General features: G+C 38.0%; 1 protein-coding gene and 1 pseudogene across 1 annotated transcript; both read right to left on the bottom strand.

Annotated features, from left to right (window-relative positions):
- Nucleotides 1-5057: 5057 nt before the first annotated feature.
- Nucleotides 5058-9525, bottom strand: LOC118346114 (annotated as a pseudogene).
- A 26452-nt stretch (nt 9526-35977) lies between these two features.
- LOC109012262 (aluminum-activated malate transporter 8-like) lies at nt 35978-46010 on the bottom strand. Its single transcript, XM_035687129.1, has 6 exons — nt 45839-46010; nt 37598-37738; nt 37209-37481; nt 36935-37050; nt 36639-36788; nt 35978-36506 (listed from the first exon to the last, which is right to left on the bottom strand). Exons 1-6 carry the CDS (start codon nt 46008-46010, stop codon nt 36150-36152), a joined length of 1209 nt encoding a protein of 402 aa, XP_035543022.1. The 3' UTR covers nt 35978-36149.
- Between the last annotated feature and the right edge of the window lie 26079 nt (nt 46011-72089).

The raw sequence follows: 72089 nt of genomic DNA, 5'->3' as shown, positions 1-72089 counted from the left end.
TATAGAATCCAGAAAAGTCCATGAAATATTAATTCATTTACTCAACCCAAATATCTATGTTCCTTCATAGGGACAACAAAAAAATTCTCAATAATGTAAATTAAAAACTCTCAAAAGACTTGAGAATATCCTTAACTCACCAAATCAAAATAACCAAAAATAAATCAATTTGCTAGCTACAACTCTCAAATAAGCACTTGCACCCTCAAGCACTTATTCTACTACGATCATCACACCATACTAAAACTTCCTACTCTTGTTCTCTAGCTGAACCATCAAAATTATCTGAAAAATATTTTGAGATAAGGGGTGAGTTATCAACAACTCAGTAAGCAAAGAACATATACTAGTGTGCAAACATGAGCATTTACAAAGTTCAGAATACAGAACAAAATACTTTTACTTTTAGAATGCAGAATAAGAACATGTTATCAAAATATCAGAGCGAAAGTTTCAGAAAATATTCTTATTCAAAGTCTTCTGGCATAGCATAATTGACCACCATCATACCAAAACATCATATCACATTAGAGGTCCTTTTTAACCCCCGTGGTAGGGTTGCGCAAAACCCAGTAGCTAACCCAGCAAAAATAAAATGTGAATCTTCCCCTTATTTATTCTCGGAGCCTCAAGTATGCATACAGGAAAGACCACTTTGTTTCCAAAGTAGGTGCACTAGAAACAGAACAATTGGTACCAACCCAAACAGAAGCCACTATTAGCACCCATGGTAGGTCAAATAGATCACCATCCACCAACCAAATCTAGATTCAGAATGTCATGCCAAAAGTTTTCACAAATCACATCATATCAGAGTACAGAACAAAATAGAATCATGTCACAAAAATATAATTTATGCACAAAATTTTATATTCGCTCTCTTTTGCACAATTCAGAAATAAAATGCCAGAAAATAAGCTAATGTCTGCACCAGTCATACCAAAAAATACTTTATTCTTATACAGAATTTCATGAGTAATGCAGAACAAATAACTGAGATTGTTCCAAATTTATTTTCAAAACAAAACATGCATATTTTTCAAAAATTGACCTCAGTCCATTTTATTTTTATGCAGAGTTTAGCATAGGAACTCTGATTACCTTAACTTTTTAGCTTATCAAAATTTCTCTGTAGCGGCACTGAACAAAAATCAATCGTCACCTATAAACTAATCACGTAATTCCCGCAAATTTTCAATCAATCACGTATTTTCGATATTTAAGCCTAAGCTTTTAAAATAACCTATTTTAACTCCTCAAAATCTAAAATTTCTCTTAACTCTAAAATACCATCGCTCTCTAAATTCATCAGTGTCCACTTAATAACTCTGACTAAAACATTAAATCCTAGCTTATTTACTAGTGTAATCAAACTACAAAATTTAATACTAGATCATATAATTATACCAAAATATTTTAAATTAAACAACAACTTTTATTTAATAAACATATCTAAAATGTTTAAAAAAATAAAATCACATCATTATCGTTTCGTTTTAAAAGAAATCTTTACTTAATAACAATTTAAATTGCTTAAAAGATTCTATAAACATAAATAAAATAGAGTCCACTAATACATATTAAAGTTTAAAACACACTAATACAGCTTGTACTCAAGGGGTAATAATGTAACTTCATCTCAATTAATATATGCTTGACTAGCTACCTGGTAAGCTTCAATAGAATATTTGTTATTTGAAAACATGCTCATACGTGAAGGTTGGTTTACGCGGTAGAGGCTCACTGTGAGGGATGTGTTAGGGACCCTGGTCTTATCCCTAAACACTAAGTCCACGAGCTCGCCTTAGTGAGGATGATGACCGAGTAACCTTGCCCTCTTGCTTGGTCTTTGAACAATAATGGCAATGAAGGGTTCATAGGTTGATGAAGGTTTAGTGTTTGAGTGATGGAATGATGATGATGATTATGGAATGGGTGTTCTAAATGATGATTTTGAGTGTTTGATGCAATGTGGACGGCTTGAGGGTTGCCTTTGATGTTGGGGCCTCTTGGATGATGATTAGGGTTTGAATGGAGTAGTGTAGCTAAGGTTTTGTGTGGTGGCTAAGGAGGATTTCGAGATTGGACAAGATGGACTAGGGTTGGAGTCTAAGATGAGTTGCTAGGGTTTGAGGATGATGTGGATGAATGGGACTAGGGTTTGGTGGCTAGGGTTGGCCGACTTTGGGTTTGGTTCACCCTTAATATTAGGGTGGTTCAGTTTTGGAATATGATTTTGGTTGACTAGATGGATTGTAAGAAGTTGAGAGATTTAAGGGATTGGATTATAGAGATGAGATGGAGTTTGAATAAGTCTAGGGTTACTCCTTAAGTTTAGGAATTTGAATTTGAATTTGAATGTGAGGAAGTCAAGACTCCTAAAAGGAATGAGTTTCCTTATAGGCCTTGAGGTGGGCAGCTAGGGTTTGATGGAGGGAAGGCTTATGATGGTTGAATATGGTAAGTAAGGGAATGGCAAGATAAGGGCAATTAGGGTTCCTAAATTATAGGAACACTAATATGGGAAGTGAAGTGGGCGGCTACGGCAATTCTAATAAGGCAAGTGATTGCCGAATTTGAATGTGACCAATAAGGAAAGTGGGTTACGGCTAGGGCAAAGTGTATGGAGCATGTGGCGCCCCCGACCCCCATGTAAGGAAAACACGGGAATCGAGACGCCGGAATGATGACAACACGGTCACACATCCCAACGAAAGTGCCAAGTGTGTGTACATGCAACGGTGTACAATAACAACACAGCGGATTAGTCAACTAAGTACCAGAATTTAAATACAAGTAAACATCAGTAAAGTTTTAAAAGTAGTTATACAGTCATCCAAAATAAAGTTAACACATGTCCCAAAAATACAAAGGGTAAAATAAATAACAAGCTAGTGATCCCAGATCACTCCTCGGGCGGAGCCGTCTCCTCAGGCTCGCCCTCCTCCTCCTCATCTGCATCAAAATCTGCGTTACCACAGAATGGTACCGCAGGTAAGTATAACCCAAATAATTCTCAGGAATAAAATGCATTTAATACAACTAACATGCATGCATATGATGAAATATGCATTTTCCTCAAAACATCATTTTCCCCGAAAATGATAATTTTCCAACACACGCCAAAATCTCATTTGGCCAAAAATAATCCGTAAAACATTTTCCCAGAAAATGATTTACACAAAATCCAACTCACACTATTTTCCCAGAAAATAGTCCATTTAATCCGTCAATACCCTATGCACCATGGCCTCCCCTAGGGACCATCCGCACGTCCTGGCTTCGTAGCGATGCCCAGTTTCGCGCCCAGCGCGTTCATGGCCGAGCACCCACTACGCAACGAGCGATGCCCAGTTCCGCGCCCAGCGCGTACATGGCCAGACATCCTCTAGTCCCCGCCAGCAGAAGGACCACGGAGTCGGCACGAATCTCTCGTCCGATCCCATTGTCGCCCAGCGACAATCCAGGGGACGTTACTCAGTTTATTCCGCTCCCGAGTAACCAGAGGAGCTCCACCGAGATAATGCCCCATCTCGGCTTGGGGTTCGTGATACACACGCACCCAACAAATCATTCATATGAAAACCCAGTTTTCATAAACACATGAACATGAATGCAATACACGAAAACGCAGTTTTCCTTTACAAACATGAACATGCATGAAATAATGAAATGCACATGAACCAACCAATCCAAAAAAAATAACCAATAACCAATAACCAATATCCAATAACCAATCCAATCCAATCAAACCAACAACTCCAATCACAAATCCATCCGACCCCCGTACTCCTCGGACTCAGTCCGGCATGCCAAAAAATACAGTGAAAAGGGTTAGTGCAAAAATACATAAAATTCATGAGAATTCTTTGGAGAAATACTTACAGCGCTATATGATAATTTCCGGAGGATCACGAAGCTGAAAAAGGCGACGTCTGAGCAACACCACAGTGTAAAATACACTGTGGCCGTGGGTCACAAATACCCACTTTTCAACGGAGACAAACGAAGACCCCAAAATGATAGGGTAGGGCCTAGAGAGGTCGGTGAAGCCAATGGTGGTGGTGGTTTGCCGTGGATGACGGCGCAAATGGTGGTTTAAGGCCAAAAATGTACAAATCGGAAATGGACTTGGTGGGGCTTCACCGGTGACGGATCGGAGCTGGGGTTGGGTCCAAAGGGTTGCCAAGAGGTCGGGGATGAAGTGGTAGGAAGATGGTGGCCAATGGCGGTGCGACGGCGGCGCAACGGCGGAAAGAGTGCCGCGGCTTCGTGGGTCTCGTGGGGGCTAACGGCGGCTTGGATGGAAGTGAGGTTGGTGGGGTAAGGTCGCCGGCGGCAGGGGAACCGAAGGAGGGGGCGGTGTCGACCACGGCGGCTCGACGGCGGCGGGCTGGGTGGAAGCCGAAGTCGCACGGGAGAGAGGAGAGAGTTGGGTCGCGCGGGAAAGAAAGAAGACCGAAGGAAATAAGGAGAAAAAGAAAAAAGAAGGAAAAGAAAAGGAGAGGAAAGAAAAAGAGGGGAAAAGAAATGAGGTCCAATCCTCATAACTTGGGTCACGAAAATGATCCAACGGAAATGATTTTAAAACCACAAATTAAATAAAATAATTTAAACGTAATGGTAAAGTCAAATTGAAATAATTAAATCTCACAGTATTAATTTAAATATTAAAAGCAATTTAAATACATAACAATAAATAAATATTAAGAAAGCACATAAAAATAATTTTCACCAAGTTAAAAATCCTAAAAAATAACCCAATTAAAATCCAGTAATTTTAAAACAAAAGAATAATTTTTTGAATAACATAAAAATAATCATTCAATAAAAATACACTAAAATACGGGGTGTTACATCCTCCCCCCTTAAAAAAAAATTTCGTCCTCGAAATTAGCAAGGTCAAACATTAAACTAAGACAGGAACAAGATTCAACCGAGAGCATACTTAGAACATACCGTCAAAATCAAACAAACAAGTAAGGATAATGCTCCCTCATGTCGGCTTCTCTTTCCCAAGAGAAATCTTGAGCCAACGGGTCACCCCATGACACTTTCACCATAGGTATTGTCTTGGACCTTAATCTTTGCTCTTTCCGATCCACGATCTGCGTCGGGGCAACTTCATAAGTAAGGTTAGGCTGAAGTTGAATGCGTTCAGGGTCAACAAAACGTGGCTCTTGCTGTCCAAAACTCTTCTTCAACGAAGACACATGAAACACATCATGAACATCCCCAAAATAATCCGGCAAGGCAACTCTATAAGCAACAAGCCCAACTTTCTCTACGATCTGAAAAGGGCCAACATATCTTGGACTAAGCTTTCCTTTCTTACCAAAGCGCTTAACACCTTTCATAGGAGAGACTTTAAGATAAACCCAATCACCTTCTTCAAAGGATAAGTCTCTTCTTCTTGTATCTGCGTAACTCTTCTGGCGACTTTGCGCTTCTGCCATTTTAGTCCTTATAAACTGAACTTGGTCCTTCATTTCTTGAATTATCTCAGGCCCAATTACTTTACTCTCGCCGACTTCATCCCAACACAAGGGTGATCTGCACTTCCTTCCATACAAAGCTTCATACGGGGCCATCTGGATGGAAGAATGGAAACTGTTATTATAAGAGAATTCAATAAGCGGTAGATGATTCTCCCAACTTCCTTGAAATTCTGTGACACAAGACCGCAACATATCCTCCAGAGTCTGAATAGTACGCTCTGATTGACCGTCTGTTTGAGGGTGATATGCACTAGTAAACTTCAACTTAGTGCCTAAAGCCGCCTGCAAGCTCTTCCAAAAATGGGACGTAAACCGCGGGTCCCGATCTGACACGATACTCTTGGGTACTCCATGCAAACGCACTATCTCCTTGACATATAATCGAGTCAACTTACCCAAAGAGTCAGTATTATTAACAGGCAAGAAATGGGCACTCTTGGTCAACCGATCAACAATCACCCAAATTGAGTTCTTTCCACTAGGAGTCCTCGGTAAACCCACAACAAAATCCATAGAAATATCATCCCACTTCCACTCAGGAATAGGGAGAGGTTGAAGTCTACCAGCAGGTCTTTGATGCTCAGCCTTTACTCGACGGCACGTGTCACATTTCTCAATAAACAAAGCGATGTCCAACTTCATTCCTTCCCACCAGAAATTCCTCTTTAAATCTCGATACATCTTCGTGCTTCCTGGATGAACTGAATAAGGAGCCGCATGGGCTTCTGCCAAAATCCGCTCTTTAAATTCAGAATCTCGGGGAATCACTCTACGATCCCGAAACCGAAGAATACCATCCTTATCCAAGCTGTAATGCAAGGGTCCTCTAGACTTCCTGACTCTTTTCCTGATAGCTAACAATGTAGGATCCCTTCTTTGAAGAGTCTTCAATTCTTCAAAATCCACTACTCGGACATCCAAGACTGACGATAACAATTCCTCTTGCTGTGAACTCTCGATAAGAAGTCTCCTCATTCCACAAAGGAGAGAGTCCAAATCCGATGACTCTGCTTCATCCACTTGTTGAGATTTCCTACTCAAAGCATCAGCGACTAAATTCGCCTTTCCTGGATGATACTTGATCTCACATTAATAGTCGCTAATCAGCTCTAACCACCGCCTCTGTCTCATATTGAGATTCTTCTGAGTAAACAGATGCTTCAAGCTCTTGTGATCAGTATAACTTCACAGGCTTCACCATACAGATAATGCCGCCAAATCTTAAGAGCAAAAACTATTGCCGCCAACTCCAAATCATGTGTGGGATAATTCCTTTCATGAATTTTCAGCTGACGAGATGCATAAGCAACAACCCGTCCCTCTTGCATAAGAACGCATCCCAACCCGAATTTGGATGCATCACTAAAAATCACAAATGGCTTGTGTGGCTCTGGAAGTGCCAAAACAGGTGCCATTGTCAATCTTCTCTTCAACTCTTGAAAACTTCTCTCACATTTGTCAGACCATACAAACTCCGTATTCTTCCTAGTCAAGGCAGTGAGAGGTCCTGATAGTCGAGAAAAACCTTCCACAAATCTTCGATAGTAACCGGCAAGTCCCAAGAAACTTCGTATCTCACGAACTGTTGAAGGGCGAGGCCATGACAAAACAGCTTCTACTTTACTAGGATCTACAGCCACCCCTTCTTGAGAAATCACATGTCCAAGAAACTTAACTTCTTCTAACCAGAATTCACAGTTGCTCAACTTAGCGTACAATTGATGCTCTCTTAATTTCCCAAGCGCCAGACGAAGGTGACAAGCATGCTCTTCCAAGTCTCGGGAATAAATCAGAATGTCGTCAAGAAACACCACCACAAAAGAGTCCAAAAAGGGTCGAAACACCCGATTCATTAAATCCATAAAAGCGGCTGGAGCGTTCGCTAACCCAAAAGACATCACCTTAAATTCATAATGGCCATACCTCGTCCTGAAAGCAGTCTTGGGCACGTCCTTATCCCTTATCCTCAGCTGATAGTACCCTGATCTCAAGTCAATCTTGAAAAGACAGCTGCTCCCTGAAGCTGATCAAACAGATCATCAATTCTTGGAAGAGGGTACTTGTTCTTGATAGTCACCTTGTTAAGCTCCCGATAGTCTATGCACATTCTGAGAGTACCATCTTTCTTCTTGACAAACAAAACAGGCGCTCCCCAGGGCGAAGTACTAGGCTGAATAAATCCTTTGTCAACCAATTCTTGCAATTGAGTCTTCAACTCTTTTAACTCGGCCGGTGCCATGCGGTAAGGAGCCTTATGCACAGGAGCCGCCCCGGGTTCCAGATCAATAACAAATTCCATGTCACGAACGGGAGGCAATCCAGGTAACTCATCCACGAACACATCGGGAAATTCTTCCACCACTGGAATATCCGCTAAAGATTTCTTCTCAGATGGTGTAGATACGACTTGGACCAAAAAAGCATCTGCCCCACAAGCTATATCTTTCTTAGCTTGAACTGCTGATATAACTGATGGTCTTGCCTTTAACTTACTTCCCACGAATTCTAAATAATCCTCATCCGAAAGTTGAAAACCAATTACTCGTCTTCTACAATCAATATTCGCAGAATAACGATACAGCCAATCCATACCCAAAATTATATCAAAACCAAGCAACTTGAATACAATCAAATCCGCATCCAATATCCTTCCACCAAGATCCAAAGGACAACCCAAAGCAACCTTAGAGCAACACACGATCTCGCCATTGGGAAGAGCCACAACTAAGGATTGTGGTAGAGGTTCTGTAACCAAATTGCACATCCGTGCAAACGTGGCAGACACAAAAGATTGGGACGCCCCAGAATCAAACAAAGTACAAGCATAAAAATCATATAGACGAACTCTTCCTGATGCAAACACAACCACCAAACAAATTCAAAAAACCCAACCACACCAAACAATAAACCCAAATAAAATAACTACATACATACCAGTAATCACTCCAGCATCATGGGTCTCTGGAGCCTCATAATCCACGTCGCCAGGAGTCACCGCATAAACTCGGGCTTGTACCAACTGTCTCTGGTTGCCCCTTCCACCTCGACGACCTCCTCGTCCTCCTTGACCTCCTTGACCTCCTTGAACTAGACTGGGACACTCCCGAGCAAAGTGACCCGGCTGGCCACATCTAAAACACTGAATGCCCCTTTGACCACAATCACCCTCATGGGCTCTACTACATCTCGGGCATACTGGAGTCCGGCCTCCTGCACGAACACCGGAGGTTGTCTGTGGACGGGTCCCGGTCCTCTGAACAAATTTCTGTGGCGATCCAGAACTGCTTCCTTCACCAAGATAACTCCGTCTTTTCTGACCTGGAGGGGAGCCCACTACAAAGCTATTCTCGCGCTCTGCGATACTGGCCAAGTCTACCAGCTTCTGAAATTCCACAATCTGGAGACAAGCCACTTGTCTGCGTACTTCAGGGCGCAGACCCTCCATAAAACGCTCCACCTGCAGCTCTTCGGTGGCAATGAGGTGAGGAGCGAACCGTCCAAGCTCCATAAATTTCGTTGCATATTGCTCGACCGTCATACCTCCTTGAACCAAATTATTAAACTCCCGAGCCTTCTGCCTTCTCACTGAAACAGGAAAGTATCGATCATCAAATTCCTTTTTAAACCGCTGCCAGGACACAGCAGCCAAGGATCCGAACTCCATTTCTAGGAGTGACCGCTTGGTCTCCCACCAGTATGCTGCTTCACCTTGTAGCATATAACTTGCATACAAAACCATCTGGACCTCAGTACACCCACAGACTTCAAAGGTCCTTTCCAAATCTAGAATCCACCTCCTAGCTCGCATTGGATCCTCTTCCCCAGTAAAGGCAGGAGTCCTATGCGCCAGGAAGCGCTCATAGGTGCACCCCACTTGGACCGCTCTATTTAGATCTCCTTGCGGCGGTCGGAAATTCTGCTCGTACAAGTCTGACATCCTATTCAACGCCCTTGCAATGGCATCGTCTCTTTCACACCTGGATAGCTCATCTTCGGGCACATTAGCTTGCCTTCTTGGTCTCACCATAGTCCTGTCATAGAGCAACCTCCAACCCCGCTTAAATCCAGATAAAACCAAACTCAACCAAAGCAACACAAAAATACAATAACATAAAATTAAATTAAATAACATCAATTAACATAAAACAAAACAACAATAAACTCATAATATCACATATTTATTTTTAAAATAATCATTTAACTTACAACACTTTAAAAAATTATTTTAAAACAATAAAATAATTTCTGGTACTATCCTAAGGGACATGTGGTTTTACCCAGAGCCGAACTGCTCTGATACCACCTGTGGCGCCCCCGACTCCCATGTAAGGAAAACACGGGAATCGAGACGCCGGGATGATGACAACACGGTCACACATCCCAACGAAAGTGCCAAGTGTGTGTACATGCAACGGTGTACAATAACAACGCAGCGGATTAGTCAACTAAGTACCAGAATTTAAATACAAGTAAACATCAGTAAAGTTTTAAAAGTAGTTATACAGTCATCCAAAATAAAGTTAACACATGTCCCAAAAATACAAAGGGTAAAATAAATAACAAGCTAGTGATCCCAGATCACTCCTCGGGCGGAGCCGTCTCCTCAGGCTCACCCTCCTCCTCCTCATCTGCATCAAAATCTGCGTTACCACAGAATGGTACCGCAGGTAAGTATAACCCAAAAATAATCTCAGGAATAAAATGCATTTAATACAACTAACATGCATGCATATGATGAAATATGCATTTTTCCTCAAAACATCATTTTCCCCGAAAATGATAATTTTCCAACACACGCCAAAAATCCCATTTGGCCCAAAAATAATCCGTAAAACATTTTCCCAGAAAATGATTTACACAAAATCCAACTCACACTATTTTCCCAGAAAATAGTCCATTTAATCCGTCAATACCCTATGCACCATGGCCTCCCCTAGGGACCATCCGCACGTCCTGGCTTCGTAGCGATGCCCAGTTCCGCGCCCAGCGCGTACATGGCCGAGCACTCACTACGCAACGAGCGATGCCCAGTTCCGCGCCCAGCGCGTACATGGCCAGACATCCTCTAGTCCCCGCCAGCAGAAGGACCACGGAGTCGGCACGAATCTCTCGTCCGATCCCATTGTCGCCCAGCGACAATCCAGGGGACGTTACTCAGTTTATTCCGCTCCCGAGTAACCAGAGAAGCTCCACCGAGAAAATGCCCCATCTCGGCTTGGGGTTCGTGATACACACGCACCCAACAGATCATTCACATGAAAACCCAGTTTTCATAAACACATGAACATGAATGCAATACACGAAAACCCAGTTTTCCTTTACAAACATGAACATGCATGAAATAATGAAATGCACATGAACCAACCAATCCAAAAATCCATCAATAACCAATAACCAATAACCAATAACCAATCCAATCCAATCAAACCAACAACTCCAATCACAAATCCATCCGACCCCCGTACTCCTCGGACTCAGTCCGGCATGCCAAAAAATACAGTGAAAAGGGTTAGTGCAAAAATACATAAAATTCATGAGAATTCTTTGGAGAAATACTTACAGCGCTATATGATAATTTCCGGAGGATCACGAAGCTGAAAAAGGCGACGTCTGAGCAACACCACAGTGTAAAATACACTGTGGCCGTGGGTCACAAATACCCACTTTTCAACGGAGACAAACGAAGACCCCAAAATGATAGGGTAGGGCCTAGAGAGGTCGGTGAAGCCAATGGTGGTGGTGGTTTGCCGTGGATGACGGCGCAAATGGTGGTTTAAGGCCAAAAATGTACAAATCGGAAATGGACTTGGTGGGGCTTCACCGGTGACGGATCGGAGCCGGGGTTGGGTCCAAAGGGTTGCCAAGAGGTCGGGGATGAAGTGGTAGGAAGATGGTGGCCAATGGCGGTGCGACGGCGGCGCAACGGCGGAAAGAGTGCCGCGGCTTCGTGGGTCTCGTGGGGGCTAACGGCGGCTTGGATGGAAGTGAGGTTGGTGGGGTAAGGTCGCCGGCGGCAGGGGAACCGAATGGAGGGGGCGGTGTCGACCACGGCGGCTCGACGGCGGCGGGCTGGGTGGAAGCCGAAGTCGCACGGGAGAGAGGAGAGAGTTGGGTCGCGCGGGAAAGAAAGAAGACCGAAGGAAATAAGGAGAAAAAGAAAAAAGAAGGAAAAGAAAAGGAGAGGAAAGAAAAAGAGGGGAAAAGAAATGAAGTCCAATCCTCATAACTTGGGTCACGAAAATGATCCAACGGAAATGATTTTAAAACCACAAATTAAAGAAAATAATTTAAACGTAATGGTAAAGTCAAATTGAAATAATTAAATCTCACAGTATTAATTTAAATATTAAAAGCAATTTAAATACATAACAATAAATAAATATTAAGAAAGCACATAAAAATAATTTTCACCAAGTTAAAAATCCTAAAAAATAACCCAATTAAAATCCAGTAATTTTAAAACAAAAGAATAATTTTTTGAATAACATAAAAATAATCATTCAATAAAAATACACTAAAATACGGGGTGTTACAGAGCAAATGATTTATAGAAAATGGACAAACACTTGGGTTAGTCGAAAATTAGGTTTGGATGGATTGGAAGAGCAACAATGAAAAAAACACCAAGAATTCAATGAAGAACACTCAAGAACAAAGGTAATAATACTTAAGAACTTGAATGAACCAAATGATAATAATTCAACAATTAATCCACGGATTTCACAAGAGTTTGAATAAACCTCATATATTGAATAAAAATAGAATCACACCTATCCACGGATTTCAAGGTGATGGTGAAACAATAATCAAAAGATAGATAGATGGAACAACACCTATTCAAAGAATTGCAAGGTGATGATCCTCTCCTTGGGGTTCATGAATATCACACAAGTAGCCCAAGTGCAAAAGCACCAAAGTGTTCACAAGAACAAGCCTAAACCACCCATAATGGGAAAAATGTCAAATGATCAAAAGTTCTCAACTCAATGCCTAAGGGTCATATTTATAGAGATTACAATGTGGAAACCCCCAATAGGTCCTTTGGAATATTATTATATAAAATAAATAAATAATAAATAAAAATAATAAAATGATAAGGCCTTGCATGGCCAATGTGGCCTGTGACATGTTTTGGCCCTTGGTGGCCTAGGCTGGCCCATGGCATGGGCTATGGGCATGGTTGGCACGGCTAGCAAGCGTGTGGCTGACAGGGCCAGTGGCTTGTCCATGGGCCACAAAACATGGTGTCCTACCAGGAAGGGAACATGCGACGGCACAGGGAGCTTGATGAGGTCGGCGGTGGTGAGTGTGGCCGCAGGGCACTGGGTGAGAGAGAAAATGTGTGAGAGAGAGGGAGATAATGTGAGAGAAGAAGAGACAACGACATATGGCTTACAGCTTAAGGTGAGCAGTCGGGACGATGGTTGGCGACTTTCGTCGCTAGCAGCATTTGAAAATATTCTGAGGAGCACAAACAAGGGCCCGTGCCATGGAGGTGTGGAGGAAACTGGGCTATCAGCATGGTAGTGGCTTGCTATGTTTTTGGGAGTAAAAAGTAGGGGCTAGTTTGCAGTAGAAGTGGTATGGTTTTACAATTGTTGTGTGCTGCAACCTTGGTGGCTGAAGGGGGGATGTACCGCAGTGACAAGGTGGTGCGAGTGGGTGGCCTGTGGCCAAGCTGGGGGGTGTTGCGCTACTGGACTTCACGTGGGAAGGATGTTCTCGATGGAAAATGACTACTACTGCTATTCTTCCACGGTGGTTGAACGTGGAGGCTTGCGGGTTGAGTGGTTTCTCAGGTGTGGTGGTGAAAGGCAGCGTTGTGGAGGATCTCGGCACTTTGGGGTGGTTTGTGGAGGTGCAGTAGGCTAGCAACAGCAACGTGGAGGAGGTGTTGCTTCACTGCAACTCAAGCAGCGGCACTCTAGCTTAGGTTGGAGATGATCACTACGTGCTTGAGGGGTTGTGCCGTGTGCGTGAAGTGTGTAACGCATATATATGGAAAGAAACTGATAAAAAAACCCTAGAGAAACAAATGGTAGAAAAACTGTCGTGAATATCATAGGGATAAGAACGTGCATGCCGTGGAGAATACTGACTCAAGTGTAACCCTAGTTGAGGGAGGTTCTCCATGCATGAGATCGATGATGCCTAAATAGGTTGTTGAAACACTAGAAAAAAAAAAAGATAAGAAGAAGCGTGCATGGCGTGACCTCACCGGTTTGGCTTTAGGGCTCGCTAAAAAGTATTTGGGCCTTGACTTACGTCCAAATTAGTCTAATCCATTCCATAACTATGCCGGCTCGATACCAAAAATAAAAAAATCCCACTTGTTCAATAAAATAAAAATTGAATTAAACCTAAATATCAAACCTAATAAAAGTTCATATTCCAACATTATAAAAAAAATCTAGGCTCGAGGTCCATAAAAAAAAATACTTGTTAACTCGAAGTGGGCTTTTCTTACTTATAAACTCAAAAATTTTGTAATGCGGGCTTGGCTGGGCCTAGGTGTTACACAAATAATTATAGAAATTGAAGTGAGGCTCTTAGAACTAATGTGATCATAAGCGAAGGTAACAACCTATTCTTATGCCTTGAGAAGCAACCAACGAGATGTGATGAAACGGCCTTTTCAGTGCCGAAATGTACTGACTACCACCTATTGCAGAGACAAGATAAACCTATTCTACCAGATAAAATAAAAGTAAACACATAATGAACATCTGTGGATGAACTATTTTATGACTTCCAAACAATATCAGATCCCAGAATATGTTGTGAAGAAACAGCAGAAAGAAGTGTTTACTAATCTACTAATAGCATTTACGAGGCATGACACAGAAAGTGTAAGAGACGTTTATGAAAGGTTTACACAAGATCATGGGTATTATTACTAGAGGTAGCACTCTAGATATGCTACCTACTCCCACATTTGAAACATTAAAAGACTCACCTTGACAATTTTGGTGCCGGTATCATATGCAGACAGTATCTGTAAATCACATATTGATGGTTTTAAGTTCTCATTCAGGGGGAAAGAATCTCAAATGTTTCAAATATAAACACAGATATAAAAAAACCCATAAACAAACTAGCGACCACACAGATATAAACATAAAACACAATCTCCAAAAGGAACTAATACAAGAAATCAAGCAAATATAATAGGAATGAAAAGAACCCATAAATGTGAAAACAAAAGGCAATAACAGGGGTGGTCGTGGTGGTCTCTTGGTGTGGAGTGGTGGCTCGAGAGGAGCACAGTGGCTCTAGGGCAACCTGGTGGTCGTGGGCTACGAACAGAGTAAAGGAGAAAGGGAGGGCCTCGGACTGAGAACTGAGCTAGGTGTGGAGGAGAAGTGTAATGACCCAATCCTATATTTTTAGGAATAAATTACGGATATTTTTTTAAGCTCAATATATGAGTTAAAGCCCATAAGAGATTTATCAAATAAATTTTTATTTTTATTTAAACCTAGATTTAAGGCTCATTTTTTAAAAAAAACTCCAAATGCCTTAGTGTTAGACTCCAAATACTATTGACATTCTAGATTCCTCTTCGTAATAAAACCCCTAACAGCTATCCTCTAAAACCCCAACCTTGCACGTCTGAGACTCCCACTAAAATTTACCCAATATTACTCTCCTAATAGGACTACAACTCAGTATATTATGAGCCTTAAACCAAACAGTATATTATTCCCTTTCTACTCACTATGAAACCAGAACTAGCAAACACAACTCGCTACACGCCCTGGCCCCAAGTCCTCCACCGTGAGTCTTCCATTCACACATCAAACCACTACATGCATGGCTTCATCGCATTCGTTTCCTCCGCATGCACGTCTAGTCATCTCACTCGTTGCACGTCTCTTTCCCTAGGATTTATTTTGAACATTCTCTATCACCTATATATATTATATATGTGTATATATATATGTATATACAGCTTGATCTCCTCAACGCCGCACCACCTTAAGGTAGTTCCATTCCAAGCCGCATACCGAGAACCTTTTCGAGCCGCTACCCAGCCCATACCTCATAAGCCATGAGCACACAACCTTCCTCCAAGCTGTTCCTCCCGTTGCCTTTCACCTCAACACCAGAGAAACCACACAACCCGCGAGTCCGTCACCGAGAGAGTCTCAATTTTGTCCACCTCCAAACACACAACCAATGCTCACCGTACAACCACACACACGACAGTGCACCAAGAACCACCAGCTTTCCCACATGCAGCAATCATCACAGAGCAAATAGAGTATTTCTGTAGCCCAAGTAAACGGCGCCAACCACTGAAAGGTATAGGGAGAGTACTCTGTTTTCACCACAGAAAAACAAGGGATTTTTCTCTCCACGTGAGCCACAACCCAGCCACCCCTTGGCACCAACCCCCTCCATGTCATCATCGCACTGCACAGAGAGTTCCTCCCAGCACCACACGCAACAACAAGCTGCCACCCGTACTCAGTAAGTTCATGCCGACCCTCTCCATGCATAGCCTCTCGGCATTTTCTGTTCCCCCGTAAAAACTCTCTCACTCTTCGTCTCTCTTTCTCTCTCTCAGAGCTCTGTCGCTGCACTCGCCACCCTCTCCTTAGCCCCCGCTTTGTCGCGTGCTTCCTCTTTCGGTAAGGATCTATTACATGGCTTGTGTTTTTCTCATGAAAATACCTCTGGTGTTGATATGAATTCCTAAGCCTTATGCCAGTTTCAATTACAGAAGGGTAGACTTTTAATTTAATTACATAATCGTCCCTTAGTTATACGCCAAACAACATACGTGTTGAACTTATATTTTATATTGAGCTTTGATTTTTACGTAGGCTCTTATCTACGGGCTTAAGTCCTTTTGTTACAAAGATTAACAGTTTAGAATATTTTAGTGTTAGGAAAAATCTAGGTTTAGGAAATATAGACTATTTTAGTAGTTTAGGTTTTAAATAAAGTCACAAGTTTAATTAGAAATTTATGAAAATAGTGTGTTTATTTTTATAGGCGACTGACTACGCGCTGAAAATAGTAGATTAACATTGCAAGGTAAGTAGCACGATCATACCCTTACACGTACACTACAACAAATATGGGTTTTTTCCACGAATTCTTTTTCCAAGATATACGATCGTGGCAAATAGTAGGCTTTTGACAAGAAAATTATTCGTGGGAAAAAATACAAGTCTTTTGCTACGAGATCGTGTTGGTGAGTACAACTTTGTGGGAAAACAATTTTTGCCACCAAATAAATGTTTTTTGCGGCAATTATAAGTTTTCATAAATAAATTTACAAAAAATATGTTCCTTTCGTGGGTTATTAGTCTTACCAAAATTTGTTTTTTGGTCATGGGTTATTAGTTTTTGTCACGAGATTTTCATCTTTTTGCGGCAACTCTTGTCTACCGCAAATATACTAACATTTTAATTCACATTATTAGTATTTGCGGTGGTGTTATGAGCTTTTGCGACAATAATACCCCGCCACAAATACTAATAAAATTAAATGATAAATCCCCCACTCCTTTCTCCCCCCCCCTAAAAAACACTCGCGCGACACTCTGCTCTCTCTCTATCAATCTTTCTCACTCCCTACAACTGTCGAGCCTCTCCTCCCTACTGCGCCACCGCGAACGGCTCCCCTTGCCTTTGAGCCATCCTGGGTCTTTGTCCTCAGCCACTCACCCTCTCGCCGATTCTCTCCCTCTCCCTCTCGGATCCCAGCAGATCCATGCACCTCCACCCTCAACTGCCCTACGGTTCCGCTAGTCTCGAACCATCGCTCCACCCCAGCTCCCACATCTCTCTCCCTTGCACGGTCTCTTTCGCTGGTCTCCACCACACACCCCCACGATTTTTTGATTATAGTGGCCTTCCCCATCATCCTGAGCCACCATCGCCACCTCTAACCAAGACGCAGCACCACCACGAGCAACCCATGGACGCAACAGCACCTCCCGCATGCCTCGTTCACTGTCCAGCCCTTAAGCATGGTAAAAATCCTACCTTTGTGTCTCAGGTGCATTATTCTAGTGTATATAGATGTGTATGGTGTGGTGTTGACGGCCTAGGCAGATTTGTATTTGTGTAGATTACTATTTCAAATGTTTTCAACTACTCTAATTGCACCTCACAGGGTTTTGAGTTTGCTCTAAAAATGGTTTTGGGCTAGTCGTGGATGAAAAGAGAGCTGAGGAGATGAAAGCACTTCATGCCCTTAGCACTTGGAATTAAGAGAGTAGAGTTTAGGTGTGTTTCTTCTCTTTTTTTCAAGTTTACAAAAATGCATAGGCAATCCCTAGATGTTTTTGAAGAAGACTTGTAAACAAACTCTCTCTGTTTATACACACTTTCTATGATGCTCATTGGAGCGGGAATAAATATGACAGATGCGCTGCTAAATTATATGTAATTTGATTCTTTTATTTTTATCCCTGTAGATTTTCTGTGAATTTGATTGGGAGTTAGATGAGCTTTTCTACCCTGTTAGGTAGCAGATTTTGGCTCACTGGAGCTCTCGCCAGTTGATGGCAGGACTCTTACTGATTTCATGCATACTAGAGGTCTTCGAATACGATCTTTGGGACATGTAGTAAGTGTTTTTTCTAACTCAGGCCTTTGATTCGTTACTCTTTTATTATCTTCACCTAAATGAGATTTATCTCGTTCACTTTGAAAATAGCTCTTATAGATCTAGAGGATGGCTTTTCCATAAATTTGCAATTCTACGTGGACGACTATGTCATAAGGTATTTAATACAAGTCCATAAATTCTATGCTTTTGAGAATAGCTGGCATTCTATTATATTTTGTCTAAGAATTTGCATTCTTTAGTTTCTTAAAGATTCATACTATTCTGGACTTTTGGATTACATTGTATTAAATTTTATGATACATCATTGTCTTCTACTCTCTACTTTGCTGCATATCCTTTTTGAATGCTTTGGATGCATATAGGCTTGTCGGACGTGTCCTCTAAATGGATGATATTCATGATCCTGGCTTAATCTCATAGCTTTTTGCAATATTTTTTCCTGTACCTTGTAATATCTTGTAATGAGGGTTTCAGTTGATATTTTCCGTCCATTTCAGCTGGTCTTTAACATATATTAGCTGCTTTCCTTTTGTGGTTTTGCAAGCTCTTCCGAAGCTGGTAGCAGTTTGTGATCCCTACCATCGGATGACAGCTAGAGCCTACAACCTCCTTGTTGTTGTTTTATATCACACTGCATATTTTAATCATGTCGATTTGTGCTTCCTTTTGTTTTGATATTACTGGGTTATCTGTGTGACAGTATAATGTTGTTGTTATCATTCAAAAATAATGTTACAATATTCTTAGGAAATGAGTGTAATAAATCTGCACAATAGGCTGGTATACTACATACAACTGAAATATAAAAACAGTGTGTTTTCATTTCTTGGTAATAAGGGTTTTAAGTTAAAGTTAATTAACTAATTTATCCCAATCACAGGCCACAGCTTATCAACAGAAAGCTTTGGACATCAATGAGAGAGAGCTAGGTCTTGATCATCCAGATACAATGAAGACTTATGGGGATCTTGTTGTATTCTATTACAGACTTCAACACACGGTGCTGGCTCTCAAGTATGCTTCATTATTGTCTGACATGATAGTTAATGTATAGCGCTGTGGAAAATTTCATAGGATTTCATGGTTAGATTTTACTTAAGTACAATGGTTTATAAATTGGAATTTATATGAGGACCATGAGGTCCAAGAATTTGACCGATTTTAATATGTTGAGCGTATTATGCATGAACAATGGATTGTGTGATGGATTTAGGTTGGGCTCGAGTGATAAATGATTTAAAACCTTTTTTTTGTTGAATTAGACAAGTACCTTGGACTTTGTATCTAATAAAATAAGCAGCATATGTTTTCATAGGCCTTTTTATGTTAAATCTTGAATATTTAATTTTTCTATTTCTTTTCTCTCTCAATCTGTGTTGATATTTCTTTTTAAACCATGCCCCACTATTTTATGTATTGCACTTCTCTTTCATATTTTTGTTTTTATGAATGTTTAATTTGGCTGCACTTATTAGAAGCAATCATATATGTGCATTATTTTAGGATTCTAAAGTGGGTTTTTTTTTTTTTTGTTGGTTGGACGATAGCCTATTTGGATTGCAATGAGTGGATGGAATGAAGTGGCTTCACTTGTGTTGATGTTTGAACATGGAATGGAGTTGGGATGAAGATTAATTGTTTTGAAGTGTTGGGATTAAGTGATGGAGTTGTAGTGAGTTAGTATGATAATGATGTTGGTTTAATAGAGAAATTTGTGTATATTAAATGTATTAGGTATGGATGAAGCTTGTAGAAACAAATGAGTGCTTTGAATGAATTGCATGTTGATCTTATAATGCTTGAATGGATTATATGGATTGTATGATTGTGGTTTTGTGGAGCCATAAATTGTAACTCATAAAGTTTTGTGGTTGTGTGGTGTATGTGTATAAATTGTTTGGACAGTTTCCTCTCTTGGTCTCATTAGAAGTTTTTCTTGTGAATGTTAGAACAATTTTACATGTTTTTTTAAATTATTGTAAGCGTGAATTTGGATCTCGAAAGTTCAGATATATTTATTTTAGCCTATATTAGACTATTTGTTATAATTATTTTTGGCTTAGTCTCACTTTTTTATTTTACAATTTTTTTTTTCTGAAATCTCTTAGCATTTGCCGCAAATGCAACTCATGGCAAATACTTTTTTATTTGCGGGAAGTGATTATTTCCCACGACAATATTTCTTTGTAAATAAGTATTTTGTGAAAAATATAATTTCCTGAAAAATATGTCATGGGCAAACACTTTTTGCCACAACCTCTTCCCATGGGGAATGTGAAGAGTTTTTTTCCTACCACATTATATTAGATGATTGTGGTGAGAATTGCTTATTTTCAGCAAAACTGATCATCCGTAATAATTTTTGCCACGATCGAATTGGTGGGTAAAACTTAACAGACACATCTTTTGCCATGAAGGAAATTTATGGATATACTTGATTTTCCACGAACTTCTTCCATGGATAAAGACATTATTACTGACCACAACTTGATGTTAGTGAACTTAGTTGCCACGAAATTACAATACTTTATCCACCATTCATGTGGTGGCAAAAATGATGGCTTTTTCCATGAAATCAGAATTTGGTGAAAAAATAATTTTTCCCCACCAGTTTTCTTCCACGAGTCTCCCACGATTCAAATTGGTGGGAAATATACAATTTTCCACAAAGTCTACACTTTTTTCGACCACAGACCCTCATGGGAAAAACAAGATTTGTTGTAGTGGTATGTACAATAAACTGCATGTCTTTTATAAAAATATTTTGCATGTATGCCCTTCTTTGGAAGCTCCCTTTTACATACCCAATCATGATATATTTATGAAAATCTATGATTTTATGTGAAGATTTATGCATTAAATTATTTATGAAAATTCATGATTTTATGTGAGAGCTATGCATAAAATTATTTATGAAAAGTCATGAATTTATGTGAGGAAACATGTATCACGACATTTATGAAAGAATGCCATTTCATTTGAAATCTATGAGATGATATGAAATGACAAGTATGCAAGTATGATTATGATAAGATATGTAACGGCCTATGTTATGATATTGTCATCGCAAAAAGTGTAAAAATCACCGCAAAAGATCGGTTTCAAAATTTTATGTAAAAAAATCGCCGCAATTAAAGGTTTTTTGCGGCGATTTTATTTCCAATAGACATAAATTGTAGCAAAAAGCCTTATTTCTTATAGTGTGTTCAGTTTTTAGTTGTTAGAATGTTACTATCGTCGCATCTAGACAAAAATTACATTTTTAAATATTGTTCACTCCGGAGTGCTCATAAAAAAGGCGGGAATACCTTTACTAATGGTTTACTATGTTGTACTATTTTGACCTCTAGAGGCTAGGTCTAAGAAGACCAGCTCAATGGTAAGTCCATTGCCTATGGCCTCCACCTATATATGTAAGGCTCCTAAAAATAAAAGTCAGGTGTTTTTTGAAAAAAATTTATTGAAAAAAGAAAAACTATTTCATTAAATAAAATCTTAAAGAATTATAAATTTTTTAAGATCTTGTTAATTGTGGCACAAAATTTGCATTGAGATTTCATTTTAAGTTGTTAAATTAAACATAAATTAAAAAGAATATTTAAAGATTTTAAATAAGATCTCATTTTATTGAAAATTTTGGAAATATTCTATATAATAATTTATATTTTATTGTATTATAATTATGAGTGACTCATTTAAATTGAGTACTGCTACATAGTACAGTCAATTTTGCATATTTTTTACACATTCTACTTATGTGATTAGTCAAAACAGTTATTTTATATTAAAAAAAATAACGCAGTCAATCATATTAATAGAGTGTGTAAAAAATATGCAAAAGTAATTGCACATGAGATTTTTGAAATTCTTTAGACTGGTTATGAATTTATAATATTGTTCTTTTGTTGTGCTCTATATGTAACGCTCCGATCCCGAAATTCCAGAGAGTTAGCTCTTAATACTTAATATCAACTTCAATAACACAACTATGAAGTCCAGAAAACTCCATAAAATGTTAATTCATTTAATCAACCCAAATATCTTTGTTCATTCATGGGGACAACAAAGAAATTCTCAATAAAATAAATTAAAATCTCTCCAAAAAGTCAAAAATATCCTTAACTCATCAAATCAAAATACCCAAAAATAAATCAATTTACTAACTACGATCATCAAATAGCACTTGTACCCTTAGACACTTATTCCGCTATGATCATCACACATTGTTAAAACTTCATACTCTTGTTCTCCAGCTGAACCATCAAAATTATCTGAAAAATATTTGGAGATAAGGGGTGAGTTATCAAGAACTCAATAAGTAGAGAACATATACTAGTGTATAAATATGAGCATTTATCAGAATTCAGAATGCTGAACAAAATATTTTCTTTCAGAATGCAGAATCAGAATACTTGTTTTCAGAATGCAAAATCATAGCATATTACAAAAAATATAAGAGCGAAACTTTCAGAAAACATTCTTATGCAAAATTTCCTATGGCAGAGCATAACTGAGCATATTCATCTTATTTTATCATATCAGAACAGAGACCATGTTTAACCCCCGTGGTAGAGTTGTGCAAACCTGTAACGTCCATCCTTGTGATGGGACTTTTTACAAAATGATTTTAAAAAAGACGACGGGAATTACTGTTCGATTTAAAACTTTTTGCTTCCATACCCAAGGTACAAGACTCTACGTTATAAAATAAAATGTGCTTTGAGAATAAAAGAGGTTTATACTAGAAAACATCAATTTTAATAATAAAAATGCCTCTCATACATTTAAACTTTCATGCCTAGACTTTCGTGCTCTTCCCCATGGGCCGTGTCCGTCCTGACACGTACTTCTAATTCATTCTCTATGGGGGGAGGGGCATACATAAAATTTAAAATAAGTCGATGATGCAAAGCATTATTTCATATAGTTAAAATATAATAACATAGGTTTTCATTCATGCATTCATCATTCATACATACTATATGTATATGCATACGTGCATACATGCGTTCTTTTGAAAACATCACTAGACAGGATTTTTCTTGTAAAAGTGGCTTTCTTTTCATAAAACGTGTCTCCCATCAGTGCCTTCATTTCTTAAAGAGTTCGTGCATTCATCCATTCTTTCTTATCACTTTCATTGGCCGATACATACTGTTACGCCCTGTGTGTTGGGGTTAGCGGTCTTCTTTTGGACCTGGACTCTGCCCGTGGCCACGGGTTGGGAATCCCTTTTCAATCAGGGGTAGTACTGGGTGCACTACCAATACTACTTACCCGGCGTTGCAATCTGCTCATTCATTGGTACCCTTTCCATTCATTCATAAGGCCGTTACGTATTTTCATACATTAAATGTTCAGTCCATTCTTTCAGTTCAGTCCTTTCATTCAATCCAGTCCTTTCATTTTAGTCATTTTGATTTAGCAGTTCATTCATGGAAAACGTCATTTAAAAGTATGGGCTTAAACATCATCTTTCATGGCATAATTTAAAACGTCAGTTAAAGCATCAGTTTAAAGCTCAAGGCACAGGCCTCAACATTTCTTTTCTTTTCTTTGAAAATAGATACAATAGATACAGCTTATAGTCATCCATTCACATGCGTACAATTAATACTTTTGGGTGCGTAGAAAGGGGTTGCCAAGGAGGTGCCGTACATACTTATACCTTTGAACACTTAGCATGCTTTCGTAAAACATCTTTCGTGTCGTTTTGTAAAGCATTGTAAAGAAAAGCATTTCATTTCATTTCTTGTATTTTAGAAAAACTCTAGAAGAATATGAACGCAATACTTACTTGGACTCCATGCTACTTTCATATAATGCAGTCCATTCATGTGCATGTCATATGGCAACCTACATGCATACACATAACCTTGACGTTATTCTCTATCAAATGCATAAGCAACTTAAACTAGAAGTAGAGTTATACTTCACTTGGAACACTCTCATTCTATCTCGTGCTCTTATGTACCCTTTACTATGTTAAAACCTTCGGGGTTCATTTACGGTCACTACCTCTTCCAAACTCTACGTTCTACTTCGAGTGCTCATTCACTAAGAGCACTCTCATTGAATTAGCTAAAAGCTAAATCCAATGAGAATTTAGCCATTGAACCATAAAATGTATCACATTGGAATATCTATATTCCAAATATTAGGAATATAGCTACAGTAACTTCTAAAGTTATTTCCAAATTTGAAAGACACTGTTTATTCATCAAATCTATTTTATATTACTTGTTTCTCTCTCCTAAGGTCTCTATCGATGTCTTTCTAGTTTCTAATTTTAATCTATAATTTAATTAGAATATGATTACTAATTAATACACAATATTATGAATAGTAAAATATGATAAAATAAAATAATTTCATAATTAAAAAAATTAAAATATTTTTGAAATTGACATTAATTTGAGTTAGTGATATGTTAATTTAATAAGAATATGATTATTAATTAATATATAATAGGTAGAATAGTAAAATATGATAAAATTAAATAAATTAATAATTAAAAAAATTAAATATTTTTGAAATTATTAGTTATTCATTACTATATAATAAATAATCTAACGTAGAGATTTGATGTGAATAATTAAAATTAAATTCATCTTATATTATTTTATTATTATATAATGAAAAAATAGCTATTTCAATGTGGAGATTTATTTGAATGGAATAGATAAAAGTCAAATTTCTCTTACATTCATAAAAAATGTCCTTTAACTTTAGCTAATCCAATGAGAGTACTCTAAGGTGAACCAATGATTTGCCTTAAGGTTAAGACACTAGACTTCCATCTTACTCTTCCTACTGATCACATTCTGATGCATGATTTCGACTAACGGAAATTACGCATCTCGATCCCAGACAATACACCCGTTACTACCTCCATGTACCTTAGCTCACACTAAATCCTCATTCCCATCCATACCCGCCACACAGCTCTAAGCCAACTTTGAGGCTTAAGCACCGTGTAATCATGCTTAGGACATATTACCCATTATATATGGTGAATCCATCCGGTACATGTGTCACACCAGATTACACACGTACCTTACCCCTTCATCACCTAAGATCAACATATAACACGTTGATCACATACTCATAGGCACAAATTCTATACTCCGATACCAATCTTCTCTTAACTCGGCTAACATAACTCTTCATGCTACCTGTCCCTTTTGACAGTTCATCACAACACTTAACACGACAAGACTCCGTTCACAACTACACCTTAAGTCACGTCATATAGCTCGAGACTACACCGTGACTGTGTCACGTCACGTGACATCCTGCTACCCCATTTCTACACCAACTCCTAACTCATTACGAGTACGGTTCCTCATGTACTCCTATAGTAACGACCGTCCTTGTGGTGGAACTTTTTACAAAATATTTTTAGAAAGGATGACGAGAATTACCGTCCTATTTAAAACTTTTCACTTGCATACCCAGGGTGCGAGACTCCACGGTTATAAAATGAAATGTGCTTTGGAATAAAAGAGGTTTAAAGCTGAAAAACATAAATCTTGACTTCCGTGCCTAGACTTCCGTGCTCTTTCCCATGGGCCGTATCCATCCTGATCATGAAGTTCCTGTGGGGGAGGGACATGCATAAAAACTAAATTGAGTCGAAGACTCGTAAGCATTACTTCATATAGTTAAAATATAACAATATAGGTTTTCATTCATGCATTCGTCATTCGTACGTACTATTATGTGCATGCATACGTGCTTACGTGCATTCATTTGAAAACGTCACTGGATGAGGGTTTTTCTCTTTTAAACATGGGCATCCTTTTCGTAAAACGTTTCTCCCGTCAGTGCCTTCATTTCTTCAAGAGTTCGTGCATACGTGCTTACGTGCATTCTTTTGAAAACTTCACTGGATGGGATTTTCCCTTTTAAAAGGCTTTCCTTTCTTTAAAACGTGTCCCCCGTCAGTGCCTTCATTTCTTAAAAGTTCGTGCATTCGTGCGTTCATACATACATGCATATATCCATTCATTCTTATCACTTTCATAGGCCAGTACACACTGTTACGCCCCGTGTGTTGGGGTTAGCGGTCTTCCTTTGGACCCAGATTCCGCTCGTGGCCATGGGTTGGGAATCCCTTTCATAGTGGGTAGCACTGGGTGCACTTCTAGTACTACTTACCCGGCATTGCAATCTGCCCATTCATTGGTACCCTTTTCATTTATTCACGTGGCCGTTACGTATCGTCATATATTTCATGCTTTCATTTCTTTCTTTCTTTTCATTCATTCATTCATGTCAGCTCGAAAGAGCTAGAGCTTTCATTCAGTTCATTCTTTCCTTTAACAGTCCTTTCATGAGAAAACATTTCTTTTCATGGAAAAACATAGTTTGGGGCGTAAGCTCGAAAATCATCTTTTCCTTTTTCAGTCCGTTTCAATTCTATCCTTTCTTTAACAGTCCGTTCGTGAAAAAGTCATTCAAGAACATACATGGGCTTAAACGTCAGCTTTCATGGCATCCCATAAGCATCACCTTGAACGTCGTCAATCATGGCATCCACAAGCATCACCTCGTGGCGCCCATGAGAGCGTCGGTTCGGAGGATCCCTAAAAACATCCGTTGTCATGCCTTTCATGCATTTTCATTAGTTTATGGATTTTTTTTAGAAAATACACACAATAGATACAGCGCATAGTCATCCATTCACATGCGTACAATTAATACTTTGATTGCATAAAAAGGGGCTGCCAAAGAGGGGCCATACATACTTATACCTTTGAAAACTTAGCATTTTCTTTCATAAATCGTCTTTCATTTCTTTTCGTAAGCATCTTAAAGGAAAAGAATTTTTTGTATCTTGGAAAACTCTAGAAGAGTATGAACGTAACACTTACCTGGACTCCATGCTATTTGCATGTCATGCAGTCCATTCATGTGCTTGTCAGATGGCAACCTACATGCATACACATACCTTAGCATCATTCTCTATCTAATGCATAAGCAACTTAAACTAGAAATAGAGCTACATATCACTTAGAACACTCTCCTTCTATTCCGTGCACTTACGTGCCCTTTACTATGTTAAACCCTTCGGGGACCACTTACGGTCACCACATCTTCCAACTCAAAGTCTTGCCTCGAGTGCTCATCCACTAAAGTGAACCCATGATTCACTTTAGAATTAAGACACTAAGACATTCGTCTTACTCTTCTTACAACCACATTCCGACACATGATTCCAACCATTGGAATCACGCATCCCAATCCTAGATAATACGCCCGTCACTACCTTCATGCATCTTAGCCCACACTAAATCCTCATTCCCATCCATACAAGTTACACTGCTCTAAGCCAACTCTGAGGCTTTAGCACCGTGTAACTGTGCTAAGGACAGATTACCCATTACATATGGTGAATCCATTCGGCATATCTGTCTAACCAGATTACACATGTACCTTACCCCTTTATCACCTAAGATCAACATATGACATGTTGATCACCTGCTTGTATAAACAAGCACCATACTCCGATATCAACCTTCTCTTAACCTGGCTAGCATGACTCTTCATGCTACTCGTCCCTTTTGACAGTTCATCCCAACACTTAACACGACAAGACTCCATTCACAACTATGCCTTATGTCACGTCATATTGCTCGAGATTGCCCCCAAGCTACACCATGACCTTGTCGCGTTATCAAACATTCTACCACGTCAACTCCTAACTCATCATGAGTACGGTTCCTCACGTACTCCTGTCACATCGTGACATCTCATCACGTTCCCGTTATGCCATTCCTACACTCTAACACTTCACCCATCATAAGCATGACTGCCAATAACCACGTCACTTCGTGATGTTGCCCAGTCATGCTTCCGCTGCGTACTCTTACACTTGTTCTGCTACTTCGCCCATCACAAGCACGACTGTCAATAGTTATGTCACTTAGTGACATTCCTCAGTCATGCTTCCGCTGCGTACTCTTATACTTGTACTGCTATTTCACGCATACTCCTAGCCATAAGTCCATCATAGTGACGCTTGCCACCTCAGACTACAGGCTACGTCATAACTACTTCAGGACACTGTTCCACAGTTCCCGACACTACCCATCACGTTCCACGCCCATCAATCACACAACCATCCTTATCTCTACGACACGCCACACGGAGTGTCGCTACCTCGCGGAGTACACTCCATGTATACTCCCTTCACATATGCCACATCACCACTATGGCATACCCGCCATATTGTGCATCACTCCACCACATGGAGTATACTCATCGTGTACTCCATTCATACACACTACGCCACATCACCACTATGACATACCCGCTATATGGTGCATCACTATACCACATGGAGTACACTGCATGTGTACTCCCTTCACAAGCACTACGCCACATCGCTACTATGGCGTACCTGCCATATGGTGCATCAATCCACCACATGGAGTGCCTTTCGCATGTACTCCCTTCATACACAACACGCCACATCACCATTATGGCTTACTCGTCATATGGTACATCACTCCACCACATAGAGTACACTCCACGTGTACTCTCTTCATATACTCCACGCTACATCACCATTATGACATATTCACCATATTGCACATCATTTCACCACATGGAGTACACTTCTCGTGTACTCCCTTCACATACACCACGCTATATCACCATCATGGCGTACCTACCATATGGTGCATCACTCCACCACATGGAGTACACTCCCCATGTACTCCATTCACATGCATTATGCCACATTACCATTATGGCATATCTGCTACATGGTGCATCACCCAGTCATACGGAGTACATTCCACATATACTCCCTTCACATACCATACCCTACACAGAGTACACTCAGCGTGTACTCTTCTCATTCCACACTACGTCAGGAGGGTATATTTTACATATATTCTCACTGTCTCACATTACGCCACACACAAAGTACACCCAGCGTGTACTATTCCCATTCCATCTGCCACGACACCAACACAACACATACTCCATAACCACACTACACGGCACAGTCCACAACACTTCACAGCACACTTCCCAATCACGCCCAATACTTCACAGTACACTACACGGCACAACACATCTCCATCCAACACAGATATGCCCAACACTTCACTACACAGAATGCCCAACACTTCATCACACGACACCACATCACAATACCACAACTCCACAAATACTAACAGCACAGTCCACAACCTAGTCAACTAATCAATATCTAACATAATTACGAGGGATAGAGGGTTATACCTTCAACGGGATAACCCGTGCGTTGCTCGTTGATCGTCACAACCGATGATGTCGGAAGAGTCGTATGTGGTGGCTAACCCACATACATTAACTGTTTAGGCGTTTGGATAGCTAGGTGTGGTCTTGGAAGGGCTCGTGGTGGCCTTGTGATGGTGGCAATGAGCATAACACGACGAATCTATCCGTGTACAGTGGCGATCAGCCACACGCAGTGGCTGTCCATCACATGCGGTGACTAACCACCACTCAAAGTGGTGGTTTGGACCTAGGGTTGGGCTGAGGGGTTGCTAGTGGAGCTCATGGTGGCACTGGGGTGGCACCAAGGTGGCTCTTGGAGGAGGAAGGGGGAATGGCCGTGTAAGAGGGGGAGAAACCCGTGAGAGAGTGAGGGAGAGTGTGCATGTATGGGTGGTAGATCGGAGCTAATCGCGGTTTGGATAGTTTGCTGGTGGCCTAAGGAGGCTAGAGGTGGTGGTCATCTGCCATCGATGGCGGTGCAAGGCGATGGAGGGTGTGCAACCCGTACGTGTGAAGAGAGGAAGCCCGTGCGGTGGAGAAGGGCTTCTGGCCATGGGTCACGTGGAGGAGATTGGGGGAGGGAAAGGGACGTCCATGGCAGTGCTTGGTGGCCGTGGGTGCCGCGTACGGCGGTGCTAGAGGCAGCGCACGGTGAAGCCGTGCGTGGGTCTCCTCTTGCATGCTACGGGGAAGGTGGCTGCATGGGAGGAGTTGAGTTCACTGGGGAGTGGTGGCCAGTGGTAGAGGATGTTGTCATGGAGGTGGTGGCACCGGAGGAAGGCGCACGGCGGCGCTACATGCACTAAGCCCATTCGGGCTTTGCACTTCCAGCAGGGAGAAAGGGAGAGCGTGAGAGAGAGAGAGGCTGGGCTAGCTGAGCTCGCCGAAGGAAGGCGGAGATTATGGTGCCGGTGCACGGAGGCGCCAGGCTATGCATTGGATGCTTCGGCATGGGAGTGGGATGCGTACTATGTACGCCGAAGGGGAGAAAAGGAGAGAGAGAGGGCTGGGGAAAGTGAGGGGGAAAGAGAGAGGGTCTGGGTTTATAATTCAGTCCCTTCATCTGGGGATCTACGTAACGATCTAACGATGGATCTCAAACACTGATTCAAAATGCATTAACTATTAACTTAATTAAAAGCGCTTAGAGGAATTAAGGTAGAATATTATTTTAAACTAACTTTACTTTATAAAATAATATTCTTCATCATTAATAAAATGATGAAGTCTCACTTAACATATTAAAGAAAATAAAACCATTTGATCAATAAAAGCTTTTAACATAATTTAAATCTCATAATATCTTAAATAATTGAAATCATTTTAATAATAATATTAAAATGATTTATGACAATTATAATATTTTTGGAGCTCTTCAAGAATGTTATGATTGTCGTATTTAAGATAAATCATAATTCAATAACACTGGAAATACTCCTTATAAATATTTCCAACATATTTAAAACACTGGGCGTGCCCTATAAGTCACACGATATCTTTCGAAACACGTCATTAGGGTTCAACACGCATGACGTGTCTCGCAGTCGCTAGATAGAAGGTGCCGACAATTTACAAAATCTCTGCCCTTGGGATTTGCTTACGTCATAAAGAAGGAACGTACGTCAGAAAGAAGAAGCGTACGTAAGAAGGAAGGAGCAGAGTATCACACCTATCACATCGTGACATCTCGTCACGATCCCTGCTACGCCATTCCTATGCTAACTCCTCACCTATCATAAGCATGACTGCTGGTAACCATGTCACTTCATGACATTCCTCAGTCATACTTCCGCAGCGCACTCTTACACTTGTTCATCTACTTCACCCATACTCCCAGCCATAAGTCAATTACGGTGACACCTGTCACCTCAGGCTATAGGCCACATCACAGCTACTTCGGGACACTGTTCCACAGTTCCCGACACTACTCACCATGCTCTACGCCCATCAACCACACAATCATCCTTATCTCTGCGACACACCACACAATGTGTCGTTGCACCTCTTGGAGTACACTCCACGTATACTCCCTTCTCACACGCTACGCTACATCACCACTATGGCGTACATGCTATATAGTGCATCACTCCATCACATTGAGTATACTTCATGTGTACTCCCTTCATACACACTACGCCACACACAGAGTACACTCAGCATGTACTTTTTCCATTCCACATGCCACGTCACCAATACAGCACATACTCCACAACCACACTACACAGCATAGTCCACAACACTTCACAGCACACTTCCCAACTATGCCCAACACTTCACAGCGCACTACATAGATATGCCCAACACTTCACTACACAGCACATCACAATACAACAAACTCCACAAATACTAACAACATAGTCCGCAACCTAATCAACTAATCAACATCTAACATAAATAACGAGGGATAGAGAGTTATACCATCGACGGGATAACCCGTGCGTTGTTCGTTGGTCGTCACAGTTGATGATGTCAGAAGGGTCGTACGTGATGGCTAACCCACGTACGATGGTTGTTTGGGAGTTTGGATAGCTAAGTGTGGTCTTGGAAGGGCTTGTGGTGGCCTTATGATGGTGGCAAGGAGCGTAGCATGGCAGATCTGGCCAGGTGCAGTGGCAGTCAGTCACGCGTAGTGACTGTCCACAATGCATAGTGGTTGCCCACCACATAAAGTGGTGGTTCGGGCTTAGGGTTAGACCAAGGGAGGTCAAGGAAGGTTGCTAGTGGAGCCGTGGAGGCTCAGTGGTGGTGGAGGGGAAACTGGCAGTGTGTGACAGGGAGAGATTCCGTGAGAGAGTGAGGGAGAGTGAGCATGCATGAGGAGTAGATCGGGGCCATGGGTGGTTGGGGTAGGTCGATGGTAGCCAGAGGAAGCTCAAGACAGTGGTTGGACACCATGGGTGGCGGTAGACAGCGGTGCACGGGGAGAACCCGTGCAAGAGAGAGGTGGACTTCGTGGGGGCAAACGGCAAGGAGATGGAGGCCGAGCTCGCTGGAGGAGGATGGCCGATGGGAGGGGAGGCTACCATGGAGGTGGTGGCACCGGAGGATGAAGCACGACGGCGCAGCAACATCAAGCCCATTCGGGTTGTGCACTGCCAAGAGAGAGGAAGAGAGAGCATGAGAGAGGGAGACCGGTGTGGGGGGACTCGCTGGAGTGAGGTGGTGCTGGTGGAAGGGGCGGTGAGGCTCACCGGCGCTAAACTGGGCAGTGGAGGAATTGGGCATGGGGAGAGCTACGTACGCTGAAGGAGAGGGAGGAGAGAGACAGAGCTGGGGAAAAGTGAGGGAGAAAGAGACAGGGGCTGGGGCTGGGGCTGGGGGTTTTATTCTAAAACCCAACGTCTAGGAATCTACGCAACGATCTAAAGACGGACCTCAAACATTGATTTAAAATGCATGAACATTAATTTAATTAAAAGCACTAAGAGGAATTAAGATAGAATATTATTTAAACTAAACTTTAGTTTATAAAATAATATTCATTCATCATTAATAAAATGATGAAATCTTATTTAACATCTTTAAAAGAATAAAACTATTTAATTTAATTAGAGTTTTAAACATAATTTAAATCCCATAATATTTTAAATAACTGGAATCATTTATATAAAATGATTCCCCACAATTATAATATTTTTGGAGCTCTTCAAAAATATTATAATTGAGTTATTTAAAATATTTCTTAGTTAAATAACGATGGGAATATTCCATTTAAAATACACATAACTTCAAAACACAAAGCTAGCTTTAGAAATCACATGGTATCTTTAAAAACACACCATCGAGGTTCGACATGCAAAACGAGGCTCGCAGTCATTAGAGAGAAGGGGCCGACTGTTGCATAATCCCATCCTTGGAATTTTCTTACGTCAGAAAGAATGAGCGTACGTAAAAAGGAATGAGCAAGGTGTTACAAAACCCCGATAGCTAATCGAGTAAAAACATAATGTAAATCTTTCCCTTATTCATTCTCGGAGCTCCGAGTGTGCACATAGGAAAGACCACCCAGAAAACCACTTTGTTTCCAAAATGGGTGCACTAGAAATAGAAAAGTTTGTACCAACCCAAACAAAGGCCATAGTTTTATACCCGTGGTAAGGTCAGAACGAAATAGAAAAAAAAATAGAAATTTTTGCCAGAGGTTTTCAGAAATCACATCATATCATATCAGAGTATAGAACATCTTCAGAAAAAAACAAAATAAGATCACAAAAACATAATTTATGCACAAAATTTCAAATTCACTCTCTTTTGCAAAGTTCAGAAACAATATGTTAAAAAGAAACTCATGTCTACACCAGTCATGGCAGAAAATATTTTTTTCTTAAACAGAATCTTATGAGTAATGCAGAACAAATAACTGAGGTAGTTCAAATTTATTTTCACAACCAAGCATGTATATTTTCCAAAAAAATCAATCTTAGCTCATTTTATTTTATGCAAAGTCTAGTATAGGAACCCCGCTTACCTGGACTTCTTAGCATTTTCAGAATTTTCCTTAAAAATGCCGAACAAGTAACAATCGTCACCTATAAGATAATCAAGTAATTCTCGTAAATTTTCAATCAACCACGTATTTCGATATTTAAACCTAGAATACTAAAAGAACCTATTTTAAATCCACAAAAACTAAAATTCTCATAATTCCTAAAATATCATCATTTTCTAAAACCATCAATATCCACTTAATTCCTCTCACTATTATACTCTAAGTCATTTCTAAATTGCATAATAATATTATACTAAATACAACTATGCCACAAAAATACATCTCTAGTTTAAAAAATTCTCTTAACATAATTATAACAAAACTGATTAAAAGTTAGGAAGTAAAAATTTCATTTAATAAAAATAGACTAATTAGTTTCTCTTTAAGGATTTCAAAATAAAATTTTGCACTTACTATGTACTTCTAAAATTTATATATTAAGAATGCATTATTACTAATAATATACTTCAACAAATTTACAAACACTCAGCCCACATGAATAAAACATAATCCAATCTGTTATGACTTTCAGATAAAAGGGTAGGGATGTAATTTAAAATTAAGTGAAAAGCTTGAATTTTTGGCTAGAGGCTACGTGTGGTCTTACAAAGGCTACAAAAAAGAAGAAACAAGTTTCAGAGGTTACAGTGAGGGAGGGAAAGTGCGAGATACTCACCGAGAGGCACAACCACCGTGCGACAACAGACCTGGTCGCTGGACAAAAATGCTTCCGCAGCGACCTCCTTTGTATGTGACAGTGCAGTTCTAAGAGGGAGAGAGAGATGTGAGAGAGAGATGAGAGCACCAAGAGGGAGACAGAGAGTGAGGGAAAAAGAGAACACAGGAGAAGGAAACGGAAGCTTACGGTAGTGAATGGAGATCGACCTAGTAGTGCCTCGCGATTGGGCTATGGTGCACAACGGCAAAGGGCTGGGAAGCTTCAGTCGTTGGCAGTGGAGGTGCGACATTCGACTATGTTTTGGGTGTTAAAAACAGGGGACCTGCAGTGGCTTGAACGATGGCTTAGGGCGGGGCGCGACGATGGTGGCGAGTCTGATCCGCTGGGTTGCTGCTACGGGAAGGACACTGGTTGTAGTGGCTGGGTTGTGGTTGCTTGAAGGTGTGATGTGGCTGCAGTGATAAACCGAGTGAAAATGGAGAAAAACTGAAGCAGTTGAGTGCACACTGGTGTTGGTTTCTGCAAAGAGTCTGATCCACGGTTGGAAATTACGTCGGTTTGGGCCTAGGTTGTGGAGGGCTTCAGCGCACGAGAGGGATGGGGAAGGTGATGGCACTGCTATTCCTAGGTTTCCTTCATGCACAAAGGATTAAATACAGGTAAAAAGAACAAAAAAAAACCCTAGAAGGATCAGAGAGTGACATGCATGCGGATGGAAATAGAGTCGTGCGGGTGAGGAAAACTGATCATAAACTGATAGGTTTTCATGGTTTAAACAAACGAGTGTGGTCTTGTTCCGCAAACTGCTGGGCCAAAAGCTCAAAATAAAATCACTACTTGATCCATAACATAAAAACAAAAAACAAAAAATAATCTAAATATCAAGCTCAATAAAAAAAAGTCTATAGTCCAACCATACAAATTCTGGGTCTGTAACATTTTCTCAAAAATTACTCGCTAAAATCCCAGTGGGTTTTTCATCCATATAAAAAAAAATTTGAACACAAGTCTCGTGCTAGGCCCAGGTGTTACACTATATATAGGTCTTGTACAGTCTATGAAAAAAGTATGAGTCTCCTAGGAATTTAAATGAAGTGTCTATAAAATTTAGGTCTCGTTTATTTTCGTAGATAAGATGAGTTGAATTGAGATTAAAGTTAAAAATTGAAAAAAATATTGTTAGAAGATATTTTTTTAATATTATTTTTTTTTTAGATTTAAAAAAATTGAATTGTTTATTTTATTTTGTGTAAGAATTTAAAAAATATGTAATAATTAGATGAGATAAGATTAAATGAGTTGGTAATAGTTAGGAAAACAAAAAATGCCTAATATTAATTCATGATTGGGTCGGAAAGGCCGGCTGTCAGATCTGAGACTGCTGGGATATTGCTGTTAAGTGATCTCATATTTTCATTAAAAAAAAAAAAGCGTCGCCGTTAAGTAGTACATATAACTACTGTCCCCTCTCTTGATACATCTCAGACTGCTGGCTTACTCTCGATCATGCGTCGACGTTAAGCCTTCTTATTTATTATCGATCGTACTCGACCGGGGTTTAACAAGCTGAAACGGATGCACTCACTCCAACATGGGAAATTTCGCTATATATGAAGCAAATTATACGTCGTTGCTCGGTGAAACACTGTCGTCCATCCTCTCGAAGCGAGCACGAGAGGCTAATTCCTGAAAAGCCTCCACGATTTTCTCATTGCATGTCACAATGTCGATTAGAATTAATCCGACTGCAGCAGTTGGTATAATCTCTCGGAAATCCGCATTTTCCCAAAGGGAAGTCATGTTGAGCATGGACTTGAGTTTCTCGGCTTCAATTTTTGAGTTTGCAATATGGAAATTAACTGATGTTGACCGTCTCATTTTTTTGATCGCTGATGCTAATTCCTTCAGTGCTTTGCCAGATTCTGAGCAAATCTTTATGCATGGCTGGTGAATTTCTCTTCGGAACTCGGTGGGTGTCTGTAATAATGGCAAAAGATAGGTCACTCAAGAAATCAGACTCGAAATAGAAGAGGAAAAAAGGTCTGATATAAATGCAAGAGTCTCGATCAATTGCAGAAAAGTCTTAGGAAATGAATATATCTGACTCACAGCTTGGATCTCAAAGTACTTGGTATAGCTGTTGAGGTCTTCAATTTTGTAGGCACACTGCCGAGTCAAGGTTCCAACTTGAAGGTAACGATTCCAAGGATGACGGAACCCAAAACGATAGTGCCAAAATTCCCATCTCGCTAAATTGGCCTGAAAATCCAAAAATAGCAATGATACAAACTCGGAAAGATTGAATCAATTAGTGGAAATTAATTCAAGTAACACCTCCTTTCTTTTTTTGTTTTTCTTTGCTGGAGACATCATGAGGTTGACAACGTTTTTATACCCGTACGTACCATAGTTTCTTCCTTGCCTTTAGAAGTCAGAACGCTTTTATACCCGTGAAGAAATGATTTATCATCATCCGTGGAATGCCCTTCCTCTGACAATCTGAAGTATTCCCTACCAAATCCTGTAACTTTGAATCGGTCAAAAATTGATGCTAACAATAAAACAAGGCACAAGCTGGCATATTCATAACACGACGAGAAAACAAAAAAGAAGTAAATATATATATATATATATATATATGACATGTAAAGTTTGTTTGGTTGTAGTATGGAAGAATACCTTCTAAGAAATTCCCAAGCTTTTCCAAATTGTTAGCTATTTGGTTCTGCAGATTCTCTCCAATCCAGACAGGGCATACACAGATGCATACCATGATAGCAATAAAGCTACCAATGATGATTTTGTATAGCCTCTGGCAGGCCATATCTAGAACCTCATCATCTTGGTAACTCGATACAGATACCAAGCAGAAAGTCAATATGAATATCATCAGTCCATAATCGTATCTTGCCTTCAGTGCAGGGAAGAATCTCATAAATGTTACCGTTGCAGCTGTATGCATATCACATGTCTCAACAATGAAATTAACGTGTTTGGGTGATTGTGAAGTAAATATTAAGTAGTAGAGTAATATTATATTAATACAACATGATGGACTATGTATTTACCTATTATAAAGACTAAGATTCCAAGTACTACGGGTTGTCCCGTCCCATCGAAGAGAGTTGCCACCTGATCAACTCCGACAGCTAGCGCACCACCGGACAACGTAGCCAGCATCCTGTTTAGGCCTTTTCCCAATGTTGCTCCTATAAATGATGGGAAAGAAATGTTCAGCATCAGAATTTCATGTCTCCAATTCATGATTTTGTGTGCAATAATTAGTTTCTCTTAGTTTTTAAATTCATATAAATGCGACAAGAATTCTGGTAGATATATATATAACTCTCATGCTTACCAACTGAAAACTCGAAGACTCCAACCAATGACATGATCACACATACCAACTTTTATTTTCTTCAAATGTGAAGGTTAATTATTTGTGTATTCCAGAATATGCTATCAAATCTAAATTTGTGAACTGTATTTTTAAGAAAAAGTTGACTTGTTTATTATATTTGTATTAAAATTTAAAAAAATTATAATGATGAATTAAAATGAATTAATGATTCAAATGTACCGTTTGCTCAGCACCATCAGCTGGTATATTTGTGAGAGCCAACAATTGGTTTCTAAAGGTCAAGACGTTTAAATCGTGTTGGGTGTGAAAGCCTGCAATAAAAACATACAGCCAAGTCATGACCTCCATGCGTGCAACCTGGCCAGCCTGTCACATGATGATCTGTGTCGTCTCTTTCTCCCGTGGTACTCGATGACTTTGTTCTATATATCCTTCAACATTTGATAGTTATTTTGACTTTAATTTGCAACTACACACATAATTTCTGTCTTGTTTTAGTGGTCGAATGTAGAACTTTGCGGCCAGTACCATCCCCTCCAATAAAATCTAATTATTCTTTCTTTCTTTTTTATTTTTTTTTGTAGTTTTTTTTTTTAATTTTTCCGATGATTTTCTCTTCAGTACTAAAATATTAATTTATAACCTTCTAGTACTGTAAGACTATCAACCATATATGATATATGCATGAAGATTCATTTTAAGTCTCGTTTGGATTAAAAAAATATAATAAATAATTTAATTTTTTTATATTTCAATTTAATTTTTTTAAATTTTAAAATAATAATAATATTAAAAAATAATATTCTAATAATATTCTTTTTAACTTTTATTTTTTATCTAGAATTAATCTCATTTCTAAATCCATGAATTGCCCAACTCTAACTAATGCATGAGGTGGTATTAAAAATACTACTGAATGGTACGTACTTCATACTTTAAATTAAGGCCAAACCGACTTCCTAAATATTATAATATTTTGAGTATGTGATTTTTTTTTAAAAATATAAAAATAGTTTAAAAAATGATAAAAAATAAAAATAAAAAAAATAAAAGAAAAATATTTTGAGTGTTCGGAAATTCTAATTCTATGTGGAAGTAGCAACGTCCTATTTTAAATTAAGGACTAACCGACTTCCTAAATATTATAATATTTTGATCTATTTGTGGGTCAAGTACTCCAAATGATAAGCACTTATGGACGCGCGTACGGGTCTTATGGAGCCAATCTCGCATGATGGGATGGTAAATGTGTACGAAGATTAAAAAGGTCCCGAGTTTTCTTCTTTTTCAGGGAGACATAAGTAGCAGCAGGTCAATTGACCATTTTTTACTTTGGGCATTCATTTTTGTTGCATTTGATTGTCTGATTCTTAAATTTAACTAAGTTGAATTTAATTTTAAATTAAATTTAATATTTAAATATTTAATTTTAAATTAAATTGTTAAACTTATTTTAATTTAAAAATTTTTTACACGTGAGATTCACAATTTTTTTTAATTTAAAACATCATTATACATAAAATTTACAATATTTTTCAATTTCTTATATATACATAACTCTCTCTACTATTCAATTCACTACTATTCATAAAAAATTCAATTCAATTAAATTCATCTTAATATCTAAACACAATTTAATTATTTGAATTTTATTGACAAGCATTGGCAGTACTAGCTAGACGTTGCTATAGGACGAAAATGGAAACGAGGTCCAATTTGGATATTTTTTGGAAGTGTTTGAAATCTTCATGAGGCCGGTACTTAATTGGCAAGGCATGAAATATTTAAGATGGAAGTTAAGAATTCGATGTATGCGTATGTATACAAAATATTAAAAAATTATATTATAATATTAATATTTTATTCCACTTTTAACATAACTGAAGGTAATTAAGCAATCTTTTCACTTTTTCGTTAGACATTCATCATGTTCTAATTTCTTAGATATTGCATCTGATGGTCTTTAATTATAAACATAATGTGGATGCTCAGCATTTAGTACTGGGGACTAGATTATGTTAGACCTGTTGCATTATTGCAGCTGAAATATTAGACAGTCACATAGGTTTTGAGCAACGACATTTTTCTTTTTATGAGAATTAATATGAGATCAAGTGATAATTTTCCGCCTGCATGCATACGTTGACCATCATTTTCTCCGTTTCTTGTGTCGAGTTTATAGTACGGTATTGAAAAGTGATTAACGTACTCCATGCCCTTGCATTCGAAAGGAGAAACTGTCTCTATATATGTATCTGGCGTGCCAACCTCCTTCAGTCTAAACTTTAATAGTCGGGTTTCAAATACGTTGATTTCAGATCAAATGAATTTCTAGAATTTGTAGTCACCGCTCTTGAAGGCCGCCTATATATATAGGCAGAAGAAGAAAGAAAGCTTTGATTTTTCCTAAAATGAAGTAAAACCAAATTAATTGACAAAACAATGACTATTCTGAAAACATTGAAACATGCATATATTGCACGGACGTCAGCTATACATGACGAAACATGTGATTCTTCCCCACACCAGTTGGCGGAGACCAGAAAATTGTGTTTTGATGTTTGCTAGCTTCTCGTTATTAGTCAATATGTGGGTGCTAGACATATTTTTGATAGTATCCATGGTTTTTCCCTTATTCAGAACAATATGAGAAAAAGCAATTTCCTCATAGAATGAGAAAGACTAGTGTTAGAATTTATTTAATCAAAACAATATACAATGCCCACAACAATAATAAATACGATTTTTAATTAATGACCATGTCATTAAGAAAAATAATAATGATTGGTTTTGTATAATTATAAGATTATAATATTAATGCAGAAAGATGTCCCGGTTGGAACTTTTTTTTTTCTAAGCACGCATACCATAAATATATAAAATAATTACAGGATACAAGAAATAATAGGGTGGGGGGCCCCGACATTCATCTCAAACCTGCTAGTACAACACAGAAAAAGGAAACAAAAAGGGATCTGAGACCAATGACTTGACCCCCACCCATTTCCAACAAGGGAAAGCCTCTGGAAGCAGTTTTGATATAGTCTGATAAACGAACTATTATACGACGGCTGGAAGCCGTAGTGAATGGATCTATACTCATGTCACTGATTTGGACTGACTGAATGAGACTTTCATTACTTTTTTTTTGAAGATCTTTGGTTAGGATGAGCGATAACATAGGAAGATAGCAAACGGAAGAAGCGTAGAATCGTTAGTGAGCGACTGCCAGGAACTGTGGAAGCGAGTGGAGACCATGAGCCACAGTAGACGAGTGGAGGTTGGTTGGATCTAAGAGATCTGAAGCCGCTGACCCCAAAAATGGCACGCATGGCGGCAATAGACTCTCCTTAGTGCGGCGGTGCTTGAGATCCACACGCAGTTTGGGTTGTGCGTGAGACACACGCGCTACATTTTTCAATGGTTGCTTCTACAGTCCAAAGGATCGACAGTAATTGGGATTCTTGCGATGCGGCGCGTTGCGGTCATGGGTGGCCAGAAAATAGTAGATCAGCATTTTTCTGTGCTACAGTCAAAAGACGAAGGAAAACCCAGAAAAAATGCAGTAGAATAGTGTCGGGACTATACAAACAGGAGGAGAATGTAAGCCATAAAATTTATGGGCAGAGAGCGTTTTCGCTAAAGAGAGAAACGAAGAAACAGTAACCCATAAAATTATCCTGGTTGAACTTGATTAATAAAAGAGTCACTCTTTCAAGATGTGTGAATGTTACGTTTTTACCATATGATCTCTATTTTTGACATAGTGATTCTATACGTTAACAAAAAAAGAAAAAACTAATCCACACCATGTAAGTTTTACATTCTAAAATCACAAACTTTATCCTAAATTTTATTGCTAGACCATTTTTTACCGGCTTCAACCACCATCGATCAACCGTCTCTCAAGGTGGTGGCTGAAAAATTACTTTCACATAGGATGGCAGCCAATCATGCACCCCACGTACTCTTGTTGTGAAAACTGTTGGCATTGCCGGAAAACCAGTGACGGTTGTCCGAATCCAGCTCATTCTAGAACAAATCCTTCCGATTCTGGCATAGTTGTGACGGGTTTAGGCATGGATCGATTGGTTCCATTAACACGAATTCAAACGGTTCCAACATAAATTCGACTTCTTTCGACCACTATAATATGCCTCGCCAGTACTCCACTGGGTGCTTTTGCAATTATAAGGGTGATGTGCGCTAATTGCCACTTATGGGTGAGTGAGTACATCGAATTTAAATGCATTTCATAAATTTTGTTATATTCTTATAATATGATCAAATGAGTACATTTTATTCACCTACAAAATATTGAGGTGCCAAGTTCTAATTCAGGATCGAAGGGTGTAAACGGCATCACACCGCATTCTATTTTAAAATTTTCCGGCCCCTTGATATAATGGTAGCAGGTTGCATGATCGTTACTGTAGTTCCCCAGCCTTGAAATACGACGACTTTAGTTAAAAAGAATTGTCAAACGACTACTTAACCATTACGCTTTATTTATTTGCACCAGAGTAAAAGCCAAACCAACCAGAGTGGCACTAGAGCCACCGGCTGGGAGTTAGTTAATGGTTTTGTGATTTTTATTTTTATTTTTGTATTTTATTTTATGTATTTTTTTAATACATTTAAATATTTTTAAAAAATAAAAAAATTTATAATATTATTAAAAAATACTTATTTAATCATAAATAAAAAAAAATAATAATAAAAAAATAAAAAAAAATACAACGATAAAAATCATTGATAAAACTCATGGCAAGAGTGGTATTATTCAACCAACAAACATGATTTCTTGGTAGGTTCAATTACGTCTATTAAATCATTTCTTTGTCCGTACGAGTGACATGACAGTGATCAGAATTAAATCATAATATAAAAAATAAAAATAATTTATACATAATATTTTTTACAACACTTTACATAATTATATTTTAATTAAGAATTATTTTTATAAAATATCTTATAAAAATAATATCATTTTACAAAATACTCTCATTTTATATGTATATCATTACTCAGAGAATAAGTAATGGTGAATATTTAAGATATGAATATTTAAGAATTATGAATTTTGTAGCATTAAAATTCTGAGTGGACGTTATAATATAAAAAAAAAGTTAAAATAAAAATCCTGAGTGAACGTAAATTAATAGAATATTAAGACTAGTACGGCATATCAAGCAAATATAGATTATAATTGCTTTCCAGATCAATGGGCATTCATTGGTAAAATATTGATCTTTAATTGTTGAAATATTTGGACAATAACTACTTCGTGAGGGCCGTAAGAAATTATTAATGGTCATGATCTCAAACATGATGTTAAGTCGGACGCTGTGCACATAATCCCTGTTTCACGAGATTTCAAAAAGCTATGTTTGAAATAAAGTATGAAATCGATTTGTTTATTCGTTTCAAACCAAAACGCATGGTCTAAAAAATGGCGTTGTCATTATGATATAGACAAAATAATTTGTACAATTAATTTCAAAGTACTGCATTGGGATCTACGTGCAAAATCGATTTTTTAATATTGGTCGGGTCCACTATTTTTCAATTTAGAGTACTGTATAAAACTTACACACTTTAAGACTGTATCTAGCATTAGTCGTATAGAACATATATATATATATATATACACACGAAGCGCACATAGAATATTTGAACAATCAAATGCATTCTTATTTCAATCCGTTTGATGAACTTAGTAAAAATATTCTCTATTTGTCTAAATTCCTAGGTTACCATATCACGTGTTAGGCATATAATTCCATATTGAAAAAGACAAGTAAATGTCAAGTCCAACATGTAATGCTGCATGTGAAGATAAAGATTCTACATGTGATGGCATCGAGTGAAGACTCCAATAAGTTGTTGAAGATTATCTTGATTTGATTTTTATAATGTTTAAAATATAATTTATTTTATCTTTTTTTATATTATATTTTATTTTCTGTCATGGTATCAAAACTCTTGGCTAATGCTAGGCTCAATTTTGTGGAATATTTATTTTTTTGCTAACTTTATCTCTCACAAAATTTTCATCATCGTTCAATTATATATCGTTACAAATCAATGCATTTAGAGTGTTTCCATTAGTGGTAAGATATTTTTTATTGGGTTTTGATCTATTATGAGCACTGTTTGAAGTACACTAATACCTCAACGATAAATTCTTAATTAATGTGTCAAAAAAATTCTTAATTAAGAACATACAAATAAATTGGTGGCAACACACAAAAATTAAGATTATTCTAATAGTCTAGTTAATCAATAAAACTTAAAAGATTGAGATTGAAAAGAGATTTTAGGGGATATTTGGGAAGTGAGATAAAATATTAATTTTGTGAATTGTAGTGAGATAGTTTGATATAAGTATTTATTGAGTTTTGGGAAATGAGAGAGAATAAGTTAAATAAAAAATATTATAAAGTTAAAATATTGTTAGAATATAGTTTTTATATTATTTTTATTTTGATATTTGAAAATGTTGAATTATTTTTTATTTAAAAAATTAAAAAAATTATAATGATTAATTTGAACGTATTTTTATTTGAATGGTATTTAAAAAAAATAAAATAAAATAATATGAGATAGGATGAGATGATAAATATCTCCCGACAAGAATTAACAAAATCGTTCATTTGAAGGAAAAAAAAACTATTTCGGGATAACAAAATATAGAGCACCTAGAAAAGTAGATGAATACAACGTTCACATAAAAAACAACTTTTAAATAGGGTCTTAAACATATGCGAATCCGATACCCATAGTTAAAGTAACTGTCAAAATATCTAGCATATGCACAATATTGCATCAATAGTCCATAAAACATTTTTTTAAGATTTGAAAAGGCAAAACCACTCATGTAGGAAAAAAAAAAAAAAAAAACTAAGTGCGGTTTCGTTATTTAAAATTAAATTATCTCATCTTATCTCATTTTATATAATTATTATAATTTTTTTAAATTTTTATATAAAATATAATAAATAATTTAATTTTTTAAAATTTTAAAATAAAAGTAATATTATATTAATATTTTATTTAACTTTTAATAAAATATCTCTACGTAATCAAAGAAGTTGAATAGAAAAGACCCAAACACAATTGTCAATCACATTTATCTCATGATCGGACTAAACGCCTATCGTTAGCTCCATCCAGGCGGTGTCAAAACAGACTTTAACTAGAAGATTGCGGGTTGTGCGCAACTCCAGGGTATGGTCACATGTCATCTGCAAGCATCCAAACGTCTATGTTTTATGTCCAGAATCCAGGTAAATTTATACCTATAAATAGAGCTTGAGTCTAGTTCATTTAAGCCAATACTTCTCTCTCTCTCTCCCCTCACTGAATTTTACCCAAGTGGTCTTGAAGTGGACATCCAAACCTTAGAAATGGACCAGCATTTTGTTTTGGGCCATGAACATAATTTACACAAACCCTCATTCAAATTATTTGGCAATACTATATTAATCTTTTAAGTCCATTCTTTAAGGAAGCCCATTAATTCTATAGGTCCAGTTTTTATAATGTTATCCTTATTTTTTCTATAAAAAATTTATTAGCGGTATTCTGAATGATTGATCGATCAGGTTAATTTATACCAAAAAGCCAATCATCTCCAATTTTTTTTTTTTTTTTGATAACAAACCATGAACTTCAGTAATCAAAAGAGGAATTACAAACAGAAATCAAACCACAAGGTTTGAGATAAAAAGTCCGAAATACAGTCCCACCACATGTTGATTCTATCAACATTTATCTCATATTTAGCAAGATAATGAGCAGCCTTGTTTGTTTGTCTATAAACATGTCTAAATAAACATTCCCCAAAACAAGATGACAACCTTTTAATCTCATAATAAAGACCACCAAACTTGGAGCTTTCCATGTCATCATGATGCAACGCTTCTATAGCTTAGTAAGCAATCACTCTCCACCTGGATTTTCACAATTCCCATGCATGCACAGAACTGAAGGCTATAAAAGAGAGCTAGCAACTCTACCTGCTTAGGTTGAGCAACTGGATTCTCAATGGAGGTTGCAACCGTAATAACTCTGCCTGAACCATCCCTCAAAATTGCACCAGTACCAACTTTCCCCATCTATTCAGAGACAGCTCCATCAACATTCAGTTTCAGCACTTCAGGATCTGGTGGCTTCCATTTATATGCATCTCTCACTTGTTGCCTTGCTTGTCTCTAAGCCCCTTTATAACTTTTCAATAGTGAAACAACATGTTCGGCAACTTGATGAGGAGAAATGAGAACCCATTCGTGAATGTATTTGTTCCTCTTATACCAAATCCCCCACGCCAAAGCAAAGAAAGCAGACAAATTTTCATATTGTTTTGCTTTATAGAAATTAAGGCAAGCTCAAAGACATTCAAGAATTTATCTATCTCAAGGGCAGGTATATAATTTGTCCAGATCATCTTTAAATGCACACATTTCACCAAAGCATGATATAACCCCTCATTTTCAGCATTACAAAAATTACATCGCCCAATATTTGGGACATGTTTTAATAATAAGTTCTCCTTTGTAGGCAACCCATCCTTACACGCACGTCATGCAAGTATTTTAATTTTATTAGGTACATGTATTTTCCAAATATTTTTCTAGACCACACTTTAGGCACGCGAAGAGGAGGATTCAGTTTCCTAGGATCCCTGTTGGGCCAAAATAAGTTTGTAACAACTTTTAACATTGAACACCCAATTTCTTTCATAGCCCCATGCTCTCCTATCAACCCCATTACCAGCACATAAAGCTACTTTCAAAATGTCATCCACAACCCTTGGATTAAAGAGAGCTCTAAGTTTTCTCAAATCCCATGTTCTTGAATTTTCACAAAAAAGGGAATTCAAACAATCATGCCGGTTCTCCTCATTAAACACGTGCCTTTCCTTCACTAGAGTATTATGTCTCGGGATCCAATTATCAAACCAAATGTTAACAGAATTCCTATCACCTACCCTCCATCTACACCCCTCTAGAACCCATTTTTTTGCCCCCAAAATTCCTCCCAAGTATAAGATGGAGATCTACCCAACCCCGCTTGCAAAAAATCTGAACCCGAGAAATACTTGGCTTTTAGAAATATGTGCAATAAAGGATTCTCCTCCTAGAATAAACGCTACCCTTGTTTAGCTAGCATTGCCAAGTTAAAAACTCTAATGTTTTTAAAACTAATCCCTCCCCAAGACTTCCTGACACACATTTTGTTCCAACTCAACCAATGAATTCTCCTCTCATTTTTCTTTTGGCCCCACCAAACCGAGCCATCATACCCTCCAACTCTGCACACAAACTCAAGGGGAGTAAGAAACAACTCATGGTATAAGATGGTATTAAAAGAGCCATAGCCTTTAACAACACTTCCTTGCCGCCCTGTGGGATCAATTTTTCCTTCCAAGTTTGTAACTTTTGCCAAACTCTTTGTTTTATAGAATGAAAGGCATAGGCTCTTGACCTCCCAACAATTGGTGGAAGCCCTAAATACTTCTCATACTGCTGCAAGTCAGAATTTTCCCATAGATGTTTTATCTCCTCTTGGACTCCTCTAAACACATTCCCACCAAACACCATGGTAGTTTTTTCTCGATTAATTCTCTGACCTGAAACATCTACATTTTGGGTAAGCACAATATACTCCTTTTCAAAATAGTAAGAGCCTTCCAACGGTACACCTTGTCTCATCCCTCTCTCTCTCTGTTTTCGTCCTCTTCTATTTAAGTTAAGCTCCAATACTGTGCAAAACTCACTATCTTTTGTAATTGATGTTAATTATGTAAGCATGTCGTTTAATTATGTAGGACATTCTAATTAATTATGCGACATTATTGTGCCAAGCTGTCATGCTATGTTATTATGCCCATTATTTTTTTTTATTTATTTTAGTCATGTCATTAACATGTATTATATGATCTATGAATTTCATATTCCACATCACACGCCACAAAAAATATCCGAAAGAAAAGTTGTAAGAACAAGGATTATTAAGGTTTAAAAATGGCCCTAAGAGATGGCATAATACCAATGTAGTTATAGGTTTACGTGCAAGTTACACAAAATCATGGGTTAAAAAATGTGGTCTACCTAGTATGATATGATACGACATGTTAGTGGTCACCGGCCTTGTGGCCATAGGTTGTGGAATTAGTGCACAACCTTGCACTCAAGGGTCAATGTGTGTTGGCCATAAAGAATGTGAAAGACTAGTGGCTAAGATATGCATGAATATGTTAATAGTTATCATATTGAATGTGTTAGTTGTAAGTTCTCTTGCACATGCTACATGTTAGTTGATTTTATTGCATGTTTCTTGGCGCATTTATTTCTAAAAAAACCAACTTAAATTAAAGCTTATTGTATGATGTATTGCTTATTAAGTATTCAATTTGTTTTTTTTTAATATGTTTTTATGTTTTAACATGTAGGTGAGAAGAATCATCAAGATGGGGTAGCGGTAGACTTAGGGAATATTTGGATAGTGAGTTGAGATGGGATGAGATGAGATGAAAATTGAAAGTTGAATAAAATCTTATTAGAATATTATTTTTGTTTTAGGATTTAAAAAAGTTGAATTGTTGATTGAATTTTGTGTGGGAGTTTAAAAAAATTGTAATGATTAGATGAGATGAGTTAAGAGACTTATTGTATCCAAACAAGATGGAAGAACCTAGCATTACTGAAATATGCGTCATCGAGATTCGTTATATCGGATTTTATGGTAGCATATTTATCTAATTTATTCATTCCTCTTTCAAGACACTAATTATGTTTTTGAATTGAATGACTTTATATTGTGTCTCTTTCCTAGTGTGAGTTACATATGTACGTAATAATCCTAACCTACTGACCATTGCTACAATGTAATGTCCCAGTCTCGGATGGGTCAAAGAATTACTCATTGTCACTCAAAATCATATCTCAACCATATAGTCATAGACTCCAAAGTTTCAATCAACTACTCCAATATGATTAATCTAAACACCACAAAATCACAAAATTAACGTCAACCTTCCGAAATACCAAGTCGACAAATCAAAACAAAACTATTGAATAAAATCTCCAATAACCAAAGTACCATCTTAGTACTTAATCCACTAAGCTCATATAGCCTTATACATGTCTTCGATTCATGATGTAACGCCTTGACCCCGAGGGTCAGGAGAGTTAACTTATATTACCTAATAATCAACTCCAACATTGCTAATACATTTCCAAAACTCCAAATCAAACGTAAACACTTCAAATTTAATTAACCATACAAACTCATATATCAAATCCTCAATACAGTAACCACAAGAAAATATCAACTTCTCTACATGTCACTTAATCTCACATTTCAACAATATAATTAACAAAAATCACCAATACTTATCGAAAACTTTCTATTCTTAATCCACTATTCTAAAGTCATCTCATCCAATGCTTCATAGTCATGATCCTCAGCTGAAAAATCTAAAATCATCTGAAAATATTGTGAAGATAAAGGGGGTGAGTTATTAACAACTCAGTAAGCAGAGAACATATACTAGTATGCAAACATGAGTATTTATAGATTTCAGAATGCAGAGCAAAACACTTTCTATTTTTAGAATGCAGAGTTAGAACATGTTATAAAAAATATCAGAGCGAAAGTTTCAGAAAATATTCTTATTCAAAGTCTTTTGGCATAGCATAATTGACCACCATCATACCAGAATGTCACATCACATCAGAGGCCATGTTTAACCCCCGTGGTAGGGTTGTGCAAACCCCGGTAGCTAACAGAGCAGAAATAGAATGTGAATCTTTCCCTTATTTATTCTCGGAGCCCCGAGTGTGCACATAGGAAATACCACCAGAAAAACCATTTTGTTTCCAAAGTGGGTGCACCAGAAATAGAACAGTTGGTACTAACTCAAACAGAAGCCACTATTAGCACCCGTGGTAGGTCAAATAGATCACCATCCACAAACTACATCCCGATTCAGAATGTCATATCAAAAATTTATAGAAATCACATCATATCAGAGTAAAGAACATCTTCAGAACAGAACAAAATCAGATCACAAAACATAATTTTATGCACAAACTTTCATATTCACTCTCTTTTGCACAATTCAAAAGTAAAATGCAAAACAACTCATATCTACATCAGTCATGCTAGAAAATACTTTATTCTTAAACAAAATTTCATGAATAATACAGAACAAATAATTGAGGTAGTTCAAATCTCTTTTCATATTTTCAAAAATCAACCTCAGCCCATTTTATTTTTATGTAAATCTAGCATAAGAACCCCACTTATTTGGACTTCTTAGCTTTTCATAATATTCCTAAAAAATGTCGAGTCGACTATAAATCTTCACCTATAAAAACAATCACGTAATTTTCATAAGTTTCCAATCAATCACGTATTTCGATATTTAAGCCTAAACTTCTAAAATAACATATTTTAATTCCTCAAAACTTAAAACCCTCATAATCCCAAAATATATCATCACTTTCTAAAATCATCAATATCCACCATAACCAACATCAAATTTAAAACACCAATATTTAAACTCGAAAAAGCCAACAAATATCAACATAAACCAATCACACACACAACTCCATCATCCAATCCAACCGACCCCTTTACTCCTCGGACTTAGACCGGCACAACTAACCAAATCACAGTAAATATGTGTTAGAGCAAAAATACATGGAGGAAGGGTTCGGCCGTCCATGTATGGGGTCTGTAGAGAGTGGGTTTGTAACTTTGTGTATTATGTGTTTGTATAAATATAGCAAACTGAAACCCTAGAGGAGAACGGGAAAGGAGAAACGTGCATGGAGACGTACGTGCATCGGCGTGGAGTCTGAAATTGGTTATGGATTTTGGACGTACGTGGTTCTAACAACAGTGAGTTATGGGCCTCAACTCAGCCTCTAAAATAATCCAACTTGTGCCATAAAATCTTTAAGTCAATTCCCTACTTGGCTCATTAAAAATTTTATCCTAATTGTCAAGTACAATTAAAAATTTATATACCACCAAAATAATTGTTTTTAGGTCCGTTGGCTACTCCAAAAATATTCATTGAAATCCTAAGTGGGTTTTTCATCTATATTAATCTAAAAAAAAGGAATCTAGACTCAAGCTTCGTGCTGGACTCGGATGTTACATCCTCCCCCCATAAAAAAAAAAAAAAAAATTTCCTCAAAATTTGTTGATCCTAAAGCAAAGTCTACAATACCTTTTCCTCATAATCCATGCCTATTTTAATCCTTGATAATTACATCAAACCTAATATTCTAAAATTCTAACTTTCCAGTATTTTCACCTGGTGCTTTAAATACCTCATAATCCTCTTGACATACATATTCATGCACCTAGTGTCGATCTTCATACACCTCAGGATCCAGTTCAAGCCTAAAATATACATCTCACCAATAGAATTACAAGCATAATAATAACTCTCCCTAGACATACACACTCGTGCACATTGTATTGATTATCATACACTTAAGTGTCGAATCCAATTCAAAGTGTAAACTTCCAAAACGGCCTCAATTAAATGCCTATTAAAAGTTTTCACCGAACTTTTTAACCTAACTTCATCTGAAATAGTACATAAAACTATTAACCTCATATTGATAATAAATTAAAACTCTCCAAAGTTTGAGGTCCTTAATCTCACACTCAATTCACGAACAAATCCAATTTACCTCAAAATCCCTAAAAATTTCTCGTTCTTATGATTCCTCAAACTTGAAATCTATAGCCACGAGATTTAAAACCTACTTGATCTCATGTAGCAACTAATTTCCCAATCATCACTAAGCTTACTCTCAAACCCATATGCTAAGTAAATAGTCATAACGGAGTGGTCAGAAGCTAAATATGAAGTGATTTAAGGTGAAATTTTCTCGTAAGCATCCGATCGGTGAGGGAAAACTGATAAAATAAATGAAGTCACATTTAGGCACCAAAGGTGTGCTTCGCCAAGTGACTATGGAATAAATTGAATCACAACTAGAATGAGAAGGTCACAACGATGTAGTTGGGGTCAAGGTTGATCCTTCTATTTATAAAAAAAATTTTATAAATAAAGTTCTTAACTTTTTGTGAAAAGTAACACCAAAATATTCTTGTCAGAACACTAACGGAATTGCCAAAAGATCTCATTAAGTGGGATTAAAATGTTGGTTGTTGGCTTTCCAAAAATAAATGAATAATGCATGGAGGCAAAACTACTTTTTTTTTGTGTGGCATCGAAGTCCAACGCTAAAAAGGTTTACAAAAAAATGGTTATTTTCTTTCGTATCAACTTCCCAAAAGATTTTTTTTTTTTTAAAGCGCTTATAGCTAAAATAAATAAATAAGTTAAGTCATGCCATAGAACATTTCGCAAATAACTAATGGAAGGATCTTTTTCAAGAAATGTAAGACGTACGTGTGTAAGGAGATCTAAATGGTTGGAAAGATCAAGCCGGCTTCAATTTGAGTGAATCTCAAGGGTAGCGGAAATTAAAGCGTAGGAGATAAAGAAAGTTCAAAACGTTTCGTCAGCGCTTAAAAAATATAAATGAGCTCAGAGAATCCAAAACCCAATCCCAACCAAGTAAATAAACGCATCTACAAATCTCAACCCAACAATATAGATTTAAGTGCTCATCACCAAGCTTCTAATGAGCATTCGTTCTAGTGGTAACTAAAATCGATCTTAAAGACCACTAAGGTCCACCAAAATCATAATCGAAGTTGACTCCAATCCTAGCTGGTCTACCCAATCATATTGTCAACTTATATCTATAATACTTCCTGAAGTTTGTAAAATCTATAATCTTAAATCTGAAAAAGAATCATTTCTTTCTTAAAATCTACCAAATCTATAATCTCAAATTTGACAAAATTCATTTGCCCAAAATCAACAGCTTCACAAAAGTCTCAACGATATTATCAAGCTCTCCCAATACCCAATCAACATAACATGAAAAATCACTTGGTTAAGTTCGTTCATTAAAATAGAAATTGACCCATGATCAAAGCCTACGTACTAACATTCACATAATCCGAAACCTCCAATCATATCCAAACTCCTTTCTTACAACTGGTAATCTTAAACTTGACATCGAGGCAAACTTACATACTATTTTTTTTTTTTTTTAGAATTTAAACCTCGTATTATAGTCTGCAAAATCTCTAACCTGGCTTTCGATCAAGTTTATGTACACCTTCAAAATCTAAACTTTAAATCTTATCAAAATCATTTCCTACAGTCCACAAAATAAGCTTAACAGATCTAAAACTCCGAATGTCATGAAAATCATTTCTTAAATGCTGGAAAATCTAAAACCTCAAATCTCATCAAAATCATTTTTAAAGTATGTAGAACCTCTACACGTCAGATTTCCAAAAACTCAATCCATAAAGTTTGCAGAATATCAAACCTTAAATTTCATCGAACTCCTTATTCTAGCATGCAGAATCTCTAACCTGTCTCTGATACCAACTGTAACACCTCGGTCTCGGATAAGTCAGAGAATTACTCCTTGTCACTCAAAATCATATCTCAACCATATAATCATAGACTCGAAACTTTTCAATGACTCATACAACTCACTGTTTCAATCAACTACTCCAATATGATTAATCTAAACACCACAAAATCTCAAAATTAACGTTAACCTTCCAAAATACCAAGTCCATAGAGCAAAATAAAACTATTGAATAAAATCTCTAATAACCAAAGTACCATTTTTGTACTTAATTCACCATGCTCACGTAGCCTTATACATGCTTTTGATTCTTGATTCTTAGCTGAAACATTCAAACATCTGAAAAATATTATGAAGATAAATGAGTGAGTTATCAACAACTCAGTAAGCAATGAACATATACTAGTATGTAGAAATGAGCATTTACAAAGTTCATAATGCAGAACAAAACATTTACTTTCAGAATGCAGAATCATAACATTTGTTTTCGGAATGTAGAATCAAAGCATATTATCAAAATATCAGAGTGAAAACGTTAAAAAAAAAAAGAAACATTCTTATTCCGAAAACAAAAATCCTTTGGCATATAAAAATCTGAAACATCATCTTCATATCATATCAGAGCATTACATCAGGACATATGCCTTATTTAATCCCCGTGGTAGGGTTATAAACCACCATTATACCGGGGAGGGGCCGTGTAACATGTTTAATCCCGTGGTAAGGTTATAAACCACCATTATAACTGTGGCAAGACCGTATACTACTATTATACCCATGACATGGCCTTAATGTAGACAGAACAGAGGCAACATCGGAACCAGATTATAATCAGATACAGAATTATAAATTCACACCGAGGTTTTTAGATGCTACATAATATCAAAACAGAGTACTGAACAGAATTAGATCATTTCATATATTCAAAAACATCTTCGGAAGATCTTCGCATCACATGCACAAATTTTCATAAATTTCATATTCACCCTTTTTGCATAGTTCAGAAAACAGAATGTTAAAAATTTGCTCATGTCTACACCAGTCATGACAACAATATTTTTCTCTTTCATACAGATTTCATGAGTAATGCAAAAACACTTATTTGTGGTTGTTTTTAGGTTTCTTTATAAAACAAACATGCATATTTTCAAATCAACCTCATTCATTTGCTTTAATGCAAAGACTAGTATAGAACCCTGCTTACCTAAACTTTTTAGTTTTTCATAATTTTCTCACCGCAGTTTCGAGCAAATATTAATCGTCACCTATAAAATAATCACGTAACTTTAGTAAATCCCCAATTGAACACGTACTTTGTAATAAAAAAATGAGATATTAAAAATCTATGTTTCCCTAATGGCTAAAATCCTTGAAAGCTTAAAATATCGTCACTCTATAAATAAATGATTCCCATGTATTTTCTCAACCAATTATCAATTAAAATTCTAATATCATATTAACCCCATAATTTGACTTTCTAATATTTTCCATTCAAAACCGTGTCCTTTAACCCTTCAAAAATATCCATATTTAAATATTCACCGGTGGCCTATAAGCACGTGAAGCTCATAAAAACCAAAACATTCAGTGGTGGTGCAACCAAAGGATGAACGTGCATCTCCTACTCGTTGTGTGTGGCCAAGCCCGTAATCATCTAATATTTTTTCCTACACCCAAAATAAAAAATAGAGAGAGGACTATGTAAGGGGAAGATGAGGTGCTGTGAGAGAGAGATAACGTGGACAGAGAAAGAGTAACGTGAGGGAGAGAGAGTGACTTGCGAGTTGCAACAGGCTTACCAAGAGGGCGATGATCATGGCTGTGGGTGGAGCATCAAATATGTTATTTCAGTGAGAAAGCACTGTGAGTGGTGGCTCATGGAGTTGGTTGTCATGGTTGGCGGGGCTTGGCATTGGATGGAGGACCTGTGTGGTCTGGAAGGCACGTTGCTATATTTTGAGGAGCAAAAATAGATGCTGGGCGAGGGCTAGTTTTTGGTGGTTCATGGTGTCGCACCACGACTTCTTGTGGTGGTTTTGTTCCAACATATAAAAGGGGAAAACAGGGCTCTAGTGGTGGTCCTCCACTTGGTTGCTGTACTTGGAGGATCATTTTGGTGCATGCACGGTGTAACACGAAGGTTCTGTTTGGTAGTGGCACTGCATCGACTCTGTTGGATGTGCAATTGGCAACGTGAAGGGTGGGATGGCGGCTTGATGTCTTGGCATGCTTAGAGGTGTTGGGAGGCGGCTAGTTGGCAAGAGGCGCATGATAGAGGTGGGACGCAAAGGTGGAGGAGAAAGACGTTGGACTAGGGTTGGGCTTAGGCGACTAAACTCATAGAAAATATAAATATGTATATATATATATATATATATAGAGAGAGAGAGAGAGAGAGAGACGTCTGCCTTAGGAGAGAATAGAAATAAAAATGTGGGAGAGAAAGTGATGAGGAGGAGCAACCGTCGAGTGGGTGTGGGGTGTTGGGAAGTTTAACAAAATATACTGTACGTGGGAAAGGGCTTGAGCAATTTACAAAATATGTTGTACGTGGGGAGGGGCTTTGGTTGTTGATGCTCAGCACATGGAGGAAGGGTGTGGCCATCCATGTATGGGGTCTATATGGAGTGGGTTTGTAACTTTGTGTATCAAGTGTTTGTATAAATATAACAAATTGAAACCCTAGAGCAGAAAGGGAAAGGAGAAATGTGCATGGAGATGTATGTGCATCAGTGTGGAGTCTGAAATTGGTTATGGGCTTTGGACATACGTGGTTCTCATGGTAGTGAGTTATGGGCCTCGACTCAGCCTCTAAAAATAATCCAACTTGTGCCATAAAATCTTTAGGTCAATTCCCTACCTGGTTCATTAAAAACTTTATCCTAATTATCAAGTCCAATTAAGAACTTATATACCGTCAAAATAGTTATTTTGGGTCTGTAGGCTACTCCAAAAATACTCATTAAAATCTGAAGTGGGTTTTTCATCGATATTAATCTAAAAAAGGGGAATTTGGGCTCAAGCTTTTTGCTGGACTTGGGTGTTACATCCTCCCCCTTATAAAAAAAGGGAATTAAGGGCTTGTTGACTGTACTTTGTCGACCTAGGGGTTACCACTCCATTCTTAAACACTCCAGAGTGGACAGAGGAGTTCCACTAGGACATTACCTTGCCCTAGCACTTGGGGTTGTGATATAACTTTTAAACCATTTTCTTCGAAAACATTTTCTTCGAAAACACTTCTTCCCCAAATGCATGTGACATGAGACATAAACATACTTACTCATACTTGACATATGACTTATGAAATGACGTGCATGAAGAACCAAGCATAACATGTTCATTTCATATCATGATAACATAAACCAGAAAAGATATCAAAACATATACATGGAACCATGAAAACTTGTTTAACCCGAAACTCACAGGTACAAAAACGTGAAGATTCATCTCATAAACATGCTCCAATCCTCAAGTATTTATCATAGAAATCAAAACATAGTAAACTAAGACTTGAAATCATAGATTTTTGACTAAGTCCGAAACTTCCAAAGCATGTTCAAACTGAAACATCATGTTGCATAAACCATCAACCTCAATCAAGTGAAAACCGAAACTCATAGACATATTTCATGATAATTTTATCACAAATCCTAAACATACAAATTTCTTCCTTAGAGTTACTCAAGATCATATTAACATATTCAAACAAACAATCAAGAGATAACAAACAAAGCAATCAAAACCATGGAAAGATTTACACAATCATATACGAATATTAACCAAGAGTAACTTGAGTGTATATTTACAAAATCCTTGTAAGGAATACAAGCAAGCTATAAATCCAAACATACTATATTAGAAAGAGCATCTAAAATCCTACCTCATGTTCTTGAGTGTGTGTGTGGATCTCTAGGTCATCACTTGGTCTTAAACCATTTGGCTTCTAGGGTTTTTAGGTTTAAACCCCTTCCTTTCACTCATAAAATAAAACAAAACCTAAAGTAAGTAAGATACATGTGGTGGTCGAAACTTGGAGGATGAACTCCCCCTTCACTAATTGGCCTCAAGGGTTTTTCCTTGAAAACCCTAAGTTATTTCCAAGAAAATTGTAGAAAGTGTGTGTGTTCTATCTTTCTCAAAGTCTAATGAGATTTGAATCTCATTTTCGGAATGAGAATGACTTGTGTGTGTGCAAGACTTAGAGGAAGCTGATTCTTACCTTGCTAATCATTGGTAGTGACGAAATCCCTTCTCTTGCAAGGACCCTCCTTGTTTGGTTGGAAAGAAAATACAAGAAATTGAGGAAACTTTCCAATGAACAAGGGAGAATTGTGTGGAGAGAGTGACAGCTCATGCAAGTCCAAAACAATGTCAAGGGAAAAGCCCCCTTGGCATGAACCTTTCTCTATTTATATGAGACCCTTCACTTCCCTCTTTGGTTGTATCCAAAGTCCTTGCATGGATGACAAGTGGTAAGGTTTCTTCTTTCTCTTTTCCCTATTACCGAAATGACTCTTGGAGTTCCCCACTTGGATTGCATTGGCAAGAGACACTTTGGGGGATGGTGTGTAGGACTCCTCCTCCTTGGCCGAAATTCCTTCTCTCCCCCTTATGCCTTTCATTTTCTTAAACAAGTAAATATCTCTTCAAGGGTAGCTTGGTAAAACCGTACATGCCTTTTCCTATTCCCAACAAATAACTCTTGGCATGGAAGACAAGTGGCATTAGGCGTGTGCCATAGCCCTAGCCGTCCTCTCCATTTTCCTTTCCCAAGATGTTGCTTCATCTTCCAAATACTCCTTCCCTACGTGACCTTTCATATACCATTGGTCTAAAATTCACTAAGTGACAAGTGGCAAGTGAATGGAATGCTTGAAAGTGTGCTAGCCGAAACCCTAAGGGCAAACTTGTCCTTGATACAATAGTCTCTTCACAAGATTTTCTAGAAACTTGGTGCATGCTTGACACATGGCAAAAAGTTAGCTAAATTCGAAATCCCATATGCCTCCCTTCAGTTTCCTATGCAAAACTTCTAGAAAACTCCATTTCACTACCCTAGTCTTCCTTTTCCCAGAAACCTACCTTGGAACTCGAATTCTGGACAAAAACAATGGGCTAGGTGTGTAAGCCCATCTTGGTGCCTTCTTACACCTCTCTTTCCCCCTTAACCCACTATCAAGACTAGGCTCAAGGTGTAACATTCTCACGACACATGGCACTAGTAACTTAGAATTGGATCATGTGCCTAAACCATTGGGCCTAAGTTTCTAACTAGGGCCACTCTACTCTTGGGCTCAAGTTACTACGTCAAAGGTTCTAAGGCCTTCCAAAGTAACTAAGGCTTCTAAAATGCCATGGCAACCTAGAACCAATTCTAAGGGCCAAGCCTAGACAAAACTTGGGTCATCACAAGATATCCATAAGGGAATCGAACTAAGTACTCATAGGAAATGTTAGAAGCAGCAACAACAATAGTAGTCTCCCAATTGGAATAAGAAGCCCTACCAAAACAACCGTTAGGGGCAAGCATAAGAGAGTCAGACTTATCATAGTTTCCAGGCATATAGACAATGCATTTGGGATGTTATTATGGGGTCAAAATGTTTGCTTCAAGTGTGGGAAGCTGAACTGACTTGCTCGAGATTCCTAGTAAAAGAGAGCACTAATGCCAATGAATAATACTGAGCAAAAGGTTATGGCCACAGCATGAGTATGTGCTCTCACCCTTGACGATGTAGTGGAGTCAAATGATGTGGCTACAAGTACTCTTTTACTTTCCTAGTTAGAGAGAGAACCCAATAGTTGTAATGGGCAATGTCATACTATTGCACTGTTGCTTAATCCGTCACTTTCCTTTTGATGGCTCCCTACTATAGCATGCAACTGGTGGCTTGGGTGGGGTGCACAGTGGTTCAGGTTAGTGGCATATGGTAGTGTGCATGAGGGTTCGAGAGGGCTATGTCAGTGCAATGTGTAGCTTGGTCTTAAACTGGTTGTTAGTGCAACGACTGCTACATTTGAGGATGCTCTGTTTTGGGTTGCTTGAAATAGAGGGTGAGGCCGAATTGTGGTGGAGGCAACAATGGTGAGGGGCTATTGTGTGGGTCATCTATGTGTGGAACCTGGTTGTATTTATGGCTGCACATTTTGATGGCCAGACCCGATAAGGATTTGTTGCAATTTTATTGTAGATTTCCAAGCTTGGGCCATGGAGTGGATGCTTGGGCCAATCCGAACCCTCGTGAAGAAGTTGTGACCTGTTTGGGCTTGATCCGCCCCAATCGGTTGTTTAGGTTTACTATATATATTGTATTATTCCATGTACAACTATTGATCTGGTTAATTGTATTTGCTTATCAACTGAAATAAATTCATATGTAGCTCCATGGACATAGGCACATTGCAAACCACATAAGCCTTGTGATTTCAATGATTGAATCCATTTTTGCTTTACTCTTTTTCTCTTATCATTCCTAACATGTGGATGGTCTCACAGTATGGTTGAGCTTGCTAGAGGCTATGTCCATGATACTACGAGTGTTGCTTGGGCTTCAATGCACACATATAGGGAGAGAGAGCGAGACTGACAGAGGAGAGCTTGGTGGTGTAAATGTTTAGTGTAGTGAAGAGGGAGGTTCATAGTGGTTTAAGGATGGCTTTGATGAGAGGAGGCTCACAGTGTGGAGGTTTGGGCATAGCTAGTGCTCAGTGTGGACTTACATTGATGGTGGTGTCTTGCATTCGAGGGGCTTATGGTTCAGTCTTGTTCATGGGGGGTGTGACGCCCCCAAATTCCGCTTGGGATCGGACGGACATTTGAAGCGTCGAGACATGCAACACAAGGTTACCTGCCCCCGTTCATGACATATAAGATGCAATATTCCTAACATGCATCTAGCATTATGCAATATTCGCAGCGGATAATTTTTTTTTTCTTCAGCAATACTATGCACCAAACTGAAATATCCCAAATACTTAAAACATTCTTCATACATAATGACATACTCAAAAACTGATATCACAACACTAGTCCGAAAAGGTTGTGATCAAAAGAGTGATGGAGATTGAACTCCACAAATACAAGTAGTAATCTGAGGTAACTACTGTACGAACACCTACATCGCATCGTCGCTTAGGTGACCGTTTCCAGTTGGTCGATTCCCGATTCTCCTTCAGATCCTGTAAAAGATCTACCATTCGGGGAATGGTAGTTGGGACTACCACAGTGAGATTTGATTACAAATCTCAGCAAGTTAACAGGAAACTTCCACACAGGTTAATGATGCATGCATGGCAGTAAAAGCATGAATGCATAATCAAATCATAAGTAATCATAGCATAACTTGACATACAACATAACATAACTGGCATAACTTAAACTGAAACTGAAGCTTAGCATGAACGTGACTTCAAACATAACATGAATGTGAGCTTGGAACATAACATGGACTTGAAACATAGCATGAACGTGAACATGCATAATTTGAACTTGAACTTGAGCATGACATAACATAAATGTGAACTTGGAACATAACGTAAACGTGAACATAACATAACATGAACTTGGAACATATTCTTGTCTCATGGGATTACCATGATTGCGTGAACGTAAACTTGAACATAACATAACGTGAAACATGACTTGAACTTGGAATCTTATTCAATAGACTTAATCATTAACGTGACCATATGGGTGCTACACAGGTCCCCTTGAGCCGTGTGTCCCTGCCGATTACCGCATCACATCACAGGTTTCTATACCAGCTGTGAGTGCGTTAATACGTACTCCACAGTTGTTGTGGCCCCACGTATTCTACGTGTCACAATTGCTGTGTCTCACGTAGTGTATGCTCCACAGTTGTTGTGGCCCCATACTTCATGCTCCACAGTTGTTGTGGCCCCATGACTTATCTGTTTGTGCCACACTTGCTGTGGACACACATAACATAATGTGTGGCACCATCGGCGTTAGTGCCTGGCGCGCTCCGGTGACCAGCTAATTAGGCCCCATTCGCAACCTGTTGACTGTACTTCGTCAACCCAGGGAATTTCACACCTATTTAGACACTCCAGCGTGAACAAAGGAGTTCCACTAGGATATTACCCCATCCTAGCGCTTAGGGTCGTGATTGACATGAATGACTTAACTGGCAGACATGACATTTCGTAACGTGACGTAACATGAACGTGACATAAAAGACAGAAATCTTGACGTAACATAACGTGACATGAACGTAGGACGACAGACATGACATACTTCGAGACATAAATGTAACAGAGAACATTTCATAACATGTCATACATGTAACATGCAACATTTCGTAACATGGCATACCATATAACAGACAACATTTCTTAACGTGGCGTAACATGTGACAATGAATATTACATGACAAGAAATACATGTAACAGATGGCATACTTAACTTAACATGACATACTTGCAATGTATAGCATGTATAGCAATACGTGACAGAATATCTTGTGTAACAGATGAATAATTCATGACAGAATAAATTCTGTGTAACAGATAAATATGTAATGACTTGGCATGGCACATATGATAACATGCATACATACAATTTAGTTCCCTTACTTATCACACATACACATTAAATTGATAGTAAGTTAAAAGCTAACTTACCTCGATCTTCGCGCTTCGAGACAAAACTCAAGTGCGATCACGGGAAACTGAAAGTAGTGATTTCTAAAAATTAGAACTTAATCACTAACAATTAGGAATATGGAAAAATATCAACTTAGAGTAAAATTACCATTTTACCCTCTACATGTGGGAAAATGACCATTTTACCCCTAACTTAAGGATTTTGCATCATAACTTCAAAAATCACCAAAATTTACATACCTTATGTAAATTTTGTCCTAAACTCAAATATCAATTCATAAAAATTTAAAACTAAACACAACCATCAAAACTCTATATGGCCGAAACTTACAAAGGCTATTTCCTTTGCTTTTTGTTGTAATTCTTTCAAATCTCAAAACTCATGATTAAACCAAAATTTTTCTTCTACTACACTCATAACATATTCTTAAGAATAATAATGTTTTGAATCATGAACAAAAGTCATCCAAATCACTAAAACCATACTTGAACTTTTTGGTTTCTCTTCTAAGTTCAAAACAGAATTTTTGTTTCTAACTTGTTTTGATCAACCTCTTGATCCATGACTTATAAAGAAGTGATCTTCAAACCAAAACATCACATGGTTCAAAAAGGTGTCCTAAAACAGATCCAAGCTTCAAACTCAAGATCACATGGGTAAACATCAACCAAAACATAAATTTAGCCAAGAACATCATCACTTTGGCCTAACCGAATATCTCCTTCCATAAAATTTCATATGTTCGAAACTAACATCAAATATCTTCAAAATAACATTCTAACATGTATATAAGATGCTTAGGATATTCCAATAAAAATATCAAAGCCATTGGAATAAGATTAAACCATAAAAGATTTAAACTTTCTCAAAACAGAAACTGTTTTTCCTCTTCCAGTTTCTAAGTTTCTAGACCTAAGAAAATATTTCACCAAAACTTTTAATCATGCAACAAATCCTCAACCAATAATCATATACACATGTTAACAGTACTCCATAAAAATTTCGGACCAAGATCTATTCATTAGCTTGGTCAAAAACTCCAAAATATAACACACTCTCCAGTTTATCGCCCAGAATGACCTTTCTGGGGTCTAAACAACTTTTTACCAATCAAATGATCTCCAAATGGAACAAATAAGATATCCACGTAAACTAGACTCCAAAAGAAACAACTTTCATGAAGGAAACGTTGCGAGGAAACACTTACAAAAGCTTCGAAACAGGCATTCAAAAGAGGTACGAAAAACTGTCCGAGAGTGTCTTTTGTGTTCTATGAAGGAAAAGTGTAAAGGAGAGTTGCTTTTTCGTGGGAAGTGGACTGAAGAGCTTCTTACACAAGCTATGTAAAGTGATAGGACTGAAGGAATGGTTGAGTGTTGGCCTTTTCTTCTCATAAAAATCAGACCAAGATCTTTTCTTAAGGTGGAGTGTAAGAGTGAATGAGTGAGGTGGCCCTTTAGCTATGTCTTTCAAGAACCTTCTAGGCTCTTCTTGTACAGATCTGGCCAGCCAAGTGGGGGTACAAAACTTAGCCATGAAGCAATCCTATGGTGACCAAATTCGTGGGCCTTAAAGGGCCTAAACCGAATGGGCCTAAAATTTGGGGTTTAAAGAGGGTTTGGGTTGCTATCAAGCCCAAATCCAATATCACTTGGTCCAATCAATTTTTCAAGGTTAACAAGGTTGGATAATGATGTTCTAACACAAATTTGAAGGATTAATAGCATGTGGAAGTGATTTAATCAAGTGATTAAACACAATGCTAGAAATCGGATTAGAAAATGTTTAGAGGCCAACTTTAGGGTTTTGGGGAAACCGTTTAGGGTTTCGATTTCAACAAAGCTTTTGGGCTTTCGATTGGATTCCCACCATTTAGAATTTCACTAGGATTGAAAACCTCTTTGATCTGGCACAATTTGGTTGAGCAGATGAAACAAAGTTTTGCTTAAGCGACATGATCTCACACCTTGATTCCTTCAAATCCAACAAACGTTCCTTATGGTGCCAAGTGTCTAAAATTATTCACTAAGTGTGGCTAAGATCTTGCCAAGTGTCCAAATAAAACTTCTCTAATCCAATTTGGACATTCCACACTGTGATTTCGAAACACTGCAATTGGTGCGCTTACCGAGGTTACTATTCACTTCGAAAAAGTGAATCATAAACTTAGTACTAAAAATTCCTAAATATTCATATTAACCTACAGTGAAAATCTTTTACCGAAATTTAACCTCGAAGTGCCCCTAAAAATAATTTCACAATTCTCAACAGACGTTTCGTCCGGAATTATGAAAATAGGCTATTGTGCCATAAAATCCTAAATAATCCACCGAGTCTAATGGCGTAGACCATAATGCATTCTGACACTTCTAACCACCTCAAATAAATAAAACTCATATTTCTAGCAGCATAGTGAGTGATAACACTGACTATGTTGACAGACTAAAACCTATGCAATAGGTCGATTCGTAAAAACTTATGGGATTTTTACGAGATTCCTAAAGTCAATAGAAATTCCACCAATGAATTTCTAGCGGGCTGTTACAGGGGGTGGTGTGCAAGGAGGAGGTGGGGTTTTCTTGGGGTGGCTCTTCTTCTAGTAATCCAGTTGCCAGTAATTTATGTGGAGCCCCATTCCTCGGTAAAAACAGAATACTGAATGGATTTATATCAGCTTCACATAATGAAAACAAATTCAAAACATCTTCACATAATCATGCACAAATTTTCAGATTTCATATTCGCTCTTTCTCTACAACTAAAACTAAATGCTAAAAACTTTGCTCATTTCTACATCAATCATGACAGAAAATAAGTTTCTCTTTCATATAGATTTCATGAGTAATGTAGAACAAATAACTGAGGTTGTTTCATTTTTTCTCATAACAAAACATACATATGCTTTTAAAAATCAACCTCAATACATTTCCTTTTATACAAAGTTTAGCATATGAACCTCGCTTACTCGACTCTTGCAGCGTATTATCAAAGTCTTGAGTCCGATCTCTAAATAGTCTCACCCCCTAAATTAGAAAATATTCACTAAGCGTTAATAACCAAACATATGCCATGAAGTGTCCTAGCTCCACGATGAGTTCTCTCCACCTCTCAAATGACTCAAATCCTTCCTGATTGGGCACTTCTGAGTTATCCTTAACTTGAAAGCCTACCATTATTGGTTTCTACCATTTTAGCATTAACTCCAACAATCCTTCTCATCCTGCTTTTACTCCTTGCATTCACAACTCATTAGCCACCTTTTGCTACTTTAATCCAAGCTAGCTCTGACTTTGCCCTTTCTCCACACCCAACTAGGTTAACAATGGACCCTTCTGTTCCTCTCATGAAGAAACTGAACGAAGTATCGCATGCAACCACCCAAATGAATTGGAGTGATCTTAACCTGGAGCCTGAAATGGAGGTTGCATCCTAGTGTTTGGCATACATCCTCATTGGGAGGATAATATCCTCTCGACCTCTTAGTAAGCATGCTCTCCATGCAACAATCAAGTTGGCATGGAGTTTCTCTGATGGTCTCAATATAGAGGATTTGGACATCAATATGTTCTTATTTACTTTCTCATCATAATAGGAAAAGCAAAGGGTTTTAGACCAACGTCCTTGGAACATCAAAGGGCTCCATATGGTCATTTGTAACTTGACACCATGCTTAAGCCTTCAAGACGTCGATGTCAAGATATTTGTGTTTTTCGGTCTAGATACATGGACTTCCACTCGAGTTCATGACTAATGTTAATGGTCAAAAGATAGTTGCAAAACTCGGCAACTTCATTGAAGTTGAACAAGCAATGAGTCCGGGTATATTATTCTGTAGGTATATGTGTATTCAAGTGGAGATCAATGTCTAAAAGCCATTGCTTAAAGGGTTCCCACTAATTAGAAAGCGTAGACCAGCAACTTGGGTTAGTCTAAAGTATGAGCGCTTATCCGAGTTTTGCTACTCCTGCAGTTATCTTGGCCATCTTCAACAGGTATGCCCATCACTACAAACAAAAACTAAGGTGTCCAACTATGGGCCATGGATGCTAGTTGAGAATCAAACAAGCAAAAGACCCGGTCATTTTGACTATCATCCCTCTGGTTTGGAGCTCAAACAACTTGAACCTTAAGATTCGGTGGAAGTCTCCCCTTCTAACGAAAAATGGAATTTTTTCCTTTGATATCTTCAAAAGAAGAGGAAGCTTTGCAGCCGCAAAAGGACCAGTGCACCAGCAAAACCATCCCTCAATCTATGCATTTTTTCTCCAGTGAGATCTGTAATGCCTCGTCTCCGAGGGGTCCGAAGAGTTAACTCATGTCATCTAAAAATCATTTTTCAACCACATAGTACATATTCCAATTTTTCTCTATCAAACAAAATACCCATTAATTCACATCAATTACTCTAGTATAATTATTCTAAGACAATACAGAGTCTTAATATAAACATCAACCTCCCAACAAATCACATCATCAAAGTACAACAAGCTTACTGAATAAAAATCCTCAATACTCATATAAACCTTCTATGCTAATCCATTATTCTTAACTTATCTCACCCATGCTCCATATTCTTGATCCTCAGCTGAAATATTCAAATCTTCTGAAAAATATTTTGTGGAGATAAGGGATGAGTTATCAACAAGTTAATAATTAGAGAACATATACTAGTATGCAAACATGAGTATTTCTAGAGTTTAGAATGCAAAACAAAAACACTTTTTATTTTCAGAATGCAGAGTCAGAATATGTTATCAAAGATATCAAAGTGAAAGTTCAAAAATATTCTAAATCAAAATTTCCTTGGCACAACATAACTGAGACATCAAATCAGAACAAAATTCCATGTTTAACCCCCGTGATAGGGTTGTGGAAATCCCGACGGCCAACTGAGCAGAAACAGAATGTGATTCTTCCTTTTATTATTCTCGGAGTCCCAAGTGTGCACATAGAAAAGACCACGCAGAAAACCACTTTGTTTCCAAAGTGGCTACACCAAAAACAAAAAAGTTGGTACCAACCCAAAGCTTGAGATAGGGGACTTTAATTCTATCCTTAGCCAAAATGAAAAATTTGGAGGGAGACCTTATGCGAGTTCCTAAAACTCCAGGGGTCTCAAAGATTACATGCATAATAGTGGGATGATTAATTTAGACTATTATGATGTACACCTGGACCAATAATAGACAAGGTATAGGTCATATCAAAGATTCTAGATAGAGGAATTGCTAATAAGTCTTGGATGGATCTGTTTCCAAACTCCTTGTTACACCATCTTCCTCTAAATGCTTTCGATCATCCACCCATAGTGTTGGATACTAGTGGGAGAAGGCAGCATAGTGCTAGTTTCAAATTCGAGGAATTTTGGATTAGAGACCGCACTAGGCAAATGGTGATTCAAAATGCTTAGGACACTCATTTCATGGGCAATCCGAGTTACATCCTTCTTAACAAGCTTAAAGTTGTTCAAAGATCAAGGATCAAGAAAAAACCTTCCTCTGCGATATCACCTCTGATGAGGAGATCCTATCTACTTTTAGGCAAACTCTTTCAAAAAAAGCTCCTAGCGCTGATGGATTCCCCAGCCTTTTTTGTAAACATTATTGGGGGATCGTGAAAGATGATTTCACTAAGGCTATATGCAACTTCTTTCAGAGTGGAAAGCTTCTCAAAGCTGTTAATCACACATACATCACTCTGATTCCACAGACTAGTAGCCTGGATACTGTTCATCAGGTTAGGCCTATTAGCCTTTCTAATGTTTGCTATAAAGTGGTTGCTAAGATTATGGTGAATAAGCTCAAGAAAATACTTCCTAGAATCATTTCTCCATACCAAACCTCTCTTGTTCTTAGGAGGACTATTCAAGAAAATACCATTTTGGCCCAAGAACTCTTCCACTTCTTAAGGAGGAAAAAAGGGAAGACCAGTTTCATGGCTATTAAGATTGATATGGAAAAGGCATTTGATTTCATGGAATGAGAGTTTATTCTCAAGATTATGGAAAGCCTAGGTTTTAATGGCAGATGGATCACTTGGATTAAATCATGTATTTCAATAGTCTCCTATTTAGTAATCATTAATTGTATGCCTAGAGGATACATAAAGCCAAGTAGGGGATTGAGGCAAGGTGACCCCTTCTCACCTTTTCTTTTCATCTTAGGAACCGAGGTTCTTACTAGGTTAATCACAAGAGAGGAAAAGTTGGGCAAGATTCAAGGGATAACTATCAGCAGAAACAGCATCCCCATTTCGCATCTCCTTTTTGCTAATGATCTTATCCTCTTTGGCAAGGCCAGCAGCACTGCTGCTAATAGTTTTAAAAAATGCCTGTAGAAGTACTCCTCATGGTCTGGTCAATAAGTGTGAATTGCAACTATGAAACGTTCTTGGAGCGCATGAAAGACTTTGCCTAGGTCTTGTGAAAACAACGTTCGGTTTCGTGGGGCTGCATGGCTGCAGATGTAGAGGTGGGTCGATGTCCTTACGTCGATCTGGTCTCTACGGTACCTCAACCAATTCCACAGATCTCTGTATCTTATCGGGGACCGAAATATGTAGATGGAGAACTATGCTTTCAATTCTCTAAGGAGGAGATAGTCCAATCCTCTGAGCCTTTCCGTTTCTCCATTGATCTAAAATTCTTACGGCGGAGGCCATCTCTGGATGTCATCAGGCTTTACATTCACAACCATTGGGGATTATCTTGTTTACCAGTGGTTTCAACGATGGAGCGTCCAAGAAACATGTTTGTACGTATGTCAAATGAAGCAGATTTTCAGAAAGCACTTTCACGTGAAATTTTTGAAGTGAATGGAATTCAATACAAAGTGTTTCATTGGAAGCCAGATTTTAACCAAGATGAAGAACCATCTTTGGTTCCTATTTGGATCTCATTGCTTGGGCTCCTGCCAAATTTCTATCAAGAATCATTCTTGAAAATATTCACTACATCGATAGGCCGGTATATTCGTAGAGATAACCCGACGGTCTGTTCAACTCGTATAGATGGGGCTCGTCTATGTATTGAGATGGATGTTTCGAAGGACCCAATCCCATATTTTTGGATAGGGCTGTTGAGTAGTGATTGCAAACAAGAAGTGATTTATGAGACATTACCATCATTCTGTTCTTGGTGTAAAATTCAAGGTCATAATGTGCGTACCTGTAAAATGAAGATTCTACAGAATGGAGAAAAAGTATGGCAAAGGAAGATGGAAGTAGAGACGGAACGGGCAAAAAACGTCCAAGACGAGAAGGTGTTAGATGATATTGGTAAAGGCAAGGGTGCGATGGTTAATGTGGAACAAGATGGTGGTAATACGAGTAACTCTCTACAATTCCAAGGTGGGGATGTGGTTACAAATTAGCCGGTTAATGAGTCTAAAGAGGTGGAGGATAATAATGTGGCTGACAAATCGGTGGACGAAGGGGTATCAAAAGAGGGGGAGGGTTTGATGGAAAGGGTTGTAAATTCGCAGGAGGATGTGGGAGAGTTTACGTTGCCACCTGATGATGATGATGCCATACTAGCGCATGAGGATGATTTCTTCACGCTGGAAGACTCTATATCTGACTTGATCTGGATCTTGAGGCTAAGATATTTGATACTTGGAAAGACTATGCCACGGAGAGTGAAGAGGAGGAACCAAAAACAAAAAAAGGGACTCGGAAAAGTTTTTATAAGGTTCGGAGATTGTCTCCGGTTTTAGCCAGACCCAATAAACTTTCTCTATGATCGGGCCAATTTTGACATGGAATATCCGAGGTATACGTAGCTCGAAAGGGATTTTAAAGACAATGGTTGGTAAGATGAAACCTTAAATTATTGCTTTGATGGAACCTTTCGCATCGTTTGATAAAGCATAGAGTATGATGAATATTTTACATATGGATCATTTTATTTTGAATGAAGAGGTTGGAAAAATTTGGGTGTTGTGGCAGGACAATATTTCAGCTCAATTGGTGTTACGGAGTGAGCAATTATTGTTACTGCGGGTTGATGGTGGGAGTAGCATATTACTTTTTGGATTTGTCTATGCCAAATGTACTATGAGTAATAGAAGAGTTTCGGGCACAATTAAACAACCATGTTATAGGTAATGAGCCATGTATTATTGCAGGTGATTTTAATATTATAAGGGAGGATTTGGAACTGAGGGGTGGGAGGCCTAGCCCAAGAGCAGCAATGGAAGAATTTAAATCTTGGATTCAAGTGTGGTCTTATTGAAATGAAGGTTGTGGGAAGAAGGTTTTCTTGGTGTAATGGATAGAGTGGGTTATCGAGGAGTTGGGTGAAATTGGATAGAGAGTTCTTGAACGCTAATTGTCTAATCAAAGTGCCTAATGCTACTAACAATTATTTACTGAGATCAACATCAGACCACTCTCCGATGTTTGTGGAATTTCATACTGAACTTTTTTCTTATGTCCCTGCTCCTTTCTGTTTCCAGGAAATGTGGTTAGAGCATACAGATTTTCATTCATCCTTGGCTTCAACTTAGTAGGAGGAGGTAGGGGGTACAGGGCCTTTGAAGTTGGCCCTTAAACTTAAAAAACTTAGAGGGGTAATGCGGAATTGGAATAAGCAAACTGATGGTCGAACTGAAGTGCATATATGGAATCTGGAAAAAAAGTTGGTGAGTTGGAGTCGATTTTGATAAATGAATGGGATCCCAGAATTGAATATGAGAGATTGCAAAGACAACTAGAGTTGGATGAATGGAGGCACAGGGAAGAGATTAGATTGGCTCAAATGTCAAAAATTAAATGGCATCTTGAAGGGGATCAAAACTCTAAATTTTTCCAGGCTTACTTATCATATAAACAGAAGAAAAGAGTGGTGAATATGAGTCTTCAAGATGGAACAAATTTAAATTCTCCAGAGGATATTCACATAGCTTCTGTTCAGTATTTCTCAAAATTTCTGCAAGAAGAGGCTCCTAGTGGATTGCCGAATTTATCTAATCTTATTTCGCCGATTATGTCAATGGCTGATAGTGATACAATTTGTATTATTCCTTCTGCTGATGAAGTTCATCAAGTATTGGTTGCTATTCCCTCTAATAGTGCACTAGGTCCGGATGGTTTCAGCTCAAGATTCTATAAGAAATGTTGGGATATTGTTAAAGCTGATGCTATGGACGGTATCATAATTTTTTCAAGGAGGTAAGTTGTCCAGATTTTACTCATCTTCTTACTTGGTTTTAATCTTGAGAATTGAAAATCCTACTGGGTTTGATAAATTTAGACCTATTAGTCTTTGTACGGTGTTTTAAAAAATTTGTTCGAAGGTGATAGTGAATTGGTTAACTCCTCTACTTTTTAAAATGATATCTCCGGAACAAGGCGCATTTATCCTTGGTAGAAGTATTTTTGAGAACATAAGTCTTACTCAGGAAATGGTTTAGGCTATTGATAAGAAGGTCCATGGGGGGAATCTGATGCTTAAATTGGATATGGTGAAGGCATATGATCATATTAATTGGGCTTTCCTGTTGGAAGTTCTTTGATCTTTTGATCACAAGTCTGTGCATTGTTCTGTGAATGTATTTCTACTCCCTGGTTTTCTATCATGTTGAACGGCACTACTAAAGCTTTTTCAAAAGTGGGCGCGGATTGAGGCAAAGGGACCCTTTGTCTCCTTATTTGTTTATTATTTTGCAGGAAGTGTTATCTCGACTAATTAGGCAAAAGGTGGTTGAGCAGAAATTTGGCCACTTTTCACAAGCTCGCGGCACTCGTTTGGTATCTCATCTCATGTATGCTGATGATGTCATTATATTCACTAATGGTGGTCGAAATTCTATCCGCTGTCTTTTGGAAATCTTGGCTACATATGAGGAGTGGTTTGGTCAAGCAATTAGCAGAGAAAAGACGGCTATGTTTTTTTCGAATAAAATATCCATCACTCGTAAACGAAATATGAAGAGAATTACGTGTTTTTCAGAGGGGAGTTTTCCTTTCAAATATTTGGGAGTTCCCATTGTTTCGGGAAGACTTAAAATGGCAGATTTGGAAGATCTTGTCAACAAAGTGAGTAAGAAAATGAGTGGTTGGAAAAGGAGATTATTGTCTGT

This window comes from Juglans regia, unplaced genomic scaffold (genome assembly GCF_001411555.2).
Source record: "Juglans regia cultivar Chandler unplaced genomic scaffold, Walnut 2.0 Scaffold_684, whole genome shotgun sequence".
Lineage (NCBI taxonomy): Eukaryota > Viridiplantae > Streptophyta > Magnoliopsida > Fagales > Juglandaceae > Juglans > Juglans regia.
Note: the sequence above shows the minus strand (reverse complement) of the source record. Positions and strands in the feature narration are given on the sequence as shown.

What these genes read in the sequence shown, in the direction of transcription:
- LOC109012262 (XM_035687129.1), bottom strand. Translation starts at nt 46,010, where the DNA reads ATGGGGAAAGTTGGTACTGGTGCAATTTTGAGGGATGGTTCAGGCAGA. An exon ending in GCTTGGGAATTTCTTAGAAG is followed by an intron (nt 37,051 to 37,208) that starts GTATTCTTCCAT and finishes TCAAAGTTACAG; the next exon opens with GATTTGGTAGGGAATACTTC. An exon ending in AAGGCAAGGAAGAAACTATG is followed by an intron (nt 36,789 to 36,934) that starts GTACGTACGGGT and finishes TTGGATTTTCAG; the next exon opens with GCCAATTTAGCGAGATGGGA.